This window comes from Monodon monoceros, unplaced genomic scaffold (assembly GCF_005190385.1).
Source record: "Monodon monoceros isolate NGI ecotype Baffin Bay Population unplaced genomic scaffold, NGI_Narwhal_1 Super_Scaffold_18, whole genome shotgun sequence".
Lineage (NCBI taxonomy): Eukaryota > Metazoa > Chordata > Mammalia > Artiodactyla > Monodontidae > Monodon > Monodon monoceros.
In genome coordinates this window covers 160066828-160135716 of record NW_021703774.1, presented here as the reverse complement: position 1 = coordinate 160135716, position 68889 = coordinate 160066828, and the positions used below count along the sequence as shown (strand labels likewise).

Sequence of the window (68889 nt, the reverse complement as noted above, 5' to 3'; positions counted from 1 at the left end):
GCACTGTCCACTTCTGCCTGGAAGACTCAAGCAGCTGGGCTACTCAGTAGGTCTGTCCCAAAGTGAGCCGAGGGACTCAGGCTATTGGGATCGACTGACTCACTCCCTGATCTCTGCTTCCTGTGTTCTTATCAGCTCTAATTGGAAACTGACACCCCTGTGCCTGCAAGGAAGAAAGTGCTGGGCATTCCAACAAACTTCTTGGATTGCCTGACAGGTACGTTTCTCACTGAGAATGCAGACACTGCAGCCAGGTACACTTGGTTTAAATTTTATCTCAGTTAAAAGGCTAGCTGAGTGACTGACCTTGGGCTATTCATGTAATGTCTCTGGGCCTCAATTGCCTGATCTGGTTTGTACCTCAGTCTCTTGTGAGGATGACTGGCAAGAGTCAGAGGTAGAAATGTAGAGGACCAGCATGTAGCCATCTGGGCTGCAGGCTGTGAAGGGGGAGACAGGCTTGGGAAGACACAAATCTGGGCATAGATAAAATGGGGCTTTTTTATCCCCATCCTTCCATGTCCCAACTGGCAGCCAGTCACCCTCCCTGGACAAGGCCCTGACACTTCACTCTCCCTACAACCTCCCTTCCTGCTCACTGCTGGTCATTTCAGCTATTCTTCTCTAGGTTCCTCTGTGGCTGAAGATGCTATTTAGGGAACTAATGCCCCAGTCAGCAGGGCACTAATTTTGCAGGAAAAAGAATGTTGGCCATAGACCCCTAGGCAACGTCCCTGCCTCATGCCAGCCTACTTCTCTCTCAGTCTTTCCCACCTTGACAAATGGCACCTTTATCTGTCCACTGGTTCAGTCAGAAACCTGAGAGTCATCCTTAATTCCTCTGTCTCCACATCCAATCCACCAGCAAATCCTATTTCTTGAGTAAGTTTTGAATCTATCTACTTCTTTCCATTCCCACTACCACTGCCTGGGCTGCTGCAAACATCTCCTACAGGATCTCTGTTTTCATTCTTGCCCCTTTCAATTCACAAAGTAGCCAGAAGGGCCTTTTTTAGTTCATGGTGTTCCCTTGCTTCATATTCATCAATGGCTTTCCTCTGTGTTTCAACAGTACAGGTTCTAGCCTCTGCCCACCTCTCTGACCTCGTTTCCTACCACCCTTCCCCTGGGCACTATCTCAGCTACCCTGGGCTCCCTTCACTCCCCACCCCCTTTTCCTTGAACACAAAAAGCTCTTTCCCGGGACTCCCCTGGTGGCGCAGTGGTTAAGAATCTGCCTGCCAATGCAGGGGGCATGGGTTCGATCCCTGATCCGGGAAGATCCCACATGCCGCAGAGCAACTAAGCCCGTGCGCCACAACTACTGAGCCTGTGCTCTAGAGCCGCGAGCCACAACTACTGAGCCCGCATGCTGCAACTACTGAAACCTTCGTGCCTAGAGCTTGTGCTCTGCAACAACAGAAGCCACCGCAATGAGGAGCCCGTGCACCACAACAAAGAATAGCAGCTGCTCGCCGCAACTAGAGAAAGCCCGTGTGCAGCAAAGAAGACCCAACGCAGCCAAAAAAATAAGTTAATTAAAAAAAAAAATTGTGGTTCATGTGAAATGGCAAACAACAACAACAACAACCCACCAACAAACAAACAAACAAAACTCTTTCCTTAAGGATTAGGGAAATAGGGACCCCTATTGGTCCCTCTGCCTAGGAACAGTTCTGCCTTGCCTGGCTCCTTCTCACTATTCTGGTCTCAGCTCAGATGGTACTGTTCACTCCCCTCACTCCCAACCACTCACTATCCCATCACTTTCTTCTAATTCCTTCATAATACATATCACCATCTGTAGCTCTCTTGTCCCCAAAACCCAGAACAGTATCTGGCACAGAGTGCCACAAAATAAATGCGCAGGGGTCAGACCCGACTGTGGCTGCTATCATCAGGCCATGCATGGTCCCTGGAAGCAGCTTCCTTCAGCTGAGATCTCTGCTTCACTCCAGCCCAGCCGCTGCCCTACTTTTTGCCTGTCAGAACAGGATCTCTTACCCAGCTTCCCATAGTGTTCAATGAGGTCCATCTTGGAGAGGAGGTTGACATGGGGCAGCTCCACATGCAGCATGGTGGCCAGGGAGGTACACAGCACCGAAATGAACTTGGCAGGGTCTGTGCAATAGTGAGAATCCACCAGGTGGACAGCAGTCAGCTGGGAGGGAAGGAAGAGACAGGGTGAGAGTGGCCTGGGGAGGCAGGGAACATTAGGGCCTATGTCTCCCCCATCAGGCTGGGGACTTCTGAGGGCAAAGGGAAAGTCTTCCCATTAGTTTTTTCCTGCTTCTGTTTCATTCTAATAGCCACAATCATTTCCTTATTCCAGGAGATGTGGGGCATCTTTTCCTACAAGATGCCTTGCACTGAGCCTCCCAGTGGGCAACTGGTTCAATTCACACTGCACCTGACTCTATTCTTTCACTTTCTTTTGCCCACAAATCACAACAACAATTACCATACCACCTTCCACATAACTACTTCCATACTCCCAATAATCCCAAATTGGGTACTGACACATCCATTTTACAGATGAGAAAACTGAGGTTCAGAGAGATAAACTGACTTGCCCAGGACCACACAGCGAGGCAGTGGCAGTGGCAGAGCCAGAATTCGAACTCACATCTGTTTTACTCCAAAGTGTCTCGGCCCCTACCTCGCTGTGGGACATGGGGGCGTGGCATCTGTTCTCCTCCCTGTCTCAGTTCCTCCATCTGCAAAATGGGCCTGCCCGTCCCCAGACGCACCCTGAGGTCCCACTGCGCCATCTGGGAGAAGATGCTGCGCAGGGCTCCGTGGTGCGTGCAGAGCTCCACCTGGCCAGGGCAGTCGAAGAGGAAGTAGTGGCCGCGGAGGGGGTCGAGCTTGGCACGCAACCAGTCCAGGTTGGCCTCCAGGTACTCCATGCAGTACAGGAGGCCGCCGTTGGGCCCCAGCTGCAGCGCGTCCATCACGTCGCCCAGCCCCACCAGCTCGCCCACGTCCACGGCGCACTCGTACGGCAGCCCCTCATTGGCCGGGTCCAGGTTCACCACCGCCACACGCCGGCCCAGCGCGCGCAGGAACTCACTCATGCCCAGGCAGTACGTGGTCTTCCCCGAGCCCGGAGGGCCAATAACCGCCTGCCCAAAGGCCGTGGTCGGAGCGGCCCCCGCCATGGGCAGCCGGCACACGGCCCCGTGCGGAGCAGGTAAGCTCGGCAGGGAAGCAGGGCGGGAGCCAAGCCGAAGACGAGAGCCGAGGGCAACGGGATCCCCGACGTGCACTTCGTCGGGGGCCGGCGGTAATGCCCGGGGGTCGCCTAAGGAGGAAGAGTAGGGACCCGCGCGATGTGAGGTGACCAAATGGCCCGGTACTGACGGGACCAGCACCCGACTTCCGGACGACGTCGGAAACAGCAGGGCCGGGAGAGGAAGTCCCGCCCATACGGCGACGACACAGCTTGGCGCCGAAGGGCGTGGTGACGTCGGTGCGTGGGGCGGACGTGGGGGCCTGGGGGAGGGGGCGGTTACCTTTCTGGGGATTTCTCCACCTTCCTCCCGGCCGAATTAGAAGAGAAAGAGAAATTCGGTAGTAAACTTTTTTATTCTCTCGTCAGGTCGCAGACCCGGGACACCTGCAGCGGACTGTCCGCTGCCCGGTCCCAGCCAGTTAAGGGAAGAGGCGATTGAGGGCCCGCCCCAAGACCGTCTCTTCCAACCACAAATCCTCTCCTCTTCCATGTCCCTTTTCCCCTCTTTCTGGGCTTCATGCTGAACCCACTCCCACCCTCCCCTTGCCCCCAGGAAGGTTGTGACGATAACCTCAGTCAATCCAGTTTTCAAGGTGCTGGGGGAGGCAACAGGAGCAAGCCCAAACAGGGACTAGGGTTAGGAGACCACCGAGGACAAGTCATTAAGCCCTATCATCAAAGGGGAGGATAGGGGGCTTTTTATAAAAATGCCCCTGAGGTAGACAGGCAGAAGGCAAGTTCTGAACAAGCCGCGCAGACTGCTGCTCCCAGAGTTCTTTCTGCTTCCGTGGGAGATAGGGCCAGGCAGAGGGCTGCCACTGTGCAATTATGAGTGATCCTGATTAAGGAAGCCCTTGAACTTGCCACTCACGCTCTGAGGGGCTGTCCGAGGCACAGCTGGAACCCCTCACAAAAGCCATATCTGTGCGAAACTTCATGCTGGTGGGTGGCTGGCGGCGGAGCAGCGACTCCCCCTGGTCCTGGGGTAGGGGCTCATCGTAGATGGTGGAGATGAGCCCTAAGCCAGTTCCACGGGGCCTCTTTGGTTGCACAAATGGCTGGAGCTTCTCTCCATGGTACCTGGATCAAAAAGAGCTCTCAGTGAGAGGGCTGCTATCTCACAGCAGTAAAGGGTTTGAGAAAGAACAGGGTAGAAGCTACTTCATATGTGGTTTGTCCCAAAGACTGAGCATTTAAATCTGGATCTTTGCTCTCCAGCCTCCTTATCCATCCATTGATAGTGCCAGCAACCAGAGGCCTCACATACTGCTTTCATTTTAAATGGTACACGAAATTTAGAACAACTGTCACCACTCTGTGACTTACAGTCACTTTCTAATAGCAATCATCAAGTCCAAACTCCTCAGACTTGGGGGAATGACTCCCCCAGGAGATTAATGATCGTGTCAAGCCTGAGGACTCGGTCTTGAAAACGTTAGCGCCAGACATACTTTTTCCTTCTAATTCTGTTTTGAAGTTCATTCCCTAGGCGTCTCTAGCACCCAATCCAAAACCAGAGGGAAGAGGGTACAGCTGAAAGGCTCACTTGGGCTCCCAGGGAAGTCCCTCACCCATACTCACCCCAATCCACGCTTGCATCTGGGGTGCTGGCCGTCACTATCCAGGGCCTCGGGCACCCCTGAGCACCCGCTGCCCAGGCCCTGGCCCTCGGCCCAGCCCTGCCGCTCCATCACCTTCCGCCCAATGCCCTGCAGAGGGAAGGGAGAAGACTCGAGATGGGGCTCCTGTGGGGGCGGGGAAGGGAATGAGGGTAAAGAAGGAACAGAGAGGGGTCAGCGGGCTGGCACAGTGCTCACCTTGGTGTGGCGCTCGAAGGTGCCCACCTGGTGTCCAATCACGGAGCCGGCCTCCTGGCCATCACGGAGTCTCTGTTCCAGACGAATTTGGACAGAGTCTCGGGCATCCTTGTCTCCACCATCTGAGGAAGTAGAGCCCAATTTGTGGAAGGGTCTCTCTCAGCAGAAGGGGGGAAAATCAGGTTTCTAGGCCCTCCTCACAAGATTTAAATATTCATTTTTATGGTGTGTTATTACTGTATTATTATTTCTCCCATTAGACTGGGAGCTCACCAAGAATAAGAACCACAGCTCTCATCTTACAGATGAGGAAACTGAAGTACAGAAAAGTCATAAAGCCAAAAAATGAGAGAGAGAATTAGGACCCAGGTCTTCCCTTCCCACCCCCCAACCACCCTAGGTCATTTCTTTTTTTTTTTTATAAATTTTATTTATTTATTTATTTATTTTTGGCTGCATTGGGTCTTCGTTGCTGCGCACGGGCCTTCTCTAGTTGCGGCGACCGGGGGCTACTCTTCACTGCCGTGCGGGGAACTCTCACCACGGTGGCCTCTCCTGCTGCAGGGCACAGGCTCTAGGCTCCCGGGCTTCAGTCATTGCGGCATGAGGGCTCAGTAGTTGTGGCGCACGGGCGTAGTTGCCCCGCGGCATGTGGAATCTTCCCAGACCAGGGCTTGAACCCGCGTCCCCTGCATTGGCAGGCGGACTCTCAACCACTGCGCCACCAGGGAAGTCCCCTAGGTCATTTCTGACTCCAGAATCTAAATTCTTAACCAGAGCCCAAACTCCTGACCCTCCCACTCTACTAGGGTCTGCCCATCAGAACCAGAGCTCCCTGAGGGCTGTCACCATGTGTCCTTCCTGCACAAAGAAAGGAAAAAGGCCCTGCCCACAACCAGCACTTAATGCACTCAACTAGCGATGTTTTAAGAGAGGAACCTCTTAGCGGGCTACCCCAAGGGAACTGGTGCCCTGTCTCAGCCTCTGCTAAGCAGGTCTGGTAAAGTGTCACTGCAAGGCCAGGGCACCATTCCACCTCCCAGTACTGCAACCTCTGGCCCAGTACCTGCATTGTAGTACACACTCATATCCACATCCCAGTCATCGGCTGTCTGTTCATCAAAGTCTGCAGATAGAAAAGCATCAAGCAGAGTGAGCCAAGGACTCTCAGTTCTGTCAAGAGTTAAATTAAATTAGACTTTCTAGAACTTGGGTCTTTTGATTTTATCTTCAAATCTCTCCTCTGAAGGGGGGTCATTCAGAATTTGTAGGAGGGCATTTTCTCTCCACTCCACTGATCCCTCACCCCTAGAAAGGATGGCTGGTCTCTCATATATGACCAGCGTAAGCCTCTTCCCTAGCCCTTTAGTTGGGCTCACTGCCAGGGAACCCACCGTGTGGAGCACAGCGCCCTGAGTGAACGCAGCAGGGATCACCCCTGCCCTTGCCCGGGTGCCAGTGTTACCTCCTTCCTCTTCCTGCCAGAATTGGGCATCAGTGTAGAACACCAGGCCTGAGCCGCCCTTCTCCCACTTGAGCTCGATCTCCTCCTCAAAGAGCCGCTCAGTGGTCCGCTCCTGCCCGGTCACGTCCTCATGCAGCGCTTCGTGCCGCTCCCACTCCTCACCCCGCTCGTCGTCCTGGGAGAAGGTGGGGAGAGGTGACCTGCCTGTCCAGCTTCCTGACCTCAGGCCCACGAGGAGGGCAGCTCAGTGCACAGGAGGTCCCATAGATGGGACCTCGGCTCCTTTCCTCCAAATTTCTCTGAGAAGCAGCACTTTCTGGCCCCTAAGCCGTGACCAAAACATCTCTCCATGCCCTGTTTCTCAACATACTTGGCCCCTTCCGCCACAAGCCTGACTCACTCTTATCCCTGTGCTTTTGGCCATGTTGTTCTCCCTGCCCGAATATCTGCCCTCCTCTTCCACCACCACCTCCTCTTCACTTGGTTAAATCCTCCTCATTCCTCAAGTTCTGTAGCTCACATGAGGTCCCCCACCACTCTCACTGGTCTCTGAATTTCTCACTGCTAATCAATACACCCTGTTTATGCCTTTCTACATTATGTCACAAAGAAAAAAGGGACAGGAACTAAACCTATCGTCTACTGTGTCAGGCCCTTCACATACCTTAGCTCCTTTAATCTTCCCAACAACGCTGTGAGGTTAGTACCATTATTCCCATTCTACAGGTGATGAAACCTCGATTTAGAGGAGTAAAGTGATTTGCCTAAGAGAGGGGCAGAGCCAGCGTTCAAACCCATACCATACCACATCCCCTTTCCAGATGCTGGTTCTCTCTCTTCAGGGAGCTTGAAGGCTCTTTGTGGGAAGGAAATGAGTCTTAAAATGTCTTTGGAATCCTGTGCTAGCCCCTGTGTTTACAACTGCTTGACTGGACTTGTGGAATGACAGAATGACTCCTGGCTTGAAATCTTGGGGACTCCTGCCCCAGTTAAACTCCAGGAGGTCTCAGGAATCACTGCTACAGAGCAGGGGCTGGAGAAAAGGCAGGACAGTACCACACACTAAGGATGTGGTCCAGATGTGTTAGCAACTCTGAGCTGGGAATTTTGAAGACACAGGTCAATTACTTCTTACCCAGAGTATGCATTTAAAAAAAAAGTTTCCCAACAAATCACACCTCTCCCGATTGTATGGATGAACAAACAAGTTTGGAGAAAGAGGTAGAAGAAATGTCTATTTCATTGATAAAGTTAGAGTGGAGGCTAGTGTTCAATCCACAGACTCAAGGTCAGAAAATAGAGGCGACTTCTCAACCACATAATGAAAGCACACAGAAGTTAGACAAGCAGCGAAGGGGACTGGGTTCACATCCCAGCTGTGCCTCTGCTTCCTTAGGTGATCTTATCTCTTGGTCAGTGGATTTCATCAATGAAAGGGACCCTCCTTACATTTCTTCTGAAGGAATGAAAAGAAGACCCCTTTGAGAATCTTTTGATAAAAGCTCTGGCCCCTCTCCCAAAGAAACATATACCTCCACGTGCAAATGCAGTTTTACGTTCAATGTCAGGGAGTTCAAAGTCTTTGGAAGCCTCCTGAGGACCCCAGGTTTAGAACTCTGGTAATACACAATTGAAGAGTGGTACTGTTAACGCCTTGGCCTCTCTAAGCTGCCAGCAAGGACAAGGTGGCTCCCTGTACTCACGTCATCTGAGTGTGACTCTTCTTCCTCTTCCTCTTCTTCCTCTGGCTCTTCACAGGGGTTGGCTGGTACGTCTGCCAAGCAGGTTCCCTGGGGTATCTCCTCACCCTCGGCTGTGTACACAAGCTCTGCCTGCTCCACAGTCTCCGAGTCCTCATACTTGAAGGGCACATTGCCGTAGCGCCGGGAGGAACCTGTCTTGGGGAACTGGAGATGCAGCTGGGTGATGATCCGAGGGGGTAGACGGCAGGCCCGGATCAACTCCAAAAAGACCCGCAGGGGAGTCCCCACATTCCCGCTGGGCATCAGCACCGGTGGGTTCAGCTCTGGCAGTCGCCTCAGGTCGGCCAGCGTGAAGGCTTCACTCTCAGCCTTCCGACTCTGCAGTTCCTTCCGGGTCTTGAAGGGAAAGGAGTCCCAACCTTGGGAAGCAGGGAGAAGAACAGCTCTTGAAACCTAGAAGTCTCCAGCAACACTTGAGTCAGAAACTGTTCAAGGTTTAAATCCTTTAGCCTAATGCTGTTTCTCCCTTTCAAACTTTTCCAGAGTCCCTTCCTCTGTTCCCTGACCAGAACCACCTAGTAATCTCATGCCATTTCTCATCACCTAGGCTAAGCTCACAAGTTTCTTCCAGATCTGGTTCCTGATGACCTTTTGATTTTCAACTGCCACCAACCCTCACCCCCTGCGCACTGTCATACCATGTGTTCCAATCACATCAAACAATTTAACATGCCCTGAGAGTTTCATGGGCTTTCACATATCTGTGTCTTTGCAAATGCCATTTACTTTGAACACCATTCTTTCCCACCAACTCCTGTTTATCTTTCAAGATCCAGATGCAAAGCCACACTTCCTAATCCTTCTAGGAAATGGGTTTCTCCCTCCCCTGTCATCTCACAGCAGTTGGTGTTAAAGAGCACAGGCTCTGGAGCAAAATGCCCAGTTAGTATTGTGACTCTGTTACCTTGTAATATAACATAACTTCCGTATTCTTCAGTTTCCTCACTTATAAAATGGGTAACAATAGCTCCTACCTTATAGGATTGTTGTGAAGAGTCAATAAGAAAAAGAAAAGACTTCGAACCGTGCCCAGGAAGTGCACAGGAAGTGCTCAGTAAACGTTAACAATTAGAATGGCATCTCTGTGACACTTACCTTTTTACAAATCTGTCTTCCTCTCTGGATTCTGAGCACAGACTGTGTCCAACTGTTTTCTGCATACCAGCTAGAGTCACACTACGTCTAGCAATACAGGCTAGATTTGTTGAATGAATAAATTAGAGGGCCCTGCACTGTGCTTCCCGTTTCCCTATCAAAGTGATTTCCCATGAAAATGGGAGCTGTCCAGAGAAAAGAGTTTGTCTCTTCATTTGCATCTTGCCAACAGAGGACTGGGTGGGGAGCAACAAAGACAATATCTGATTTCCTTCTTTCCCCTTTTATGTCAGTGCAAAATCAAAAGGGTCTCGGAATAGACTTAATAAATTGGAAAGATCATCTGAATAGGCCTCTTTTTTCTTTCCCCCGAGTTTTTCTAACGTGAGAGTTGAGCCTGAAACTTTGTCCAGAAATGATATAAACTCCTAAAGAGCCCTAACGAGAGACCTGACTTATCCTCAACAATCCTCAGGGACGGTGCCTCTGTTCCAGTGCCTCTAGTAGTCCCAGTCTATTATCTCTCCTACGCGTACCTGATGCCTCAGTAGGTAGCCGAAGTCTGCGGATGAAACAACGACCAGGTAACCAAGTCCCCTGAGAATCCAGCCACCGGCGGCCCGAGTACATACGGAGAAACCTCTGGGCTTGAGTTGGCCCCCGTACCGAGATGACGCAGCAGCAGGTGCGGGTCTGGGCGGGAGCAGAGTCCTGAGTGGAGAGAGTGCGGGCATCGTTGAGTGAAGTCTGGGCGAGACCCTGGCGGATAGGAGTTAGGGTAGAGTCGGGAGCAGCCTGGGGAGGGGCCCGCTCAGGCCGATGCCGGTAGTGGAAACAGAGGAAGCCACAGCCGCACTGTTCCCGGAACTGGCTAAAGTAGCTCCGTAGCTGGGCTGAGCGCAACTCCGACGGGATACCGCTCACTATTAAGTAAACTGCCGCCTCCTCCGCCGCACTGGACGCCGCCATCTTGGGTGTCACATGATCGGCTGGAACCAACACTTGCGAGAATATTGCGAGGGGCGTTGAGATGCTGCAATAAATACTGCGTAACCGGTGATTAGTGCGCCGGGATTGAGGACGTGGAACCAAGAGCTGGGAAAGCACGGAAGGAAGTCGCTAGGTGCCTTTCCCACAGACAGAAGCCGGTGGTGATGGGTAAAACTGACCTGAGAAGTGGGGTTACGGCTCTGTTTCATAAGACGCTAGTGAGGATCAAATCAGAAGCCTGAGGGAGAGGCAGTGTTTAAGATTTTTAGCTGTTAGATATCTCCCAAACCTAATCGCAATTCTTTATCAGTTTAGGGCCTTTTCAGTCGTAAATCCATTTATGCTACCAAAACATATTGGTGAACTCTCACAAAATCAGTAAGATAATCCAATTGAAAAGTGGGCCGAAGACCCTTCACAGAAGAGAAACACATGCAGTTAACAATGAAAGATGCTCAATCTCAATCATCAAGGAAATGTAATGAGACCCACTTCATAGCCACCAGGTTGGCAAAAAATTTTAAATCCTCAAATCCTCTTTTAAACCCTGACGATGTAGAGCAACTGGAGCTCCCATACGCTGTTGGAAGTGTAAACTGGTACCACCACTTTGGAAAACAATTTGGCATTACCCTGTAAAAGTGAAACTACACATACCTTTTGACCCAGCCATTCCACTTATAGTTATATATTTTAAAGAAATTCTTGCGTATGTTTATCAGGAGATGTACTGACAATGTTGAACCTCGCTCAAGCCCTGTGATCCTGGAAAAGTTAAGAAACCCCTCCCACCCTTTTGTGTTCTGGAACACAACTTACTGCAAAGAGACAACCTTCCTTAAATTACTTAGATAAAACTCATGGGTGCCCCCTTGTTTACCTATGGCAAGGCTAGACACAGACTCCAAATTTCAATTCTTTGCCTCATAAACGCTTAGATGAACTGCTTTTCCCCACAGAACAACGAAAACAAAATGCTTGTTAACTAAACTTTGGTTAAGCTTCTCTCCTTCCTCCAGGTCCATGAACTTTGCACTGTGTCCCCCTCCCCCAGCTTGAGCTGTACACAACCCCTCGTTAACAGCCCCTCCTGAGAATAGGCTGGGTTCAGGGTAAAACATTCTCTTATCTATTGTGCCATAAGCCATTCCTGGTCATCCCACTTCCTCACACCCAGTTCTTTCTAGCCTTATTTACTCCTCCCTGTGAAAGAAAACCTCTTTGCCTAACCCTTGAGACACGTGTAGGTCTATGGTTAGAGCTTCTTTCTTTGCAATAGCTTCCTTCTCCCTATTTCAGTAGTTCCTTTCCTTCCTTGCAATAATCACTTCAAATAAAGTCCCTCCTTCCTAAGTCCAGATTAGTTTGTTATTTGACAGTATGTATGAATATTCATAGCTGCAGTGTTTGTAAGAGCAAAAACTGGCATTCAGTACCAATAATTTCAGGTATATGATACTGAGTGAAAATAAGTCAGAAAACAGAATATTCCACTTGTATAAAGTTCAAAAAATACAAATCAACATTTTTTAAGGATACACATATAAGTATGCTTTAAGATCATAAAGGGAGTTCCCTGGTGGCCTAGTGGTTAGGATTCTGGGCTTTCACTGCCAGGCTGGTTCAATCTGCGATCCCGCAAGCCACGTGGCGCTGCCAAGAAAAAAAAAAAAAAAGTCAAGGCTTAGAAATTTGATCCTTAGCTAGCAGTGTGACTTGGGGCAAGTTACTTAACTTCTCTGAACCTAAATTTCCTCATCTGTTGGATAGGAATAATAGTCCCTACCCTTAGAGGACTGTGGTGAGAATTTAATGTCATCACGCATATAAAAGTCCTCAGTAGGGCTTCCCTGGTGGCGCAGCGGTTGAGAGTCCGCCTGCAGATGCAGGGAACACGGGTTCGTGCCCTGGTCCGGGAAGATCCCACATGCCGCGGAGCGGCGGGGCCCGTGAGCCGTGGCCGCTGAGCCTGCGCGTCCGGTAAATGCCTAGCATACAGTAAACCCTCCTTAGACGTTACCTGTTATTTTCATGAGAATGGGGAGCCACAAATATGAGAGGGCTTTCCCTACTTATTTTATTTTATTTATTTATAAATATTTATTTATTTATTTGGCTGCTCCAGGTCTTAGTTGCGGCATGCGGGATCTTCAGTTGCAGCATGTGAAATCTTAGTTGTGGCATGTGGGAATCTTAATTCCCCAACCAGGGATCGAAACTGCAGTGGAAGCGTGGAGTCTTAGCCACTGGGGAAGTCCCTCCCTACTTATTTTAATTTTTCATCTTTGTACGCCTTTCACATAGTAGGTGCTTAGGGAAAGCTGGTTGGTTGTTGGAGGCCTTGCTGCCTTTGGGAGGGATCAAGAAATGATTAACCCCCAATTCAGGGTAGTCATTACCTTTGGGTGATAGATTTAGAAAGAGGTCAAAAGTTGATGGCAATAATGATCTGTGGAACAATGATGAGGGTTCTTGTACTGCTACTCTTTTTTTTTTTTTTTTAAACCTGGGCCCGTGGCAGTGAAAGCACTGGGTCCTAACCACTGAATGCCGGGGAATTCTCAGTACTGTTACTCTTTATATATTACATATATTTTATAAATATCTTATTTTACTCAATATTTTTCAAGTTTTTTTTAAACATTAATTTATTTTTGGCTGTGTTGTGTCTTAGTTGCAGCACACGGGATCTTTCGCTGTGGTGCACGGGCTTCTCTCTAGTTGTGGCACGAGGGCTCCAGAGTGCCTGGGCTCAGTAGTTACGGCACGTGGCCTTAGTTGCCTCGTGGCATGTGGGATCTTAGTTCCCTGCCCAGGGATCAAACCCGCGTCCCCTGCATTGGAAGGCAGATTCTTAACCACTGAACCACCAGGGAAGTCCCATATTTTACTCAATATTTTTAAAATCTTAAAAGGGAAAATAATATTTCAAAAAGCAATAAAGCAAGTAATTACATTGTGGTGATCACAAATATCCACCTATTCAAGAAATAAAAAATAAAAACAGTTCTAACGAGCATCTGGGTAATTGTGAAAAGGGACAACGTTATGTCTGGATTTTAAAATCTGCCGAGGGATGTTTAGATTGGTACACTATTTTAGAAAACTAGCAAGATCTACTCAAGTTGAGCACGTGTTCTATGACTCGGTAATTCCGATTCTTGTTATATAGCACCAGTTCTGCAAACATCCGTGCACCAAAAATAGGTGTGCGAGAATAATGCTAGCATTATTATTTGATGAACCAAATGTTCCTCAGCAGTATAATGGGTAGATTAATTGTAGTGTAATGGGATACCTTACAACAATGAAAGTGAATGGGTTACTGCTACACAGAGCATAGATTATATCTGGATCTCAGATATAATATCAAGTAAAAGAAGACAAACACAAAAAAGTACATGCTATACAATTCCATTTATATAAAGTTTGAGACAAGCAATCTCATTTATCATGTTGGAAATCAGGGGTTAGTGATACCCTTTGGGCAGGAGAGAGTGGTAATGATGGGGAGGGTTTCTGGAGTGTTGCTAATGCTCTATTTCTTGAGCTGGGTGGTGGTTACAGGGTTGTATTCATGTTGTGATAATTCACCAAGCTATACAGGTCTGATTTGCATACTTTTATGTATATTATACAGAAAAGGTTTAGTTAAAGCTATCTTTTTAAAAATCTGAAAATTGAAAAATAAGTGTTACGTAGCAAATGATGTGAACTGGGTTTCCCTGGTGGCGCAGTGGTGGAGAGTCCGCCTGCCAATGCAGGGGACACGGGTTCGTGCCCCGGTCCGGGAAGATACCACATGCCGCGGAGCGGCTGGGTCCGTGAGCCATGGCCGCTGAGCCTGCGCGTCCGGAGCCCGTGCTCCGCAACGGGAGAGGCCACAACAGTGAGAGGCCCCTGTACCGCAAAAAAAAAAAAAAAAGATGTGAACTGAAATTAAAATGGTGTGCTCTGGAAAAGCTGTTAGATGACCCAAGAAGTTACGCACTTATGACTACACACAGTTGCCATTTGTGGGATGAAATTTCCGAGACTCACAGGATGCTCAGTGTGTAGTAGATTATCAATAAATCATCATTGATGGAATGAATATTCCTGGCACTAACATGGGGATGTGCTGCTGGGTGTGGCTGGGTACTTTCTCCAGGGAAAGTGGGCCACTTCCTTGGGGGAACAAACAGGCCAGATTTCTCATCAAAAACTTAAACTCAAAGGTAACCAAGACTACATTTAAAAAAAATTTTTTGTGTGTGTTGTGTATTTTATTTATCATTATTATTTTTGGCTGTGTTGGGTCTTGGTTGCTGCACGGGGACTTTCTCTAGTTGTGGTGAGTGGGGGCTCCTCTGTGTTGTGGTGCACCAGCTTTTGATTGTGGTGGCTTCTCTTGTTGCAGAGCATGGGCTCTAGGCACGTGAGCTTCAGCAGTTGCAGCACGGAGGCTCTGTAGTTGTGGCACACGGGCTTAGTTGCTCCGCAGTATGTGGGATCTTCCCGGACCAGGGATCGAACACCTGTCCCCTGCATTGGCAGGCGGATTCTTTTTTTTTTTTTTTTACATCTTTATTGGAGTATAATTGCTTTACAATGGTGTGTTCGTTTCTGCTTTATAACAAAGTGAATCAGTTATACATATACATATGTTCCCATACCTCTTCCCTCTTGTGTCTCCCTCCCTCCCACCCTCCCCATCCCACCCCTCTAGGTGGTCACAAAGCACCGAGCTGATCTCCCTGTGCTATGTGGCTGCTTCCCACTAGCTATCTACCTTACGTTTGGTAGTGTATATATGTCCATGCCTCTCTCTCTCTTTGTCACAGCTTACCCTTCCCCCTCCCCGTATCCTCAAGTCCATTCTCTAGTAGGTCTGTGTCTTTATTCGGCAGGCGGATTCTTAACCGCTGCACCACCAGAGAAGTCCCAAGACTACATTTCCACTCTCATTCTACCTTACAGTGAGGTGGGGAGAAGGAGTCTAGGTGCTGTTATTTATTCTCCACTTGATCATCTCTGACCGTTAACGACTCAAGATAGCATAGCATTTAAGAGCATAGGCCCTAAATCCAGACCAGCTGAGTTCAAATCCTGACTCCACTACTATTAACTGTGTAACCTTGAGGAAGTTACCTAACTCGGTGCCTCGGTCTCTCCATCTGTGAAATGGAGATAATGATAGTACTTCCAGCATAGAGTTGTAAGACTTAAATAACATAATCCATATAACATGTTTAGAGCATAGCTCTCCATAACTGTTAGCTGGTTATTGTTTAGTAGCTATCCAGAATGACCTGCCAGAAATGGATGGTCCCCTTTGTTAACCCTGATTCCCCGAGACCTTAGCCTTGTTGCCTCCACCAGTTTCACTGGGATTGCCTCTCTCTGCTGCCTTGTTCTGTGACATGGCCCCTGTTCAACTCTCCAGGATCCTCTCTTGCTCTTAGGTCTCCTGGGACCCAGTTGCCCCAGACCACTGGCAGTTAGCAAAACATCCTTGAACTCTGACACCTCTGTGCCTTTGCACCTATCGTTCCCTCTTGCCTGGCAGCTCCCTATTCAATCTCTTTAGCTCGTAGCAGCTACCACTTGGCTGAAGCATTTTTCCCATCTCCAGGCAGATTTAATTACTACCTCTTCTGAGCCCCTGCTGCCTGTTGGATGTCCCTCTATCACAGTTCAGATCACTCGGTGTTACAGTTACTTGTGTGTCTCTCTGCCATATAGGCAGGATGTTCAATGAAGGCAGGGGCTGTATCTCATTTATTCTGTGCTCCTCAGCATCTAGCACAGGATCTGGTACAGTGGACATCAAGAAAGACGTTGAAAATGGCATGAATGGATGAATAGATACCTGGGTGTTGGCTTTTTGCTGGCATCATAAATTCTAGGTTACATGACTGTACCAAGGGCAGGGTGTGTCAGCGCAGGGCACAGCACCCGTCAACAGCCTGACTGCTTAATAAGCAGTCAATGATATGGCTAATGAAGGTAGAAATTATGATGATAATAAAATGGTACCTGAGGCTGACCCAGAGCCACAGCCACTCTCCTGCTTCCTAGTGCGTCAGCCCTGGCTGGGCCTGAGGACAGGGATCAGGCTGAGAGACAGTCCGTAAACAGTGGCTGAGCTGGCTCCAGACAACCTGATCTTGGCCATGACTCACTCCAGCCTGTGCTGGCCAGAGCCCGGCCTCCACAGTCACACAGGCCTGAGTTCAAATCCCAGCACAGATGGTGATCAGTCCAAACCTTGAATAATTTGCATACCCTGTCTAAGCCTGTTTCTTCCTCTACCCTCTCTGGTTGATGTGACACAGTTCCCACTGTTAAGATACTGATAGTGAAGACAACCTCCCACCTTTGGAAACCCTGCAGTCTCATGGAGGAAGCATTATTGCCCTTATTAAATTGTATTATAGGAGGGGCTTCCCTGGTGGCGCAGTGGTTGAGAATCTGCCTGCCAATGCAGGGGACACGGGTTCGAGCCCTGGTCTGGGAAGATCCCACATGCCGCGGAGCAACTGGGCCCGTGAGCCACAACTACTGAGCCTGCCCATCTGGAGCCTGTGCTCTGCAACAAGAGAGGCCGCAACAGTGAGAGGCCCGTGCACCGCGATGAAGAGTGGTCCCCGCTCGCTGAAACTAGAGAAAGCCCTCGCACAGAAACAAAGACCCAACACAGCCAAATAAATAAAATAAATTTATTTTTAAAAATTGTATTATAGGGACTTCCCTGGTGGTCCAGTGGTTAAGACTCCACTCTCCCAATGCAGGGGGGCCTGGTTTCAATCCCTGGTCAGGAAACTAGATCCCACATGCTGCAACGAAGGGCCCGCATGCGGCAACGAAGATCGTGCGTGCCGCAACTAAGACCAGTGCAGCCAAATAAATAAATAAAAATATTTTTTAAAACTGTATTATAATTTTCTCTTTAGTTTTGCTAAGTTTGTCTTTATGTTCCTCTAGAAGGCTTAGGTAGGGCACAGGGAGTGACTCAAAAGATACAGACAAGAAATAGAAGTGTATCTCCCCAATCATGTGTAGGGGTAGGGAAGAAATTTGCAAAAGAACAAGGTAGGCTAATAGGGAAGCTATTTGAATGATGGAAACATTAGGTAAATTGAGGGAAAAGGCTGGGGTGGAGAGTGGAGAGGAGCGCTTTCTAATGCCTGCTCAGGGTTAGGGAGGGTGGGTGAGAGGCAGGAAGACTCAGTCTGAAGTTCAGAGAGGAGCAACAGTAAACTAATGGGGGCAGTTGGTGAAGGGACATGAAAGATAGAATGACCCCAAATCCCTGAATCTGCAGGATTTGACTCCTATGGGGAGATGAGTCATCTGCTCTTGAAAGCGTCGCGTTGACTCATGAGTCTGCGAGGTGAGATGGGCCCAAGGGTTGGGAGGGGCAGGGCGGGGACAGGTGTCAGGGACTGAGGTCTGGGTCTGGGGTTCTGGTGGAGGGTGAAGGGGTAGAGGGGTGCAGGGCTTGTTCCTGGGCTCTAGAGGACATCTCTACTTGGGAATATGATTAGGTCCTGGCTGGGGGGGTGTCGCTGAGCAGGACATGGCCTTTCTGAGAGGAGGGTGGATATTGGGGTCGCCGTGGGAAAAGGGAGTGATTGAGGCCCTAAATGCTGGACAGAGCAGTTTGGCCTGTACTTGCAGCTTCTGGGTAGAACCTGAAGTGTACGGACTCAGGTCCCCCTACGCTGGGCGCCACTTTTTCTTTTACTGTGAAATACGGAAGGTGGAGAGCATGCTCTGGTGTGTCCCCCCCATGGGTGGAGGGATGTAGGTGTGAACGTCTGGCTTGGGGGCACGTCTCCTCTCTGTGAATGTGTTCGCCGTATTTCGCTGAGTGAGTGTATCTGGACTGTGCATTTCTGTGCTGTGTGTGGGCCGATGGAGGGTCTGTTTTGTGGGTCTATGTAAGCGTGTCTGAGTTGTTCAACTTAGTGTGCCTGTGAGAGAGAGTTGTAGGTCTGAGTTGTGTGAGTGTCTTCGTTGTGGGGTCTGAGCTCTGCCATTCTGTCTCATTCTGGGTGTCTGAGTGGTGAGTGGGTGATTGGGTAAGGGACAGGGGTGCCCTTGCTGCTGGCACTGGGTGCCCATAATGGGTACATGGCCGGTTCAGTTGTGGTGCCTTTCTTTGTGGCTTTAGGGAAAGGTCTGAGTGATGATGACTCCTAGACTGCTGTCCCTGAGTGAATGACCTCTCAGTGAGTAATAATTAACTTGGCCCCGCCGTGAGAAGAATCCAAACTGTGGTGGTGAGGGGGGTGGGGCCTGGTTGGGACAGGCCTCATTGCTGGAGAAAGGAGGAGACCTGAAAGGGGGTCCTATAGGCATGTGTGTTGTTATCATTCCCTCCTGCCCACCCTGCAGGTCAGTGACTTTGACCTGAGTGATGTTCAAAATATTTAACAAACAGTGAGGCACAGACATTGACTAATCAGAATAGACACAAGCCATGCACTGAATGGAGCAGCCCCGGAAGCCGTGGCTATGCCAAGCGTTGCCCTCTAGCTGCTGGACATGGGGATGGATTCCAGGAGAAGGGCCGGCACAGAGGGGCAGGGGAGCTCCAGGCAGTGGCTATGAGCCAACTGTCATGGAAGTGTGTTTCGGACTTTAACAGCTGGTGTGGCAACTAAGCCTCCGTCTGCTCCGGTTTCCAAGCAGCCTCCAGGCCAGCCCTAATTGCCCTTGCCCCCTCCCATTGGGAGAACTGTGGACTAGACTCCTCTGTCCGCTGAAGGAATGGGGGAAGTGAATGATCCCAAACTGAAGAAATTCCTGTAACCTGTCTGTTTCAATTTGGAAATGGGCTGCTTCATTTTCCTTATTGGCTATAATTGGCAGTTCTCACTGAGGTGAGAGGGAGGCCGGGGCAGGAGCTGAGGGAGGGGTCAGCAGGGGATTTGAAGACAGGGAGAGACACTCCCTACCCCCTAAGATAAAGGCAAGGACATGAGAGGGTCCTGAACTGACACTGCCCCCTGAACTCGGACCCACGTGAAATAAATCTCACCCCCAGAAATGAAATCATTATCCCACTCTGAAAAATTAAAATTCCAGTTTCCTGAGGTCTGGCTTCTGTGCCACTTATAGTTCCTTCCTCTTGGGCTCCCACTGACAGGGGCAGGGTGGCTCGGGAGGTGAACGGGTCCCTTCCACGTGTACAAATTACAGTGTCAGGCTCCAAGTGTATCACACCTTTTATTACAAAACCCAATAACTTAAGTCAGTTCTGTACAAAGTCAATAGGACTCCTGGCCCAATGAGCAGTCGAAACTTCCAACCCCGTCCCAGGAAGGGATAGGAGTCTTGGCCCAGAGGCTCTGGGACCACCAAGGGCTGGCCAGACAGCTGGAGCACTGTGTCCAAACCAAGGAAGGCCAAGATGGGGTTGGGCTGAGTGAGGGCCCCATAGCCCACCTGGCTGGGCCGGGACCAGCTGCTCATGGGAAGCCTCTGGGAACACTGGGTCACCCAGGGAACAACCAGGCCGAATCAGTGCTGCCAGCCTCCACCCAGTCTCTGCTTGAGCTGGAGCAGGTCACCTCAGCAAAAGCATGTCTTCGAGGAGGCCAGCGATGTCAACGTCTCCAATGACAGGGTGAAAGAACAGGTCTCCAAGCAGGCTGGGTGGAACGGACTTGAGGGTGGAGGCCGTGAGGAGGACACGAGCCAGGCGGCTTTGGCCTGCTGGGCACCAGGGCTCCAGGACCTCCCACAGGGCCTGGTGCGCCTCCTGCTGCAGGTGCCCGATGTGGGAGGAGGCGTGGAGGCCTGGCACGTCTGTGGGCAGAGAAGGCACAGATGGCTGGTGAGTAGCCTACTCTGACACCACGGGGCAAGACTGGCCCAAGACCGGAGGCCACCGGCTTGGTCTTTGAGGCCCCATTACTACCTCCTTCATTTATTTATTTATCACTTCATTTTTCCATCCTTTATGGAGAGGCAGTATAGAGCAATGGTTAAGACACAGGCTGCCTGGGTTTGAATCCCACACTGTCACTTATTAACTGTGTGACCTTGGACAAAGTTACTCAATCTCTGTGCCTCGGTTTCCTTATTGGTAAAATTGGGATAAATAATAGTACCTATCTCCTAGGCTTGTTATGAGGTTTAAATGAGCTAGTATATGTAAAAGTCTTAGAACTGGACCTAACATATGGTAAGTTAATATGAGTATTCACTATGATTATAATGAATTATAATAATGCATTCTACGAGGGCCTTTGGTGAGGAATTCTCATCTAGATGCTCTCCAGATTACAAAGAACACTTCCTCTATCCGTTGCTCTCCCAGCTGAAGTTTATGGGGACTCCTCCCTCTCCTCCCCCACACCCCTTCATCTTTATTCCTCTTCTCTATGTGGTCTTTCTGAACCCACAGAGTTTCACCTTCAGAACTTCCCCATGCAGTCCGCTCGTGAAGGCGTGACTGAGGCACAGCTGTGTCTGCGCACCCTCCCCTTCCCCACTTCCACCTTCCCTGAGAGTCAGGGCAATTTCTTAGGCAGAGTGGCAAGGACTAGATACTGATATGAATAGACCTGAGTCCCCATTCTTGCTCTGCCCCTACCTGGCTGTGTGGCTTTCACCAAGTCAATTAGCCTCTCTGAGCCTCTTTTGTGAGATGACTATTTGGTGATAATCAGGACCCAAAGTGATCACAGATGTCAAGCCCTTAGAAGGTGCTGTCCCTGGCTGGGCCCTGCCCCCCACTCCAGCCTTGGCCCATCCAGGAATGTCTGGGAGCTCACCAGGGTTGAAGAGGATGGTCCCTTTCAGGTAGGCATATTCTTTGGGGCCCAGCTCCAGACTCCAGAAGGACTCCAGGCAGCACTGAAGCCACTGCACTGCAGCCAGTGAGGGCTGGGGCCGATCCAACACCTGGCCATTGCCTGCACCGCTGGTGGGCTCCTCCAGCAGGATCTTCTTGAGTATGCTGGGAACTGGGAGCTCAGCCACCTCGAAGGTCACAGTGTCTTGGGCCAACCCAAGCAGGAAGAGGGGGCCCCAGCAGCACCGCAGCAGCTGTCGCCGATCCTGGGGGGGCAGCTGGCAGAAGGACGGCAGGTTCCTGAGGAAGGCCAACGTCTTGGCCAGAACATCCAAGGCCTCCCGGCAGGTGCGATGGGGAGTACACAGCCGGACGGGCCGGTGCTGCCTGCACAGGCAGCGGCCACGGGCTGGGGGCACAGAGGGCCAGTCCCTGACGCTGGGGCTCAGAAGTGCATACAGAATGGTTGGGCGGCCTGCAGCACCCTGGCATGGGCAGGTCCCTGGCTGGCTGGAGCTCATGGTTGAGGATCTGTTCCTCCTTCCTCCAGGCTCTCCCGCCCCCTGCTTTGTGCTGTGGGTGCTATTTATATCCGCAAATGGGGGAGGGAGGGGGGAACCGCCCAACAACCTTGACTCCAGAAGTCATGTTCATTGAAAAAAAAAAAGAAACTCACACTGACCCTGGCAGGACCGGTGGGGAAGTGGCGGGGGAGGGAGGCCTGGAAGCTCTACGTGGCCCTGATATCACTTCAGTCAATGAAGCAGCGGGTGCAGGGCACAGGGTCACCTGCCTGCTGGCCCTGCTGCCCCTTATCAGATGATTCAAGTGGATAAACAGGGTCATTAACCCAGGCTGTACCAGGGCACCAAGGCCTCAGGTGCACGATCAGCAGGTGGCCATGGCAGGTGGCCCTATTTGGGCCTGCAGGACTCTCGCTCAGCCAGGAAGCCAGCCCCAGAGCTGGACAAGCCTTGAATACAAGGCCCAGCCTGGAAGCACCTTATCGCTCACTTGTTTGCCTAACCTTGGGGCCCTACTCCTGTTGTTGGTGAGGAATAGGCTTCGGGGAAGAGAGCCAGGATCCTGGGGGGCTGGGAGGACTTTGCCCACTGTGCAGTCTAGGAGGCTGCCTTCCTCTTCCTCCAGTTCTGGGGGGCCCTGCACGAATAAGGTCCTTAAGAGCTCTTTCTCCCCAGCCTGGATTCCTGGAGCTCCTGAGGGGCCATATCTGCTGAGAAGCCCTTGCAGAATGACAATGAAATACTGCTGTTTACTGAGCACCTACTATGTGCCAGGCACTTCCCACTCTAATATTCAGAGCTTCCTTATGAGGCACGATTCTTACTTTTTGAGACTCAAAAAGTAAAGTGACTTGCCCAAGTTCACACCACTAAGAAGAGACAGAGCCCACACCAGTCTGACTCCAAAGTCCTTGCTTTTTCCCCTGGACCCACTGCCCCAGTTGTGCAGCCAGAGCTGGTGACTACCTGGGCCCCTGCCTTGCTGCTGCTTCCTGGTCTGCAGATGTTGCCCACTTATGATCTGGGCAGAAACGTTGCTCTGCCACCAGCCATATGGCTCCCCTGTCCCAGGCATCTGTCTCAGATGCTGGGGCATGGGTTGTGAGAGCTGGTGGGAAGGTCCTTGGCTGCGTTATGTCTGTAGACCTTGGCAAGCCCAGCCTGGCAACCCTTCTGCTAACACACTATTGGGCAGCCATCACCATCCCTGGCATCTGCTCCAGGCTCTATCACTTTTCAGTTATGTGACTGTGGGCTGAACCCCAAATCTCTGTGGGCCTCAGAAGCTTCATCCGGGACAACGCCTGCTTGCAGCGATGCTGTGAGGACAAAGTGAGATCCTACGTGTTGAATTCCAAGCAGTTTCTGGCATACAGTAGGAGGACTTTGCTCCCCCTTCCCTCTGACTAAGGAACTAAGGCAAACAGGCCCCAGCAGACAGGCACGCATCTTTCATGCAATTACAATTGCATAATAATCTTCATTCTTACGTTTATAAAGTTCCTTTAATGCCCTTTTATCTTACTGGGCCTTCACAACATCCCATGGAAGGAGAGTTTACAGTCAGACTGTCTGGGTCCAAATTCTTCTTCATCACTTAACTGAGAGACCTTGGGCAAGTCTCTTTATATTTCTGTGCTTCAGTTTTCTCATCTTTAAAAGGGTAGTAAGAAAGCCCACGCATGAGTATTGGTTTTATGGGGCATGAAGCTGATACAATTTTGTAGGGCCTTCATTAAGAATAGAAAATCAGGTGTGAAAGTGAACATTTAATAAATGATAAAACAAATCAGTACAAAGTACAAACATCACAAAGCCAGGAGAATAACAAAGTACTTTTACTGATCAATTGCCTGACAATATTTGCCTACATATTTTAGCTGCGCACTCTTTGCTCGCCTCTTCACAGGTTAATGATATTTATTTTGAAACTGACGCAAACACCGAAAGGTTGCAGGTACAGTACAGGGAACTTTTTTTTTACCTTGAACACTTTGGCAGTAAGTTGCCAACCTGAGCCGCATCACCCCCAAATACTTTAGTGTGTAAATCCTACAAACAAGGACATTTTCCTACATAACCACAACATAATCATCAACATCAGGAAATTAACATTGAATAAAACCAGGAAGTTAACATCTAATCTCATTGAACATCAGGAAGTTAATATCTAATCTCTAGTTTTCGCCTTTAATGCTCCAGTGAAATCATTATAGTAAAAGGGCTCAGTCCAACATCATACATTGCGTTTCTTCGCCATGTCACTCTAGCCCTTACTGGCCAGGAAAACTATCCTTAGTCTGTCCTTGCCTTTCACAACCTTGAAACTTTTGAAGAGTTGTTATTTTGTCTCATGGCTTTCAATTGGAGTTTGTCTGTGGCTTTCTTGTGATTAGACTGTCCCTGGAAGTGATGTTGTGTTCTTGATACACCCTGATATATCAGGGAGGACACATTTCCATTTGTCCCAGGGTTCACTTGGTCACTTGATTAAGGGGATTTCTGTCAGACTCTTCTGTATACCAGTTACTCTTTCCCCCTTTTTAATGAATCAGTATTTCTTTCTTTTTCTAATATATATATATTCATTTACTCATTTGGCTGCACTGGGTCTTAGTTGTGGTACGCGGGATCTTTGTTGCCGCTCATGCGGGATCTTCCTTGCGGCATGCAGGATCTTTAGTTGCAGCATGTGGGATCTAGTTCCCTGACCAGGGATCGAACCTGGGCCCCCTGCATTGGGAGCGAGGAGTCTTAGCCACTGGACCACCAGGGAAGTCCCTGAATCAGTATTTCTTGAGGAGGTACTTTGAAACTGTGTAAACATTCCTCCTCATACATTCAATGTACTTGTGTGTGTTTGTATTTAACTATGAATTCATGGTCTCCTATTTTATTCAGTGGCTTGTAATCGTTACTATCGTTATTTATTTTGATGCTCAGATTGTCACAGACTTGGCCGATGGGATCCCCTTCAAGCTGGGGTCTATGTCCTTTTGACATGCCCCCATTACTCTTTGAACATCCTTTGTTTCCTAGTATATGAAGATAACACTTTTCCAGCCCCTGGAATCAACTAGTACTACGCGTAGCTCTGATTTAATCTTTTAGTAGAGAATAGTATTTAAAAACCATGATCTGGGGGCTTCCCTGGTGGCGCAGTGGTTGAGAGTCCGCCTGACGACGCAGGGGACACGGGTTTGTGCCCCGGTCCGGGAAGATCCCACATGCCGCGGAGCGGCTGGGCCCGTGAGCCACGGCCGCTGAGCCTGCGCGTCTGGAGCCTGTGCTCCGCAACGGGAGAGGCCACAACAGTGAGAGGCCCGCGTACCGCAAAAAACCCCCCAAAAAACAAAAAAAACCCCACCATGATCTGGGTACCAGAATCATATTTAGAAACGACGATCTATTAATCGCTATTAGGGTGCCACTGCTTCCCAGCCCTCCCAGAGTTAGGGAATGTACACACACACACACACACACACACACACATTTATACCTATGTTTATTTACACATACTGAAAAACATGAGTTCATACTATTACCTGTAATATTAATCCACTATAATGGGATTCATTCTAGTTTTCGCCCTTTCTATATTGTACCTCTCTTCTCTGACATTGAGAAATCTGGTTTTCATTATTTTTAACTTATTTACTCATTGGATCAAGCCTCCATTTGTAACCAATCTGCCGTCTCCGCCACAACCCTCTCTGCTGTAAGATGCCTTCCTCTCCCCACTTGGGCTCTGATACCTCGGGTCAGGTTGCCCCTGCCACTCATGGACTTCTTCACCCTGCTGGGCCTGTCCCTCTATGCCAGGTCGCTGCTCTTTGAGGACACCCTCCTGCCCCTGCTGAGGCCACCGTGGTGCCCTCTTTCACTGGTGTGTGCTTTTACCTTGTTCCTTTCTACCCAATAGTTTTAGGATGGACATTTTCAGGAAGACAAAGGAAGAGAAGGAGGTAGAGCTGTCAGTGATTTTTAAAAATAAATTTCTACAGTGAGAATAGAGAGATGGTTCTGTCTTTCCTCTTGCAATGTTAATTTTTTTAAAGTTTTATTCTTGATAGTAAGGAGATGTAAAACATGCCCTTTCACACATAGATGTATTGGGTTGGCCAAAAAGTTCATCTGGGTTTTTCCGTAACATCTTACGGAAAAACCCAAATGAACTTTTTGGCCAACCCAGTATTTGCTACCTGTAGTACTGCTTGTAGGTTTGTAATCAGAATTTTTATAAATTCTACATTGTGTAATGCCTATTGGAAAAGAAAAACATGCATGGAACATTTATAATTGCATATGCTGCCTATTCCTTATAGGAGGGAACTTCCTTTTAGAGTTGGTGTCAATACGAAATGACAACTTAGTGATGAATGATCGAAAGAATTTTGCACAGATTTGCTTCTTGCTCCATACAAACCCTTGTTTCTCCTCCACCACCCGCTTACTTCCAGGTGCCTTGGGAGTAATTTATATTGGGAAGAAGGATAGAGTGGGAAAAAACAGTGATCTTGACCAGTTGTAGTTTAAATTTTTATTTTTTGCAAATTAAAAAGAAAAAAATATACATGTATTTGACCCTAAGAAGACATTGCTGGGACCTAAGAAGACATTGCTGCCTTGGAAGGGCCCATGCAAATGCAAGGTCCTGGAATTTGAGCTTCATTAGTTTCACAGCAAACCTGCTTCTAATAATGCGTTTCTTAGGTGCTGTGAGAACATAAAGTGCCTGGCACAGCAAGTGCTCTGTAAAAGAGGACAATTGTTATTGTTGATGCTTTCACCCTTGTTTCCTAGAGGAAGAGGTTGAGGAAGAAGTTGAGGAAGAGGAGACCCAGAGAAGGGAGGAGAACCCTCACTGGGGGTCATGGAAAAGCTGGGCTGGAAGTTGGGATCCCGGGTTTTAAGTCTTGCATTTTTTTGCACTGTGAGGAACTGTGTTTTCTGAGCCCTGTGTGTGGCCTGAAGGCCAGGGTCAGCCCTGGAGGCCCTGGAGGGTGAGGAAAGGCCTCAGCTGGGATCTCCACAGCCTGGAGCCTGACTGGGGCCATTCACTCAGAGGGGTAGGAGGCCTCTTGGGGGAAGATGGTCCATCAGCTGCCCTCTATCTGAAGGGAGAGACACAGGTCAACCCTTAGGAGTCCCCAGTCTCAAGAGGAAGACACAGCTCTAGGAACCCCAGACCTAATTGGGGTGGCACAGGCCAGGCCCCAGAGACCCTAGTCTGATAGAGGAGATAAGCCTGGCTCTTGGGGGTCTTCAGTGTGATGGGGAGACACAGGCCAGCCCTGAGGAGGCCCCATTCTGAGGAGGGAGAGACAGCCCTGCTCCCAGTAGCTCTAACAGGGGAGTGTCGGTGGGAGGCGGGAACCCTACAGTGGAGCCATGGGGCTGAGTAGCTTGAATTTGGAAGGCTTTCTGGAGGAAAAGGTCATGACAACACTCTCTCATCTGTACAGCACTCTATGGTTTACAAAGTGCTTTCCCAGTAATTATCTCATTTAATCGTCATGTGACAACGGGACGAAGGTGTTACTATTCAAACAGGGACAACAACCATCATCATTCTAAACAGTGACACTTACTGAGCACCTACTGCCCAGTGTCAGGCATTAGGCTGGGCATCATCTGTAAATTAAAGGGCGCCCCGCAAGGCAATGTGGGTGAAAGTGCTTTGCAATCCTATGACCACGGTGCACACGTATGCTCTTGCTCTGTACAGAGGCCTGACTACTTGAGGATGCAGCTGGGAAACCCTGGGCAGCAGAGGGCCTGGGTTAAGGACTGGAACTGGGAGGCAGGGTCAGGACTAGATGCCTTTTCATACTCTGAACACGTCATGCAACTTTGTGCCTCCAAGCTGTTCCCTGTGCCTGGGATGTCTTTCTGTTACCCTTTCTGTTTGGTAAGTTCCTGGTCACCCTTTATGGTCTAGCACAGGCTTCACAGTTTTTCCCTCTCCACCTCTTTGGCAGAACAATTTGCTCACTCCCTGAGTTCCCAGGTCATCGGGTTCACCCCCCCAGTAGAGAACTTAGCACATGGTGGTGTAATCACGCACTTACCTGCTGTTGATGGTGTTCAAATACGGGTGGGGTCAGACTAGGGGAGGCTGACTTATCACCAAGAGGCCTTCCTGGGCAACGTTTATTATTTCAGTGAATTTACCAGGGCTCAAGATCAGGCCTAGGTCTCTCAGTGGGGAGTCACATCAAACAAGCACCTGGGTCTGATTTATAAAATCAGAATGCCAGTTCAGGGAGGTGGAACTCTGAGATAAGAAGTGGGTAAGTGTGTGGGCGCTGGAGTCAGGCTGCGTGGGTTTGAATCCTGGCTCTACCCTTTCAGCTGTGTGGCCTTGGGCACATGACTTCATTTCTCTGGCCCTGTTTTCTCCTCCCCTAAATGGGGATAACAACATAGGAGCATTATGTTAAGTGAAATAATGTTTATAAAGTGTTTGGTACGGTACTGGGCACTTAAACTTTACCAATAAATTTTACCAATTTGTAAAATAAATTTTACCAATATTTATTGAAAAGTTATATAATGAGAGTCAACAGTAACAGGCACAGACCATTTATTCATTCCCCAAATATTTATTGAGGTTCTACATTTGAGGCTCTGAGCTGAATGCTCGGATGAATCAGACAGTTTCTATCTTTCTTGAAGTTTATATTCCAGGGAAAGGGGATGGATATAGAACCAAAATTTCTTTCTTTCTTTTTAAAAATATTTATTTATTTATTTATTTTGGCTGTGCTGGGTCTTAGTTGCGGCATGTGAACTCTTAGTTGTGGCATGCATGTAGGATCTAGTTCCCTAAGCAGGGATCGAACCCGGGCCCCCTGCATTGGGAGCACGGAGTCTTAGCCGTCGGACCACCAGGGAAGTCCCTAGAACCAAAATTTCTTAACTGTATATTTCAATTGTGGTAAGTAATTACACAGGATGAGCACAAGGTACTTTGAAAGCAAAAATCATGGAGATGGAGACTTAATCTGTATATCAAGGTCAGTAAAGACCTCACAGAGGAAGTGGCATTTGGGTTGAGACTTGATGGGTGAAAAGGAGTTGCTGGTAAAGGCCTAGGAACTAGGACAGGGCATTTGAGGAAGTAAAAGCGGCCAGTGAGGAGGGAGCCTGGTGTGTGAAGGGGAGTGTGTGGGACAAGATGAGACTGGACAGGTGGGCAGGGCCCTGATGTTGCTGCTCCTCAGAGGCCATGGTTGGGAGCTTGGAATCTATCCTGAATGCAATGGCAATAGGGCTAATTTTTTTTTTTTGCGGTATGCGGGCCTCTCACTGTTGTGGCCTCTCCCGTTGTGGAGCACAGGCTCCGGAAGTGCAGGCTCAGCGGCCGTGGCTCACGGGCCCAGCCGCTCCGCGGCATGTGGGATCTTCCCAGACCGGGGCACGAACCCATGTCCCCCGCATCGGCAGGCGGACTCTCAACCACTGCGCCACCAGGGAAACCCTAATAGGGCTAATTTTAAGCAAGGGAATAACAAAACCTGGCTTATCCTTAAGAGCAATTGCTCTGGCTGCTGGGTGGAGGATGGATTACAAAGTGACAAGAAAGGAGGTAAGGAGACCAGAGAGGAAGCTGTCAGAGTCGATTTCAAGCAAGAGATGATGCTGGTTTAGACTGGAGTAGTAACAGCATCTTGCTTCACACAGCAAGGTGAGGAGACAGAATCAAGATATATTTTGGAGGGAGAGCTAACAGGACTTACTAATGGATTAGATGAGGTCAGATTTTGGCTCGTCCAAATGCATAGATGAGCGGAGGTTTGGGCTTTTGCAAATTGGTGCTTGAAGGGGCCATTTAGCTCAATGGGGAAGAATTTGGGAGGAATTTGTGTGTGTGTGTGGGAGCATCAGTGTTGGCCATGTTGGTTTTTTAAAATAAAAATAATTCTTGAATATAATAGAGTATCTATTAAGAATTCAAATTTCAGATTGTCTCATAAAGTTATAAATTTTTTATTGTGTTAAAATATACATAACATTACACTTACCACTTTAACCATTTTTAGGTCTATAGTTCAGTGGCATTAAGTACATTTACATTGTTGTGCAACCGTCACCACCATCCATCACCAGCCATGTGAGTTCTGAGATATCTGTTAATCGACCCAAGTGGGGCTCTCCAGGAGCTCAGGAGAGGTCTGGGCCAGAGGCATCACGCAGTCACCTACAATGCTGCGGGCAACTAAGCCTGCGTGCCGCAACTACTGAGCACACATGCCACAACTAGAGAGAAGCCTGCGCACCACAAAGAAGAGCCTGCACGCCACAACGAAAGATCCTGCATGCCTCAACAAAGATCCCGTGTACTAAGGGATCTTAGCACTAAGACCCAATGCAGCCAGACAAATTAAAAAAAAAAAAGAAAAGAGATCACCTACAGAGAAAGTATAGATAGAGGAAAAGAGGAGGGGATAAAGGACAGAGCCCCCAACAGTTATAAATCTGAGTAAGTCAGGACACTGAGAAAGAGTGTTAGTGAGGTGGGAAGAAAACCAGGTAAGTGTGGTGACATGGAAGCTCTATGAGTGTGCTAGGGCTGCCATAACAGACTATTACAGACTGAGTGATAAACAACAGAAATTTATTTTCTTACAGTTCTCAGGGCTGGAAGTCCAAGATCAAGGTGTTGGCAGGTTTGCTTTCTCCTGAGGCTTTTCTCTTTGGCTTGCTGATAGCTGCCTCATATGGCCTTTCCTCTGCTTGCTTATGAGTCCCTGGGGTCTCTTCCTCTTCTCGTAAGGACACTAGTTATATTGGATTAGGGCCCCACCCTTACGAACTCCCTTAACCTTCATTACCTCTTTAAGTAGCCCTATCTCCAAAAGCAGTCACACTGGGAGTTAAGGTTTCAACATAGGAATTTGGGGGAAATACAGTTCCGTCCATAACAGAAGCCTAAGGAAAAAGAAAATTATTTCCAGAAGAAAGAAGGGGTCAACTGTGTCAAATGCAGGTAAGTCAAGTAAAGCAATAGTGGTCCACTGGCTTTGGCAATAAGTAGGTCATTGTAACCTTGGTCAGAGTATTAAAAAAAGACTAATTAGAGTAAATAAAGAAGAGATGGAAGGTGAGGAAGTGGAGAAACAAGCAATCTTTTCAAATTTTGCTGCGAAAGAGAACTGAAAATTGGGGTGGTAGGAGGAGAAGGTGGGGTCATAGAATAGTAAAAAAAGAAGTGACGGGCTTCCCTGGTGGCACAGCGGTTAAGAATCCGCCTGCCAATGCAGGGGACACGGGTTTGAGCCCTGGTCCAGGAAGATTCCACATGCCGTGGAGCAATTAAGCCCGTGCGCCACAACTACTGAGCCTGTGCGCCACAACTAATGAGGCCCACGTGCCACAACTACTGAAGCCTGCACATCTAGAGCCCATGCTCTGTAACAATAGAAGCCACTGCAATGAGAAGCACACACACCTCAACGAAGAGTAGCCCCCACTCGCCACAACTAGAGAAAGCCCATGCACAGCAACGAAGACCCAACACAGCCAAAAGTAAATACATAAATAAATTTATTTTTAAAAAAAAGTGACATTGAATTGCGTTTATAAGTTGAAAGGGATGATCCAGAAGAAAGAAGATTGTGATGCAGGAGATTTAGAAAAGGATAATAAGAGTAGAATCCCTGAAAAGACTAAGATGATGAAATTCAATACAAAAGTAAAGTGGTTGGCCTTAGATGGCTGGGACCCGTCCCGCACATTAATAGAATTGAACGTTGAATAAAGCACTCATCACATAATTTGCAGGGACCAGTTTAAAATGACAATGTGGAGTTTCTTGTTCAAAAATTATTGAGAATTTAAGAGGACTTCCCTGGCAGTCCAGCAGTTAAGACTCCACGCTTCCACTGCAGGGGGCAGGGGTTGGATCCCTGGCCGGGGAACTAGATCCCGCATGCCTCGGGGCCAAAAAAAAAAATTTCAGGACTTCAGCAGAAGAGCATTAACCCAAGCACAGAGCCCTTATAAGCTCGGGGACCCTTCAGATTTGTATGGAGTATGTGATGATGCCGGAGATGGGCTGTCATTCGGGCAAGTCCCTTCTCCTTTCTGGGCCTCAATTGACTCATTGAAGGGTTAGAAGAGATGACTAAAAACACTTTCCACTTCACTGTTCTACAGGCTGGGAGGTCATTCCCATAGGAACAAAGTTCGTGCCTTTTTAGCTTCCAATCCCGCAAGAGTTGGGCCCAGGGCTTTCTGGAAGGCTCCATAAAAAGCGTCTGGTGACCATAGCAACTCACACCAAACTCAGGGGCCCTCGTCTCCGCCCACAGCTTCACTGACGAGCTCTTTGATTGGCTTAGCAAGTTGACCAATGGCCGGCGAAGCGGGCTGTTTGCCGCGCGGTCAATGGCTGCAGGCCGGAAGAGAGGCGGGAAGAGAGAACAAGCAGGCGGGCCTGGGCGGCTGGGCGTGTGCGTGTTTCCGGCTCCGCTGCGGAAGGCCGAGAACTAGAGCGGCTAGACCGGACGCGACCCTAAGGACCGGAGAGCGCGGGACGCGTGTGCGGAGCTCAGATTTCGGAGCGTGGCTAGCGGCCGGCACGATGGGCGGAGAGCAGGAGGAGGATCGGTTCGACGGCATGTTGCTGGCCATGGCGCAGCAGCACGAGGGCGGCGTGCAGGAGGTAACGCCAGTTCGGCGTTGGCTCGGCCTGGCCCACCCGGGATGCCCCAGCCACGCTCTCTCCGCCCTTCTCTGCCTTAAAGGGCCGAGATACACCGCTGGGCCTCGCGAGCTTTGGGATCCCCCCCCCGCATTCTTGCTGCACTCCAGCTTCCGGCCTGGCCTCCTTGCCTCAAGTCTTGCACTCGTATCAGTCATGGGACCCCGGGGCCCCTCAGTAGTTCCTGTCTTAGCAGCTCGGCGTCCCTGCACCCGCCCCTGGAAAAGACCCAGAGTCTTGGGATCTCTCCCCGCCCCCTACGCTTTTTCTCCCACATACTTCTGGCCCCGTTTCTTTTCTGCTGGCCGCTCCCGAAGAGCATCCTTTAGGACGAACTGTTCTAGACATTGAGATTTGCATGTACCAAGACTTGGAACGAGCGGAAGAATGTGTGCGGTGTGTGGGGGTGGGGTGGGGTGGTGATGTTAACACGTGGTCTTTTTAGGGCTTGAATGAGGGAATAGGAGACCTGTGTTCACAATTGTTCTACACCACCTATCAGCTTGAGACCGTTCCACGTCTCCAGGCCTCAGTTTCTTTCTTTGAGACAGAGCTACGAATCCTTATTTCCTGAATTTGTAGGAGAGTAGTCTTGAAGTGAAGGACAGTGAGGAATTCTCAGTAATCAGGCTTGAACATTCAACAAGTATCTGTTGAGTGATTGATGTGTGCAAGAACATAATTCATGCGTAGTGACCAGACCCAATAACACGTAGTGTATGAAGGATAAAAACCAGCTAGTCGAGATTCTAGAGTTGGTTGTTTTGAACCATGGCAAGTTCAAAAGGTAGAAAAGCCTATCAAAATCAGTCTTTCTATAAAGAAACTGAAGGAACTTGCCCAAGATCATCCAAAAGGGTCCTGACCTAGAGGGGACCAGAATCCTTAGGCCAGTGTGTGCTTTCCACAGACCATTTCTGATTCTGTGTCTCTCTGGGGACAAGTTTTCATGGAGCTTTCCATTCCCATTCTCTCATTTAGGTGCCTGTGGTGGGAAGCCCTAAGCCCTTTGAGGTGGGAAGAGTGCTATTAATTTGGAGATGTGAAAGGCTCCCATCCCCCACCCCCCTAAATTGTTGACACAGTTGGATTTGGGAGTGAGTTCGTTTTTGAGTGAATTGAAAAAGTGTCTAGAAGCAGGAATTGAAACCATTGAGATAAATTCTAGCATCAGATTTAGAACCACTCACTTGGGCAAATAAAAGGGCTCAGTTGTCGTGGAGGCTTCAAGGTCACTGCGCGGAGCTGAAGCGCTGGCCACGCGGGCCCTGAGGGCCCGCGGTCCCAGCAGAGTCTCCGTGGCGCGCTCTATGGCGTCTGGAGGTGGTGCTCCTACTGATGATGAGCAGCCACTGGGCTGGAGAGGGAGGTCATGCTGGCTGCACGCAGGGACTGGACCCGTACAATATGCTCGCCCCAAAGGCAGCCTCAGGTACCAAGGAAGACCCTAATTTAGTCCCCTCCGTCACCAATAAGCGGATAGTGGGCTGCATCTGTGAAGAAGACAACAGTGCTGTCGTCTGGTTCTGGCTGCATAAAGGCGAGGCCCAGCGATGCCCTAGCTGTGGAACCCATTACACGCTGGTGCCCCACCAGCTGGCCCACTGAGCCCCTGCACTAACTCACTCAAAATGTGATGTAAAGTTTCTTCTTTCCAATAAAGACTAGCCATTACATTGGCTTCTCCTCCAAAAAAAAAAAAGGGGGCTTAGTTATATGTGCTAATCTTAGGTCACTACTAGGTCTTTTCATTCAGCAAAAATTTTATTGAGCATGTACTCTGAGTCAGATCTGGTGCTAGGCATTGGGGATGTAGACAAAGTCATGGTTCACAGTGCCTGCTTGTGAGGAGTTCACTCTCCCGCAGAGGGTCTCTTGCTCTGGGCGAGACACTGCTAAGCACCTCACCTCCATTACCTCCTTTGGTCCTCACAGAGGATCCTCACCTATATCCCTAGAAATAGGTCCTGCTGCTGGTTCTGTTTTATGGAGTTAAGAAACTTTCCCAAGGCCACAGAGCTAATGTGTATCAGTCTGATACCCAGACCAATGCTCTTAAATGACTTGGCTGCACTGATAACCCAGCCAGAGTTAGTTGGTCTTAACCTTCTTTGTTTTTTTTGTTTTGTTTTGTTTTGCGGTACGCGGTCCTCTCACTGCTGTGGCCTCTCCTGTTGTGGAGCACAGCCTCCGGACGCGCAGGCCCAGCGGCCATGGCTTACGGGCCCAGCCGCTCCGCGGCATGTGGGATCCTCCCGGACCGGGGCACGAACCCGTGTCCCCTCTCCCGTTGCGGAGCACAGGCTCTGGATGCGCAGGCTCAGCGGCCATGGCTCACGGGCCCACCTGCTCCGCGGCATGTGGGATCTTCCCGGACCGGGGCACGAACCCGCGTCCCCTGCATCGGCAGGCGGACTCTCAACCACTGTGCCACCAGGGAAGCCCCTTTAACCTTCTTTGAAGTGGTTTCATTTGTTCCCCTCCTCCTAGCTCTGCCCTAGTAACTCAGCCAGTGCCACTCTGGATGGGCTTTTTATTTTGTGGAGAGGAAAGCTGGATCCCAGGTGTTTCAAGCCCTGGATGCAGAGGAGTGTCCAATATCCTCAGGCTGCTTCTAGCACCACAAAAAATGTGGAACACATATACACATGCACACAAGAAATGAGAAATCTGCCTTTCAGGTGATCCAGGTAAGGTTAGGCTAGGCTTCCTGGCAGAAGTGACTAAGTCAGGGCCTGTTTTCTCAGTGGGGAGGCTCGGGGCGAAACAGTCCAGTCCCAAGTTCCTTTCTAGACTAAGGAAGTTAGCTTCTGTGTAGGTGAGGGGCTCCCAATATGGCATCTCTACAGCTTTGGTCTTTTGTCTTCTTTCAGCTCGTGAACACTTTCTTCAGCTTCCTTCGACGCAAAACAGACTTTTTCGTTGGAGGAGAAGAGGGGATGGCAGAAAAGGTGAGTGTTGGAGACCACTGTCCCTTGGGCAGCTCTGTTTCTCCAGAAGAAGAGCGTACTTGGCCTTCCTTTGGCATAATAATAACCTATAGCAGAAGTAAAATGCCAAGGGCAAAGAGTCGGGGAAGGGAAGCAAGCTGTCATTTATTGAAGCCCCTCTCCTTGCCAAGTGCTTTATCTGCCCTATCCCCATGGTCCTCTAGAAGTTTGAGAGGGGCAGATGTTACTATCCCCATTTACAAGTGAGGAAATTGGTCTGAGTTATGGGAGAGCCAGGGTTGTCCAAATATTTGAGCTGAGTTATGGGAGACCCAGGATTGGAGCCAGAGTCTGTTGTAAAACTGCCTTCTGCCCCTGACACCATGCTTTTTGGTTCCTTTTCCATTGAGGTTTTATCTAATTACCCAGCTGGGAGATGAGAGTAGGCAAATGTTAGAAATTGAGCTTAGAAGACAGAGATATAGGAAAACTCAAAGCCGGCTATCCCAGTCTTCCCAGATGCTGTAAGCAAAAGTTCAAGGATTTGAGAATTGAAGGGTTTAAAAAAAATTTTTTTTTAAATTGAAATAGTTGATTTACAATCTTGTGTTAGTTTTCAGGTGTACAGAAAAGTGAGTCAGATATATACACACACACACACACACACACAGATATATATATATATATATATACTTTTTCAGATTCTTTTCCATTATAGGTTATTACAAGATACTGAATATAGTTCCCTGTGCTATACAGTAGGTCCGTTTTTGTTTTTTTTTTTTTGCGGTACGCGGGCCTCTCACTGTTGTGGCCTCTCCCGTTGAGGAGCACAGGCTCCGGATGCGCAGGCTCAGCGGCCATGGCTCACGGGCCCACCCGCTCCGTGGCATGTGGGATCTTCCCGGATCAGGGCACGAACCTGCGTCCCCTGCATCGGCAGGCGGACTCTCAACCACTGCGCCACCAGGGAAGCCCCAGGTCCTTGTTTTTTATCTGTTTTATATACAGCAGTGTGTTAATCCCAAACTCCTGGATTATCCCTCTTCCCCTTTCCCCTTTGGTAACCATAAGTTTATTTTCTGTGTCCATGAGTCTATTTCTGTTTTGTAAATAAATTCATTTGTATCACTTTTTAAGATTCCACACATGAGTGATATCATATGATATTTATTTTTCTCTGACTAACTTCAGTTAGTGTGATAATCTCTAGGTCCATCCATGGTGTTGCAAATGGCATTATTTCGTTCTTTTTTATGGCTGAGTAATATTCCTCTGTGTGTGTGTGTGTGTGTGTGTACGTGTACACACCACATCTTCTTTATCCATTCCTCTGTTGATGGACATTTAGCTTGCTTCCATGTCTTGGCTATTGTAAACAGTTCTGCAGTGAACATTGGGGTGCATGTATCCTTGAAGACCATGTTTTTCTCTGGATATATGCCCAGGAGTGGGATTGTAGGATCATATGGTAGCTCTATTTTTAGTTTTTTAAGGAACCTCCATACTGTTCTCCATAGTGGCTGCACCAATTTGCATTTCCACCAGCAGTGTAGGAGGGTTCCCTTTTCTCCACACCCTGCCCAGCATTTATTATTTGTAGACTTTTTGATGATGGCCATCCTGACGGATGTGAGGTGATTCCTGAGAATTGTGTTTTGTGGTATGGGTTCTGATACCTTGAACATCTTCTAATTCCTTAGGTTGTGATTATGTTTTTGAAGATTGGTAAATGATGTCACCTCACTGAACCGTGATTTTTATAACCTTGATATTTGTTTTCACTTAAATTTAAGAGACATAATAACAAGAAGGAGATTTTTTGCAAACCGCTTTCTGTGGCTTCAGGGTTCTAACAAGCTGAAATGCTTGATAATGTGTCTTGATGGTCTGAGGCTACTCTGTTATAGACACTTTGGCCTGGAGTAGGAGTCCTGGGTTCTTGGTCTAGCTGTGTGGCCTGGTTGATTTCCCACCAATTCTCTGGTCCTTTTAATCTTCACATCTGTAAAATGGAAGAAGGTGGACTCACTGACCTGTAGGGCCCTTTGTGGCTCAAATACTCTTTCTGTATTAGCACTAGCACCTCCCATTTTTCTGTGGGCCACGACCTTGTAATATCTGCATTCATTCATTTGTAAACTAATGTTTATTGAGCACTAAACACTTTGCCTGTGTTAGCTACTATGACAGAGCCTTCAGGATTATAGAGGTGAATACAGACAATGGTCTTTGTTTTCATGGATCTCACAGTGTAGCCCCCTTACAAACCGCCCCGCCCCCCCCCAAAAAAAGACAATGAAGAAGTGATGGGTGTTAGGGCGGAAGTCCTGGGAGCGTAAAATGGGGACTAACCTAGGTTGGGGGCTCAAGGAAGACTTGATGAGAAAGAGGTGCCTGAGGTGTGAAGGATGAGTAAGATAGCAGGCAGAAGGGAGAGAGATGAATAATATTGAGAAGTGGTGTCTCAGGTGGCACGGGATGATGGTGTCACTGCTGCGTACTGGATGTCTGCTGGTCCCTCTTAGACCTCGTTATGCTCCTTGGCTCTTTGTTCCCTTAGAGTCAGCTCTTTCCCAGGAGGTTGGTCCGACTCTCAGGCAGGCAGAAACCTGTCCAGCCTTCCTGCCTGGTCTCCATTTGTAACACCAGTAACTTCTTTGTATTGGGGACCTACTGTGCACCAGGCCACCAGATGCATCGTTTCCAAGTGCGTTGGTTAAGAACGTGTTCTCTGGAGCTATAGGCAGATGTGAATGGATCCTGGTCTCCCCCTCTTCCTGCTTGACAGCTGTGTGGTGTTGGGTGAATCACTTTCTGAGCCTCATTTTTCTTCCCTGGAAGAGGGGATAATCTTTCCCTCACAGGGATGTTTTAAGGATAAAAAGAGGTCATATAGTGTGGCTGGCACATGAGGATACAAGTTCACAGACCCTTTTTTTGGACCTCTTGGGGCCAGATGTGTTTTGGGATTTAGAATTCATTGGATTTTAGGAGGCAGTACAGTGCATATATTGTACATTATGTACAGTACCCCAGTCCAGGGGTCGGAGCAGCATCATGTAATGAAACATTAATATTTCTACAGAGAAATGTGTATCAATATTTATACCAAGTGGGAGATATGACTCCCACTGTAAATGACTGTAAATACCTTCATGCTACAAACTTAGAGAAATACAAAAATACTTTTAGTTTTTATAGCTTTAGGGCTAGGCGTTATGGATTCGGATAAAGCCATAATGATCTAATCAGTATGTTATTGACATAGGAAGAGACGAATGGACTAGTGAAGCAAAATAGAGAATCCAGAAAAAGTCTAGCACGTATGAGGATTTAAGATGTGTCCCATAAGGTAGGTAATTCAGTTCAGTAGGCAAAGGACGATTTAATGATTCATGCTGCTACAACTGGCTACTGGTAAAAAAGCAAAATGTGTACCATACTGTACCATCTGTTTTACTCATATCTAAAAATAAATTGCAGATCAAGAAGAGCTTAGTAAGGAAAGCTGGGAAACTATGTATAACCTTGTGTGGAGGAGACCTTGCAAGGATAGAAACCTGGAAACTACAGAATAAAAGGTAGCTGTTTGCTTCTTCAAACATAGAACACATGTGTGGCAAAAGAGACGTAATGACATATGAAGTCGGTTGAAAAACAATAGATCTGGAAAAGCATTGCAGAGGACATAAAATTTAATAGCCAACTTAATGTGCAGGTAGTCTTGTAAATTGACAAGAAAAGGATAAACAGAAAAATGGGCAGTTCCATGAAGAACACGTGAAAAGATGCTTAAATTCAGTAGTAATCAAGGAAATGTAGGAGAAAGAAACAGTGAGATGCCCTTTTTTTTCTGGTCAAACTGACAAAAATATTTTTTTTTAAATTGCTTACAGGGATGTGGAAAAAAGGGTACTCTTCAGACATTGCTGGTAAAAGTGAATTATCATAGCTGTTTAAAAACTTATTATAAAAGATGCTCAACATCACTAATCATTAGAGAAAGTCAAATCAAAATCACAATGAGATGTTGTCACCTCACACCCATTAGGATGGCTTCTATCAAAACCCCAGAAAACACCAAGTGTTGGCAAGGATGTGGAGAAATTGGAACTCTGGTGCACTGTTGGTGGGAACGTAAAATGGTGCAGCTGCTGTGCAAAACTGTATGGCGGTTCCTCAAAAAATTAAAAATAGGGCTTCCCTGGTGGCGCAGTGGTTGAGAGTCCGCCTGCCGATGCAGGGGACGCAGGTTCGTGCCCCGGTCCGGGAGGATCCCACATGCCACGGAGCAGCTGGGCCCGTGGACCATGGCTGCTGGGCCTGTGCATCCGGAGCCTGTGCTCCGCGGCGGGAGAGGCCACAGCAGTGAGAGGCCCGTGTACAGCAAAAAAAAAAAAAAAAATTAAAAATAGAACTATCATATGATCCAGCAATCCCACTTATGGGTGTATAACCCCCCAAAATTGAGAGCAGGGTCTTGAAGAGAGATTTGTACACCCATAGCAACACTGTTCATGATAGCCAAGAAGTGGAAGCAACCCGAGCGTTCACTGATGGATGAATAAACAAAATGTCATGTATACACATAATATTATTCAGCCTTTTAAAGGAAGACAGCTATTGAATGATTCCATTTACGTGAAGTTCTAGAACAGGAGTGTGTCTTCTCCCTCAGATGTGTCCCCCCGCCCTATGGTCAGGTTCAGGACCTCATGCCTTTGGGTTTAGCTTAAATTTCCCTCTGGGGTCTCCCGGCCAGGCTGGTGGGAACCACCCTTTGCTCCCCTATCGCCCAGCCTAGGTCAGGGAGCGCTGTGTTCAGGTATGCCCACTGAGCAGTCTGGGGCTGTCTTTTAGAACTGGCCCAACCCTCCTTACTGCTTCCCCACTCTGCTGGTCTGTGGTTCCCAAAGATGTGTCCAGTGACAGAAGCTTGGCTCTGACAGCCTGCCAGTTGGTACTCCTGTGTAGGCTACGTGCTCCCAGCGATCTCTACGTGGGGCTGGGCCTGGGTAAAGCTGGTGGGAGGAGACTGGGAGGAGGGGGTCAGAGGCTGCTGTGATTGGCCTTGACTGTGCCTGGTGGTTCAGCTCTGCCCTCATCTAACCTCCAGGAGCTAGGAAAGAACAGGACGGAATGGGACGTAACATGATTCACTGGAGCTGGAAGAGGGGATGGCTCCACTCCTGCCTCCCCTTGGCCACTCATTGGCAGATGGCTTGAGTTCAAGGTCCTGATTAGGGACTTGGGACCAAGGCCCTGTGGTGGAACAGCCTCTGCTGGCATAATTGTGCCATGACTGATCCCTTCTGTTGAAGCAGAATGGCCTTCAGGTGGCTCATTTCTTTCTTAACACACCTCATTTTGTTAACCCATTTGGTTTGGGGGTTCTTTTGGTACCGTTTAACCTTGAAGAGTGTGGAGCTACTGAAGTGTGGCGTGAGGTTGGAGGTTTAAGGGTGAGAGGAGGAACTGGCCTCAAATGAATGAGAGGCCACAGGGCATTTGGCAGAACCCTAGATCTGGGAGCCCATGGCTGACTCCAGTGACCCTGAGCCCCACGTGATTCCCCTCAGCTCTTGCAGATCCCTTTCTCCCTGCAGCTATGGCTCAGAGATTCTTGAAAGATGGTTTGTTGACTGCTGATCATGTGGTGGGTGCCCTGTGAGGCCTCCTCCAGGTGTGTGGGTTGACACAGAGTTGGGTTTCCTAAGTTGGGTAGATTCCTAGGCCTGCCAGAGGTGAAGAGGTGAAATTCAAGAGACACTTGAGCTGGTCCTGGAGGATGAGTAGGAGTTTACCAGGCAACCTGGGAATTGGGGCAAGGACACTATAGGCAAAGAATAGCTATGTAAGACTGCTTTTAGAAATAAGATAGAAGCACAGAGAGATGACCTCAGGGTCACACAGGTAGGAGTAGACCAGGATCTCAAATGTAGGTGTGACTCTCACGTATGCACGAGAATTGGCCAGGAGGGCTTGTTAAAAATACAGATTGCTGGGTCATATCCCCAGAATTTCTGATGCAGGAGGTCTAGAGTGGGGCCTGAGATTTAGCATTTCTAACAAATTCTGGGTGACGCTGTTGCTGTGGGTCAGGGGAGCACACTCTGAGAGCTGCTGGTGTAAAACATGAGGTAGAACCATTTCTCCCATTGTATTTTCATAGCAGAGAAGGTGCTTCTCCCCACCTTCCACCAGCTGACACTGAGTTAGCCTCAGCCAGGTGACACATGTCACAAGAGCTGATGAAACTGGGGCTTAGAAAGTGTCAAAGTTGTTTACTTGTTCAAGGCCACAGAGCCAGACAGGTGGCAACAGTATTGGGGTTGCTCTTGGGCAACAGGAGGACCAGCTAACAGGATGTGCATTGGAAGCATCCTGGGAAGGCTTCATGGGAGAGGTAGGATTTGAAATGGATAGCTTGCAGGCTGAGGAGAGGAGGAGACTACCTTTTCCCTCAAGAAAGGTCTCTCTGGCCTGAGAGCTGGGGAAAAGCTTCTCAGAGGGGCTGAGGCTGGAGCTCTGCTTCTAACAGCTTCACTCCACAATGAAGGACTTTTCAGAGCACTTACCATTTGGTCTGCACAACATCCCTGTGAGGTAGGGACTCATCCTTGCTGATAAGGAATCTGAAGCTCTTAACAGGTTAAGTAATTTGCCAAAAATACAATAGCTAGTGCGTGACAAAGGCTGGATCAGAATGCAGTTTGTCCAGCTTCAGTGTTGGGTCTTAGTCCCTGGACTGCCTTGTTTTTTTTAAAGTGGTCGCTGTTTGTTGAAGCAGATTCTTTGCAGGTATTCTTACTACAACTCAATGATATAGGTGTGTATTAAATCCCATTTTGTAGATGTGGAAACTGAGGTTCTGAGTGCAGTGCCTTGCCCAGGCACTCAGCAAATAGAGATAGGACTGGCCTCACATCTTGGGACATGTCCCGTCCCCTGATGCCTCATTGCCTTCTCTTTCTTCCTCAGCTTATCACACAGACCTTCAACCACCACAACCAGCTGGCACAGAAGGCCAGGCGGGAGAAGAGAGCTCAGCAGGAGACTGAGCGGCGGGAGAAAGCGGAGCGGGCAGCCAGGCTGGCCAAGGAGGCCAAGTCAGAGACCTCTGGGCCCCAGATCAAGGAACTGACTGAAGAGGAGGCCGAGAGGCTGCAGCTGGAAATTGACCAAGTAGGAGTGGGCTTCTCTCCCCTGCCCCCCTGATCCCCATTGGCACTAGAAGTGGGTACCCTCTTGCCAAATGTTTTGCCCTTTGCCACAGAAAAAGGATGCAGAGAATCATGAAGCCCAGCTCAAGAATGGCAGTCTCGGCTCACCAGGGAAGCAGGTGAGATGGACTGGGGCTGCTCAGGACTAGCAGGGGGCTTGGGAACTTCCGGGGACTCTTCAGCCTTTCCGTTTCTCTGGAAAGCCTTCCCCTTCCCCACCCCACCCCTCCTTAGCTTTGGGAATCCTCCCCATACTTCAAGATTCCACACTGGACCAAAGTGGGTTAAAAAAAAACAAAACAAAACCCACTGGCTTTAAGCCTTGGCAGGAAAGCCCAAAAGCCAGGGAGGGCAGTGCCTGTACAGGCACCATTTGGGTGGGCTTGGGTCCGTGGGCCCAGCCTGGCCCTTCATGGTGGATTACTCTGACACACCTGGGGCATGTTCCCCTCAGGGCTCCTCCCATTGACTTGAGTCCAGCTTCCCAGATAATCCTTGGGGCACTCGTTTGGCTTTGCAGAGGTTCTGGTCTGAGACTAGGGTCTCAACCCTAGAGACACAGAAAAAAGAAGTTGATCATTTGTCAGCCTGGTTTTATTTTAGAACAGCCCTACTGATGGCCACCTCATGACCTGTTCTGTGCTGGGCTTTCTTCCTGGGTCCTTTGGCTTGAACTGCCAGCTGGGTGGGTCCCGTGGGCCCATCTCTGACTGTCACCGTCCCCCAGCTGTCACACGGTCTAGCAGTCTGAGCTCAGGCAGAGATCAGAACAGGTTTTACCTCTGGCTCCTAGTGGGCCGTGGACTGGGCAGGGAACAGGTCTGTACTGTTCTGTGGCTGTGTGCCCAGTGCCAGCCCTGGGCCTGGCCCAGTGGGGTTCAGTCTAGGTCTGTCAAGTAAGTAGCTGAGCACCCCAACTGTGAGCAGGAGGCTGAGGAGGCTGAGGAGGAGGAGGACGAGAAGGACAAAGGGAAGCTGAAGCCCAATTTTGGCAATGGGGCGGACCTGCCCAGTTACCGCTGGACCCAGACCCTGTCGGAGCTGGACGTGAGTGCAGGGGCTGGGGCTGAGGTGAGGGAGCCAGCCCGAGGCCCCTCCTGACTGCTCCTGCCCCGTGCAGCTGGCAGTGCCCTTCCCCGTGAACTTCCGGCTGAAGGGGAAGGACGTGGTGGTGGACATCCAGCGGAGGCGCCTCCGGGTGGGGCTCAAGGGGCAGCCGGCGATCGTGGACGGGGAGCTTTACAACGAGGTGAAGGTGGAGGAGAGCTCGTGGCTCATCGAGGACGGCAAGGTGGTGACGGTGCATCTGGAGAAGGTGCGAGAAGCCCCGTCTCCTGGCCTGTGTTGTGACTTAGGAAGGGGGGCTGCTCATGAACTCGGAGACCGTGCTGGGGGCCTGATGGACATACCTTTTTTAATCCCCACAACGAGACTTTTAAAGTAGGTCTGTCTAGTTTTAGAGTCAGGAAAAGGGTAGCTCAGAGATTTGCCCAGGCTTTTGCTTCTAGGAGGAGGTGGAGTTGGGATCAGAACTGTCCTTAGTACCAAAGCCTTTTCGTTTCCATTAGGTTTGTACATGCATTCAATTCAACAAATACTTGAACACCTACTACGTGCCAGAGACTGTTCTAAGCACTGGAGAGAGAACAGTGAACAACACGTAGAAAACTGTGCCCTGAGGAAGCCTATGTTCCCTCCCTTACACCCTCAGAGAGCTGGGATTACAGACACCAGTAAATGAATGTGGTCTCTGTAAAGTGCCAGGGGTCCAAGGAAGGCATCCATGGCACATACCACCTGACCCAGCCTACCTGACTGGCCTTGGCTGCCTCTGTGCCCTTGCACTTGCATTTCCTCCCACCTGGAATGTCCTTCCCTGCTTTTTAATGTGGTTTACTGCATGTCCATAAAGGCCTAGCCCATCCATGTATTGCTCTGACCTCTCCCTCCATGCTGGATGAATATCTCCCTCTGTACTTTTTTTTTGGTATAAATTTATTTTATTTATTTATTTATTATTTTTTGGCTGCGCTGGGTCTTCGTTACTGCACATGGGCCTTCTCTAGTTGCGGCCAGTGGGGGCTACTCTTCATTGTGGTGCGCGGGCTTCTCATTGCGGTGGCTTCTCTCGTTGCGGAGCATGGGCCCTAGGCGCCCGGGCTTCAGTAGTTGTGGTGCATGGGCTTAGTTGCTCCGGGGCATGTGGATCTTCCCGGACCAGGGATCGAACCCGTGTCCCCTGCATTGGCAGGCGGATTCTTAACCACTGTGCCACCAGGGAAGTCCTCCCTCTGTACTTTATTCTTTCCGTTATCATGCTGATGTGTGACTGTCTCCGTGTCTGTCTCCCCCAGCCACTGGGGAGGGCAGAGGTCTTGTTCATTTGCACCCTAGGTCCCAGTACAGGCCTTCGCAGGTCCCCAGTGCAGGACGTGGATGGGAGAGAGTTTGGTGCTGGAAGGGTTGGGTGGTTGTTCCCAGGGCACAGAGCAAGCCACCACCCATCCCCCGGTGGTCTTCCTCTTCCTCTCAGATCAACAAGATGGAGTGGTGGAGCCGTTTGGTGTCCAGTGACCCCGAGATCAATACCAAGAAGATCAATCCTGAGAACTCCAAGGTGAGCCCTGGCCGGTTGGAGGAGCTTCGGTTGGGAGGTGAGGGGCCTAGGTGGCCCCAGAGCTTCACCCATCCCTGTCAATGCCTGCCCCCCAGCTGTCAGACCTGGACAGTGAGACCCGCAGCATGGTGGAGAAGATGATGTACGACCAGAGACAGAAGTCCATGGGGCTGCCCACCTCAGATGAGCAGAAGAAACAGGAGATTCTGAAGAAGTGAGCAACTGAGAGATGGGGGTTTGGGGAAGGTGTCTGGGGCTTGGACCTGGGTGACAGCAACGAGTGTGTACTGAGCGGAACACAGGAGCTGCCCTGCCCCATCCAGGATGAGCCAGCCAAGTTTATGGCTTTATAGCCTTGGCTTGCCTCCCGTAATCACTTGGTGAGGTCATCTTGAGGGCAAGGCCACCTCAGGGTAGGAAGGGGTAACAGGCGGTCATTGTCACCGACAGAAAAACAGTGCCAGTGTTGGCACCTCAGCTTTCAGCCTCAGGTCCTCCAATGGGCCTTAGAGAGAGTCCTTGGGGCCTGGCTCCAAGTTGCTCAGCGTTCTAAAGAGTTTAGACCTCATGTGGGGAGCTAAGAGAAAGGGACTAATTTGGGGGAGAGGGATGGCCTGTTTCACCTTCTTCCTACTTTCCCTCCCCAGGTTCATGGATCAGCATCCAGAGATGGATTTTTCCAAGGCCAAATTCAACTAGCCCCTGTGTTTGCCTCCCTGAACTCTTGGGGCTGAACTCCCAGCTACCCACCTTCCTTTCCCACCCTTCCCTGGGACTTGTGGGCCTCAGGGCTGGGGCAGGCATGGGGCTGGCCCACACACAGGTCTGAGGGCATCATGGGAAAAGGGCTGGGGCCTTGGGGGTGTCTTGTTCCATTTGGCCTGCTGTTACACATTAAAACTATTTACCCAATTCCACCTGTGTCCTCTCTTCCCTCTGGCCTTTCCCTGGGGGACAGGCCTCTTATGGCTGATGCTGGGATCTGGGGGCTTGTCTTCTAGCCCAGGTTCTGCCATGTGATCAAGGGCAAGTCCTTGCCCCTCCCTGGGGCTGTTTCTCATTACTTAAATGGAGGATTTAAACAAGGCTTTTAGTCTGTGTATGATTCTGAGCAAAAGTGGCCAAAGGGACCAGAACATATGTCAGATTCTCACAGGGGCCCATGACTCAGCAAAGTTTAAGACCAGCCCGGCTTGATTCCATTTTCATCTCTAAGACAATTTCCCACAGCAATGGGTCTGTCCTCTAGCCCTGGAGCAAGTGTTTCTAAAACTACACTCTTATTTCCCAGGGGCAGAGAGCAGCAAAGGCTGGGGAACCGCCCAGGCCTCAGATTGGCTGTGTGTGTGGTGGGGATCTGGCCGGGAAGGCAGGGTGAAGCCCAGTGGAGCCTGTTGTGTGTCTCTGACCTGGACCTCTGCAGATTTTAGGGCTTCACAGGGTGAGCCACCGAGGGAGTGCCAGGGCTGGAGAGGTGTTCCCTTCGGTCCACATCCAGCCACCAGAGCTGACCCTTTGGTGGGAGAGCACAGGTCACAGTGCAGGGTGCCACAGAGGTCATGGTTACAGCAAGAATGTCTGGGTTGGCTTGGCCAGCGTGCTATGCTCTGTGGGCCGTGGGTGACCCCTGAATTTCTGGAACACAGCATGTCTGTCCTTTTGGCATTTCAGAATAGCTTGTTAAAGATTTAAAGAAGGTATGCAGTGTTTGGCTTTGTCTGTTTACCAAACTTATAAACCCTCTTTTCCGGGAATGCCAGTAGTAGTTCCCAAGGGTAAGCTTGGAAAGTTGCGCTCTGGGGCCAAGGCTAAGGTGGAAGGACTGTGGCGTCACTCTCCCACTCTGTCCAGCAGTATCCCTGGGCTTCAGTACCCTGTGGTCATTTTTTCTTTTCTTTCTTTCTTTATTGGATGCATTGGGTCTTCGTTGCTGCACGTGGGCTTTCTCTAGTTGCGGTGCGCGGGCTTCTCATTGCGGTGGCTTCTCTTACTGCGGAGCACAGGCTCTAGGCATGTAGGCTTCAGTAGTTGTGGCGTGCGGGCTTAGTTGCTCTGTGGCATGTGGGATCTTCTCCGACCAGGGCTCGAACCCATGTCCCCTGCATTGGCAGGCAGACTCTTAACCACCGCGCCACCAGGGGAGTCCCACGGTCATTTTCTTTACCACCTTTTTTTTTTTGGCCATGCCATGTGGCATGGCATATGAGATCTTAGTTCCCCGACTAGGGATCGAACTCACGCCCCCTGCAGTAGAAATGCAGAGTCCTAACCACTGACCACCAGGGAATTCCCGGCCTGTGGTCATTTTCAATCGCAGAGGCCTTGACCTGGAAGAGACAGCAGAGCCTAAGGAAAGGGGCCAGTTTTATCACTGGTACTGGGCCCTGTGGTCATGGCCACAAGGGACCATCCTGTGTGTCCAATAGGAAACTGAACAGACAAGTACAGTTTGTCCAGTCCCTTTCCAAAGGGTGCCCATGAGGGCAATAGAAGGTCGGGGGTGGGGGCACCGCAGGTGAAGTGGGACAGTGAGGGGTCCTGGACACCTAGCTTATCATCAGTCAAGACTGGGCTGCTGGGCCTGCTCCGGTCTCACTGAGAGAACAAACACACCCCTGTGTGTGAGGAGTAGCCAAGTAAGGTCCTTCTGAACCCAGCTGGGCTCTGATGTCCAAACGGGGGGAGCCTGCTTCTACCCCAAGCAGGTCAGCTTGCCAGCTTGGGGGCACAACTGCCAAGAGGCCAGCTTCCGGATACAGAGCCACAGTTACTAGCTGCATGACCCACTCAATTCCTTGACACCTCTGAGCACCAGCACCTGTGAAAGAATGACCCGCACTCCTGGGAGTGCTGAGCAGACACCCGTGACTCTGAGTGCTGTGCGCACCAGGGGGAGGTGGAGGGAGCAGCAGGTCTGAGGTGGGGTGGGCTGACATGTGCTCCGGGATTTGCGGAAACTGCAGGGATGGCCAGAAGCAGGCCAGCCTACAGGCAGTGAATTGGGGCAACAGAGGGAGTCCAGGCAGGCCTGCCTAGAAGGACCTCTCAACAATGACAGAAACCACTTGGTAAACCCTTCTCAGGCACAGACACTGTAACTGGCTCTATCTCCTAGAACTCACCGTGAGCCTGAGAGATGGGCATCACTGCCTTCTGACCTCAGCCCCACGACACTAAGCCAGGCTGGATGCCCTATGCTGTCTCCTGCTCCGGGCAGCAGTCAGGCAAATGGGACGGAAAGGACAGTATCACAGTCAAGATGAGCAGACAGATGTCTGTTAAGTTTTGTACTATAGTCATGTTAGCATGTAGAACATCAGCCGAGAACCTAACTGCTCAACAGAACGTAACATGGATTGGGCACTGCCCACAGAATTCCCGAGGCCCTGCCTGCCCCCAAACCCAATCCATTTAAGACAAGCTTCTTTTACATGTTACCTTCCCTCCCAGCTGTCCTGGGGAGGGGGAGGTTTGCATGATTGGTTATGGGGTATATGTTACAGGGGGAGCATGTTATGGGGGCAGAGTCAGGATCCAGTTCCAGAAATTAACCCCTCAGTCTTCGCTTTCCATGACCTAGGCTTCCTGAAGACTGTGGGCAGGAAGGAACAGGCCTAGGCAGGGGTCAGGCCAGCGGAGGACCCGGAGGATGTGGGCACCGTGGCCCAGTGAAATGCATGTGGTCCAGGAACCAGTCAGCCAAGGCAGGAGGAGCCAGAGTGGGCACTGCTTCTGGGCTCATGGCCTCCCTCCCCCAAAGAGGGTTCTGGTCCCTCTCTTCATGCAGTAGATGTGCTTCTCTCAGAAGGGGTTGCGGCCCCTGGGCCCAGTGCGGGTTAGCAGTAGACCTGGAGCAGGGGTGCCCCTGAAGAGTCTGTGTCAGTGCCCTGGAAGGATGAGTCGTGGCTGGCTTGGTATCCTGAGGGGAAAGGGAGCAGGAAACAGAGGCTCAGAGATGGGAGGGGCTCATGCAAGTCCCTCAGGCAGGGAGAAACCTGTTGAGAAGGAGCAGAGGGGGACTCGAGCCTGGGTCAGTCTGATCCTGGCTGGGTGATCCACTCAGTTTCTTGACCCCTCTGAACCCCAGTCTCGCTCTCTAAAGGGTAATGACCCTGCTCCCAGGGCTTGTAAAAGCCAAGAGGATAGCAGTAGAAACCACACATGGTGCCTTCTGAGCACCAATGGACGGCCCCCCTCACCCGCCGTCCACTTTCCTCTCCAGTGACCTGGGTTTAGATGCAGGTTCTGGGCACCTGCCCCCCTCCCCTCTGGTTCAGGGGCATCCCCCTGAATCTCTCCCAGCTGAACCTTTAAGCCAGTTTGCAGGACTGGGATGGGGTATAAGGCTGCTCAGGCTTCTCGTCCCTTTCTGATCCCATCCTCACCCACCCCAGGAGGAAGCTGGGAGAGGGACAGGTGGGGGGCTGCTAGGGCAGTCCCCTCTCCTCTCCACACTTTCATGTCAGGACCAAACCTGGGGCTCCATAAGGCCTCAGCTTCCTGGCGATGGCATCTGCGGTCGTCTCCTGGGAGATCTGCACTGTGAGTTCTAGGGAGGGAACATGAAGGGGCGGTGGTCATTATCACATCCTTTCAACCCTATTCCCCACTTCTGCCCCCAGCCCATTGAGAGAGGGGCCATTCACCCCTGGGCTGGGCTAGGGAAACGATGTTTAAAACAAAGATGCAGAGAGAGAGAGAGAGAGAGAGAGAGAGAGTGTGTGTGTGTGTGTGTGTGTGTGTCTGTTGGTCTGTCTGTGCAGGGATGAGTGGGTAGATAGGGGTTTTGGTTAGGCCAGGCCAGGTCAGAGGTCCAAATTCGCATGGGTTCCTGGGTCCTGTTAACTAGGCTAGCTGGTTGGGCCTGAAAGCCACTCTGGCAGGTGGCAGCAGGGGACAAAGAACCTGTTAGGGGATGTAGAAGAGTGGAGAAAAAGGAGGAGGAAGAGCTGGGACCGGCTGAGGGGGGACCCACAGTGGCCAAAGACCCCAGTGCAACCCTCCCTGTCCAGAGCCTCCTCTACTCTGCCCCTCAGCCCTGTGGGACCCCACCTACCATCCTGGCTGAGCCCTGAGCCCACCATGGTCTCATGGCCACTGTCAGGGGCAGGGGCAGCAGAGGCAGCTACCCTGGTTGAGCGCCCCTCTGTGGTCTGCGGGCGGGCACGGCTCTTTCGGGTACTGATGCGAATGATGCCGCGTACCAGGCGGCCCTCAGCGTCCTGCTCATCCAGGTGGTAGTCCTGGGTGATGCTGCTGATAAGGTCCGATATCTTACTGGTCTTCTCCAGGAACACAGTGTCTGAGGTGCACTTGGCCAGCTCGTCGATCTGGTGTACACTGAACAGCTCTGTCAGCTTCTTGAAGATGAGCACATCGATCTCTCGGCTGGACATGGAGCCACTGCCTATCTCAGGCAGGTCCAGGTCCGACTCGTGGAAGGAGTAGTACTCCTCAGAGCCTCGGGGACTGCTGGCAAGGGTGCTGGGCAGGCTGTGCCGCATGGGTGGGGGGTCGGCCAGTGGCTCCTTGCAGCAGGAGTCCGCGTCCAGGGCTGGGGAGGTGGTGCTGCGGTAGGGATACACAGGAATGCCTTTGAGCTTGACGTCAGGGTAGCTGAAGCTGCTACCCATGGCCGACTTGAGCCGATGGCCATCCCGCCGGCTGGGAGGGGCACGGTCAGGGCTGGGGGGCACTCCGTTGTGCTCCTTGACCCAGTTGGCTTCAGCAGCCCCTTCAGGGGAGTCCCCAGCGGGCAAGCAGGGGCTGCAGCCCCGCACACAGGCTCCACAGCGCTGGAGGCAATCCCGGCAGCGGCGGAAGCAGAAGGCAGCCCGGCACCAGTCCCACACCCAGGGTCGCCAGAGCAGGCAGCAGGCTGGGGGCTCAGCAGCCTGCTCGGCAGAGCCAGAGATGAAGGTAAGGCTCTCGGGTCCATGGTGGCCGGGGTCCTTGGGGTCTGGCCTACGGGTGCGGCGGCTCGGTGGGGCCCGGGATGGCTCGTCATATGTCTCCAGGCATAGCTCCGTTGGCCGCTCCCAGGGTCCCAAGCGTGGGGGCCCAGATGATGGGCGGGCGTGTCCAGGGCGGGGCATGGCTCACCGCATGGTTTGCCGTAGCCAGGCACCTGTGGGGGAGAGGCCAGGAAGGAGTCAGGATCAGAGGTCAGCGGCGAGCTCCTGCGCTATGACCTGAGGAGCTTCAGACTTCTGGTTTCTGAGAGCTCTGTGATGTGGATGGGCCCAAGTATGCCCACGAACCCTGTCTAGTATCCCCTTGCTCCCCAGAGAGGAAGCTCTCTCTGTGGTCTAACTATGTATCAGAATCTCCTAGGACTTCACACCCATTGGGATGGTTACTATTAAAAACAGAAATGACAGGCATTGGAAAAGATATGGAGAAGTTGGAACCCTTGTGCGTTGCTGGTGGGAATATAGAGTGGTATGGCTGCTGTGGAAAACAGTGTGGAGTTTCCTTGAAAAGTTAAACATAAAATTACCATCTGATCCAACAATATCACTTCTATGTATATACTCAAAATGATTGAAAACAGGCACTCAAACAGATATTGGTACACCAAGGTTCACAGCAGCATTATTCACAATAGGCAGAGATGGAAACAACCCAAATGTTCATTGATGGATGAATGAATAAACAAAATGTGGTCTATACACACAATGGAATATTATTCAGCCCTAAAAAGGAATGAAATTCTGATACACACTGTAACATTGATAAGCCTTGAGACGTTACGCTACATGAAATAAGCCTGACACAAAAGGACAAATATTGTATGGTCCCACTTATATGAAATATCTAGAACAGTCAAATTCACAGAGACAGAAAGTAGAATGGTAGTTGCTGGAGATGGGGGAGAATGGAAAGTTAGTATATAACGGGTAGAGTTTCAGTTTGGGAAGATGAAAAAGTTCTAGAGATGGATGGTGGTGATGGTTATACAACAGTGTGAATGTGTTTAACGTCACAGGACTAACCATAACGTTAAAATTACTTAAAAAAATTAAAATGGTAAATTTTATGCATATTTTACCATATAAAAAGAAAAAGCTCCTGGGATCTCACTTTCTGGGCAATGGTCTCCCTGAGTTTCTTCCCACTGTTGGTAAGCCCAGCAGCACAGAGCCTCTGAGGCTGCTCAACAAATGCCTTTCCATTGACTTGCTACAGAACCTGATCATTACCACCTTCCCTTTCTTCCCCTCCTCTTTCAAATCAGACATGGGAATCAACAGGTCCCCAGTCAATGTTTCAGTATGGCTCAGATTTGCTCTCCTATCAACATTTAACATCAAGCACTGTTTTGCTTCCTTTGACTGGACGAGAAAGCCAAGCCTCAAAATACATCTTCTTTCCCTTTTCGACTTGGTTGCTAGCAATCTCAGAGCTAAGATTTCACTGAACCTGGCCCTGTGTTAGGTACAGAAGAACGAAAAATGAATGGACTATAGGCGCTGTTCCTGTGATTCACACATGGTTTTGTAGGGAAAACAGATGCTTAAAAGCTCATGAGCTGGAACGTTTAGGATATATGGGGCATCATGGGAGTAAACAACTATGCCTGCGGGAACATTACATAGTGATGTACTTGGGAGGGTCCTTGATCACATGTAGGGGTGTGCTGGGGAGTTACTATCCTTAGCCTGGATTTTCTGAGACATTAATCTCTTAACTTTTTATTTATCCCTGATTTAATGGCACTAGTGTCCTAGAGCTGGTGATGTGAAAGGAACCTGGGACTGGGCATCAGGATATCTGTATCCTAGTCCCAGTTCTGGCTCTAATAGGCAATGTGCTTTGGGCAAATCAATGCTACCTCCCTAAACTGGCCCACCACCGTCTCTCACCCACATACTGTCAAGGCCCCCACTCTGGCCACCTCTATTCCCTTCTACTTATGGCAGCCAGGAACAATTTAAAACAACAACAACAACAACAACAAAACACAAATCTGGAGAAACTTGGCAGACACTACTTATCAAATGATCAAAGTTAACATTCTTAATAATGGGACAAACTGACATGATGTGTCTCCTGATACTATGCACTAAAATGGACACAGCATCGCTTATGGAGTAGTCCTGCCAAAAACGTATAACCTGAATGTAATCATGAAGAAACATCAGACAAGCCCAAGTTAAGGGACATGACTCTAAATGGACTGTGTGATCCTGAACTGAATGCTGGATCACAAGGAGAAATTGGATAATTGGTAAAATTTAAAAATAGACTGTATATTATTTAATAGTATTACGTCAATGTTAAATTTCCAATGTTAAATTCAATGTTAAATAAGACAATGTTCTTATTCTTAGGCAACATATACTGAAGCATTTAGGGGTAAAGAAGCATGATGCCTGCAACCTAACCTCAAAGGGTTCCCCCCAGAACAGAAGGTATATGTGTGTAGACAGAGAAAAGGAGGGCATGTTAGCCATGGTGAACGCGGATGAGCAGGATACAGGAATTCTTTAACTATCCCTGCAACTCTTCAACCCATTCCCCCAGCCCCGCTTGGTCCTTCTCCAAGGACACTCCAGAACCTCAAGTCAGATGGGAGCCCCTCTCCCCACAGCATTCTGCTGGGCTCTTGGTCAGCTGAGTTGGCTTTGAACCAATTGTTTGAAGATAAGCCTATATGACCCCGAGGGGCAGGGACTGTGTCTGATTCCTTTCTGCATCAGTGTCTGGAACAGGGTTGGTACAGTAAGTACTTCAGGAGACTGATACATTCTGTGTGACCTCTGGGTAGAACCAGGACCATTAGGTAGAAAGAGAAAGGACTTAGGCTCTAGGCTGACCAGAGTGGGGGGAGCAGCAGTCTGGCGAGAGTAAGGTGAAGTCCCCCTCCAAAGGTGTGCAAACTGAAATTGTAATAGGTGACTTGAAAGTCCCTCACAATCCAGAGAAGCAAGCGGTTAAAAACCTTTGCCTGGGTTTGAGCAATGTTGGGGTGGGTATGGATTTATTCATTCACTCATTTAATGAATATTTACTGAGAGCCTGCTGTATGCCAGACACTTCTAAATTCTGTGGATAAAGTGGTAAAACAGACAAAATTCCCTAACCTCAGGAGTTTGCCTTCTAGTGAAAGAGTTAATTATTGAAAGCTTACATTATTCTCAGTGCTTTAAATGTATTCAACTAATTAATTCTCACAACCCTATTTGTAGGTATTATTGTTGTTGTTGTTATACAGAGGCACAGAGAGGTTAACTAAGTTGTCCAAAGCCACACAGCTGTTTGAATGGAAGTGGCCTGGCCCAGACTCTTATCCACTACCCCATCCCATCTATTATTTGGGAGGAAGGGAGCAAAGTGGTCAGCTGCCAGCTCCATGGGTGAGCCTGTGCCCAAGGAGGGCCTGCATAGGGAGAGCCCTGAGTCTTCCAGGCTCAGCCCTTGGATCAGGAGGGTGGGCACATCTACACTGTTTGAACCACACTGAGCTCTGGGGTACCTGGGGTTTGTAAGAACAACAAGAGGTTATTGTTCGTGGTCTTGGTTACTGTCTCCTCCTCTACCTCCAAGGTTTTAGCAGTCGCTACCATTCATTAAATTCATCCAACAAATATTTTCTGAGCACCTACCATGTGCTCAGCACTGTACTAAATGCTGAGGAAGCAGCAGCAAATGGGCCAGAAATAGGCTCCAGCCCAAGAGGACTTTTGCTTTATTTAACACTCACAATTGCTCGGTAAGTATTATATCTCCACTTTACAGGTCAGGAATCTGAAGCTCAGAGAGGTGCAGTGACTTGCCCAGAGACACCTAGCTGGAAAGGAATGGAGCTGGATTTGTACTGTGGTCCGCCAGACTCTGGAGCCCCTGTACTTTGCTCTGTGCCACACATCTCGAGGAGGGGGTGGGGCGGGGTGGGATGGAGAAAAGGGGGAGAAGAGCTGGGGTAAGGACAGTGCTTGACTCCAGTTTTCCCCTCCTTTCCAGGCCCTAAACCCTCCTAAAGTCAATCTCAACCCACTTTGTCCTGGCTATATCTCCCCCTCACTGCTGCTGCCCCCACCTCCAAAATCCTAGGAACACCAGTCTCTTGGTTTAGCAGGGGCTCCTGTTGTGGCCTGGGGTAAGACTCCTGGCCTCAGTTTTCTTGTCTTTAACAAGGGGAGTGAGGAGTATCTTCAGGGGCCACCTTGAGGTTTAAATGAGATCTTACTGCTCAGGGGCCTTAGAGCTGTGCCTGGCATCTGGGAGGGGCTGGGTCACTGGGCGCCCCAAGGCACTGCAGGGATCCTCCTCAGGGTCAGAAGCTCCCAGGCCCCAGGCACACCCTCCCCGAACTTCTAATTGATGCTCTCCCACTCCCCCTTAGTCCCTGAGAACACACACACTCCGAGGTCTGTCTCCGTCCCATCCCCTTCTTCCGAAGGTGCTCAGGTCAGGACCGGTCGCACCAGCCTGTGTCCCACCCACTCGAGTCTTGCACACCCGGCCGAGAGGGGCACCCCAGCCCAGCTCACGAAACAGCCGTCGGCTCTCGTGCCTGGCATCTGTGCACCCTTGATCTCCTGCCCCAAAGGCTCAGCCCGGGACTCCCGCATCCGCGGGCACCTAGTCCCCGGGGCAAGGGAGAAGCAGACCCAGGCACTGCCGCTCGGACTAGCACAGCCCCTACAGCAGCAATGCCCTCGGGGCAAGCACCAGCTTCTCCAGATGCAGGGGCCCTCTTCCCGCGGGCGGACCCAGCCTCTCGACACTGTTCCTCAGGGTGTGCACGGCCCCCTCTCCCCTCCCGCCCCCGCCTCCCCGGCAAGCACGGCTCCCACCCCAAGCCAGCGCAGCCCTAAGGGCGAACACGGCCCCCTCACCCCAGTTTGCCCGCCCAGCCCAGGCGCCCGCTCAGGCCGCTCCCTGGCCGGGCCCGGCCCGCGCACCCCGGAAGTGGGAGGGTGGCACCGATGGAACCGGCCCCGGGACCCTCGCACGCTCGGGCGTAGCCTCGGGGGTCTCTCCACACCGGTGCCGCCTTGGTTCGCGCCCCCTCGGGCCCGCGCGGGGCTTACCTGTCCCGCCAGGTGAGCCGCCTCCAGCTCGGCCCCTCCCCCCGCCCCCCTCGCCGCTCACCTGGGGCGCAGGTGAGCGTCTCGCGGGAGCGCTGCACGGGTCGCCGCTGGGGACACACTTCCTGCCTCCGCGAAGCGCCTCCGCCGCGCACCTGGGCCGAGGCCCCGCCCTGGGAGCTGGGCGGGCACTGCGGCCGGCCTCTGGCCCTCGGTCCGCGGACTGCGAGAGCAGCGCTCGGCCTAGTCCGGCTAAGTGAGGTGTGGCGGGCACGGTGGACAGACGCCGGGGCTCAGTTTGCTTTTCTGTTAAATGGACAGATGGGCCCAGCAATCTCTGAGCTGCTGCGGAGGACTTGCCGGGCCTTAAAGGCTAAGCTCAAAGGGCATGTCTCCTGAAACTCCTTCCCTGACCCCTACGCCTGTCTGGTTTTCTCTGTACTCTTTATCATAATACTCAGCACACTGTTTTCTTGTCTTCCGTCTCCTCCTTTAGCCTCTGACTAGGGTATGCTCTTGTTCCCAAATGCCCCGGGTGCCCAGAGCAGGACCTGACACATCCTAGGCGCTCAGCAGATATTCTCTACTGATTGAATCGTTGGGACCTGATTTCTCCGTTTGTCCTGAGGCAGAACTGGGGGCCTGGTTCCTCTGCTCTGATCAGTTCACCTTCTTTTTTCCAGGAAGTCTGCAGAGGAAGACAGAGGCCTCTGCTCTGGGGCGGGTGGAGGAGGAGACTGGGCTGTGCAGTCCTGAAACATCCCAGATCAGCAGAGTTGGCCACAATGGGCCATGATCACCGCATCCCATGGGGTCTCTGCAAGAGGCAACATCATTGGGTGGCAAGAGTCAGGGGTTGGATTATTCTGGGTTCCTGCTTCCCTTAATACCAACTTAATAACAACAATAGCACCAATAAACAAGTGACTTTTAGGGAACATCTCCACGATCCATGCTAACCCCCTTACTTGCATAGTATTATTTAGTCCTTACACCTGAGGATAACACCTCAGGTGTTATCATTCCCATTTTACAGGTGAGGAAACTGAGACTTAGGACGGGGAAATTATTTGCTCAGGCAGTTGGTCCAAATGGTGTGACTTTGGGCAAGACACTTCCTTCTCTAAGTCTCATCTGTGGAGATAATAGTACCTCTCTCCAACTGGGAGAATTAAAAAAGATAATGGTTGCAAAATGAGTTAAAGGATACAGGAAGAGATCACTGGGGTAAGGATTGGTAAGTGGGAGGAATTCAGTACTGCCTAGCCCTTTTCCCTCCAGGTGTACCAAAGATACACAACCTCCTAAGCCTAGATGGAGATACTGCCAATTAGGACAGTATCTTTGCCCTGTTTGAGTTGCCTAGTCCTCTCCTTGCCCAGCCAGGGTGGGACACTCCTTGGAAGCTAATTCCCATGGCAACTGGGGGGTTTCCTTCCCTATCTCACCTCTCAGGACACCACTGTCTCATTCCACAGGTGCCCTGCCATGTGCACAGAGTAGATGCTCAATTTCCACCAGAGACCCTCCTTGGCAGTCCCTCCCACCAGATCTTGTTCACATTCTCACCTGGGGCAAGTGGCTGTTGTACCTTCATTTGGAGCTCAGAAAGTGAGTCACATAGTGTACAATTGAACATCTGTGTGCCCTAAGACCCAGTAAGTGCATTCCTGTGTTACAGACACAAGAATTTCACACATATGCCAAGAGACATGTACAAGAATGGTAGTAGAAACATTGTTCACAGTAGCCCCAAACTGAAAACATCCAAATGCCATTGACAGGAGGTAAAGAAATGTGGAATAATTACATAGCAGTAGAAAATGAGTGAAAAATAGCAGTATGGCTGGATCACGGTGACAAAATACTGAGTGAAAAAAATGCAAGTCCCAGAAGAGTGCATGTGGAATGGTATCCTCTTCATAAAGTTCAAATACAACTAGAAGTACTATAGTTAGGCATAATATTGGGTTGAACCATATGAAGTTGCTGTTTTTGACTTGTTTTGACCTAAAAACAGGGGGAGAGGGCAAATTCAGAAGGTTAAACGTAATTTATGTGTGAAAAAAAAACAACAAAAAAAGGCAAGAGAATGAGGAACACAGAATTCAGAATAGTGATTGCCTGGGGGGTGGGGTAGTGGAGGGGTCAGGAATGGTGGGGAACCATAAGCAGATTTAAATTTTCGTGATGTTCTGATTCTTGTGTTGGATTCAAGGACTTTCATTTTATCATGAATGAATGAATGCATGAAAAAAATAGCAACTTATGCTGTAACTAAATAATTAAGGGCACGGTTACTTGCCAGGTTTTCAAGGTAGCAAAAATCCAAGCATCTGGAATCTTATTTAGTTTTCCCCCATTCATTTATTCATTATTTTTTTTAAAGATTAAAGTATAATTTACATACAGTAAAACTTACCTTTTTTAGGGTACAGTTCTGTGAGTTTTGAAAAATATATACAGTTGCATAACCACCACCACAAATCAAAATATAGATCAATTTCATCACCCCCCCGAATTTCCCTAAACCCTTCTGCAATCAGTTGCTCCCCACTATCTCAGCCCTTGGCAACCACTGATCTTTCTTCTGTCTTCATAGTTTTGCTTTTTCCAGACCATGTTTAGTAAAAGTACATTACAAAATTCTGATTCTGTGGTACCTAAAATGCTGTAGATTAATAAGTAGGAACATGATGATTGAAGCAGCTCAGAACTACTTTCTTTGTCTAGAAAGAAAAAAAAAACAAAAAAGGGGAAGGAAGGGAAATATGATCTCTGAACATCTGCCTGCACTTGCTGATGTGTGAGGGAACCTTTCTCTGGAGCCCCTGCCTCTCACCAGCTGTGGGGCCCTGGAGAAGCCACTTCCCTTCTCCTCATCTGTAAAATGGAGATGATAATAGTTCCTCCTGCAGAGTGTTTTGTGGAGTACTTTGCAAAAGGCACAAGTTAGCTGGTATTTTAATCATAGCCACACTGAAACCTCTCTCCTCGTCTGCCCTTCTCCCACCCACACTCAAATACACTGGGCCTTGTTCCCAAGGGCCCATACCCCTGCCACAGTGTATACTGAAAAACTCGGTCAAACACTGATGACAGTGTAGGTATATACCCAAAAGAACTGAAAACAGGGACTCAAACAGGTACTTATATGCCAGTGTTCATTGCAGCACTATTCACCACAGCCAAACGGTGGAAAACTCAAGTGTCTGTCAACAGGTGAGTGGATAAACAAAATATAGTATATACGCACAATGGAGTATTATTTAGCCATGAAACGAATGAAGTTCTGATACAGGCTACACCATAGATGAACCTTGAAGACATCATGCTAAGTAAAATAAGCCAGACACAGAAGGACAAATACTGTGATTCCAGTTATATTAAATATTCAGAATAAACAAATTCATAGAGACAGGGATTAGAGGTTTCCAGGCGCTGGAGGGAGGGAGGAATTGGGAGTTATTGCTTAATGGGTACAGAGTTCCTGTTTGGGATGATGAAAAATTTTGGAAATAGAAAATGGTGATGGTTGCACAACAATGTGAAGGTAATTAATGCCACTGAATTGTAACTTGAAAATGGGCAAAATGGCAATTTTTCTGTATATATATATATATATATATATATATATATATATATATATATATATAGGTTGTTGTTTCTGTTTGTTTGTTTACCACAATTAAAGAAACCCCAGGGCTTCCTTGGTGGCGCAGTGGTTGAGAGTCCGCCTGCCGATGCAGGGGACACGGGTTCGTGCCCGGGTCTGGGAAGATCCCACATGCCGCGGAGCGGCTGGGCCCGTGAGTCATGGCCGCTGAGCCTGCGCGTCCGGAGCCTGTGCTCCGCAATGGGAGAGGCCACAACAGTGAGAGGCCCGTGTACCGCAAAAAAACAAAAAACAAAAAAACAAAAAACCCCAATGGGCTTCCCTGGTGGCGCAGTGGTTAAGAATCTGCCTGCCACTGCAGGGCACACAGGTTTGAGCCCTGGTCCGGGAAGATTCCCGCATGCCGTGGAACAACTTAGCCCGTGTGCCACAACTACTGAGCCTGTGCTCTAGAGCCCGCGAGGCACGACTACTGAGCCCGCGTGCCAAAGCTACTGAAGCCCGCGCGCAGCAGCGAAGACCCAATGTGGCCAAAAATAAATCAATTGAAAAAAAAGAAAAGAGAAGATTAAAAAAAAAAAAAGCCCCCAACGGAATTCCCTGGAGGTCTACTGGTTAGGACTTGGTGTTTTCACTGCTGAGGGCCTGGGTTCAATCCCTGGTCGGGGAACTAAGATCCTGGCTTGGCCAAAAAAAAAAAAAAAAAGCCCTCAAACTGATGACATTCTTTGAAAACAAAACAAGGTACCTTATGGGTCCAGCATTTAGCATAACAAAGGAGAAAAGTCTATTGGAGTGAAGTTTCCAGATAATAGTCCACCTCTCCTGTGCACTTCTCTTTACAGTTTACAAAGCAAATACCTTTAAATTTGAACCTTACAACAAAGGATCAAACCCTAGAGGTAGCCATGGTCATATTCATTTTACAGATGGGGAAACTGAGGCACATCAAGGTCCCAAGGCCATACTGTGAGTTAGTAGTGGAGCTGGGTGGGAACCCAGTCCTTCTGGCTCCCAGTAAGAAACACTGTGTCCTCCTCCTGGCCCTTAAAGCTGTGTTTGGGCTTCTTTCTAAGCAGAAAGTCCTGCCTTTCTAACCACCTGAGTTCAGTTTTTCCTCTTGGCCACAATTGGGGGCCATTGTCCTGATCCTCTGCTTCCACTGCTGTTGCTCTGTTCTGATCGATGTTTACTTTTCTGGTCTCCTTCCTCGGCCACCATTCAGGCTCCTGGACTGGTGAAAGAATGAGGGGGAGAGGGAGGTGTCAAGGATGTCTGGGGTTCTGGCTTGTGCTAGTGGATGGATGGAGATGACTGGGGAGGGCAGGTTTGGGGTATAAAAGTATAAACATGGAGTTAGACCTGTTGAATTTAAGGATTTGTGAGATGGCCAAGAAATATCATGATTGTATATATGGATGACATTCACAGTGATACTCAGAAGATATAAGACCTGCAGCTTTGGGTGTGAGGAGAAGCAGTGGGTCAGGGGAGTGTGGGCAGTGGAGTGTGGATCCATGGGTATGTGCTCTGTGCCTCTGGTGTGCTTCTCCCATAAGGGGCACTAGGGGGCAGCACTCAACGGCAGAAATTACCAGAACTTCAGAGTCACAGGATCTAAGTTGGAGTCCTAGATATACCCCTGTTCAGCAGCAGTGTGAACTTATCTCTTTGAACCTCAGCGTTTCTCATCCTAAAATGGGATTCATGTGAGGTAGGCCAGAACGGTGGTTCAGAGTTTGAACTCTGGAGCCAGGGAGCCTGAATTTATGTCCCAATTCTGCCACGTGCTAGCTGTGTGACTTCAACCACATTACTGAACTTCTCTGTGCCTCAGACGCCTTGTCCACAATGTTAAAGTAGTAATAGTTTCATGTGGTGATTACTACAGAGGCCAGCACATGGTAATTAAATGACAGCTATTTTATTTTAACCCCTTCTTCCTGCCCCCTCTCTGCCTCCCCAGCTATTCTGGGGCCAGGACTCTCAGAGGCCAGACCACTGCCTCTGAGAATAAGCAGGAGAACACATTACTATGACTGACCATAATCATCTATTATGTGTCAGGTATATTATTCCCATTTAATCCTCACAATAACTCAGCGAATATAGATCCCAACTCCTTATTTTATAGCTAAGAAAACAGAGGTTCAGAGATTTAAGCCTCTTACCCAAGTTCACACAACTAGTTAAGGGGCAGAGCCCAGAACTGAGCCCAAGTTCTTTCTGTTCAGAGCCTGAGCTCTTTGCAGTGGCTCCTCTGGATACCACTGAAACTGGGCTCTGGGGAATGCCCCAGGCCCCAGCAGAACGGGGGAATTCTCCCCTCAAGAATTCCCTTCTGTAATCAGCTCTGATTCTACTTACCATACCTCTCTTTCCCAGATATAATTTCCTGGAATTCTGAATGGCATAAATGGAATGGAACCACCTGAAAGGGAACCCCATGGGAATAGAATGATGGAGGATGAACAGAATTGGAACATGGAAGTTGAGGCTGTCTTGGCTCTTCTGATTGGTCAGTCTGTCTATATTTGTCAAACAGTGGGCCAATGACCATTCAGAGTTGCCTCTCCCCTTTCCTTCTTTGGCTAAAAGATGGTGTTCCTGGAGGCTGGAGAGAACAAGGGGAGTCCTGGAGTTATGCTGGGGAATGTTGGACAAGTAAGCTGGGCTCTGGGCTGGGCTGATAATGTGGTTAGAGGTGTAGTTGGAGCCCTGGAGTTCTGAGGAGCTGGGCTATAAGTGCTTTTGGAACTCTAGGTTGGGCTGTTGAGAGGGAGACCCCAGGTCCACCTGACACTGGGGGAATTACTGGGGCTCCCTGGCTTTAGTTTGCATGGCACCCAGTTGCTAGGCCTGGAGGGAGCTGCAGGCTAAGAAGCCATCCTGTACCAGGTTGAGCCGGTGGCTGCTTCTTTGGTTCTGAATTTGGTTCGAAGCTCTAGTAGAGGTATTTTCTGCAGCGTCCTCATGCTGGAAGAAACTTCATCCAACTCCTTCAGTTTACTGATGAGGAAATAAGCCTCCTGAAGAGAATGGCTTTAGCTGAGGTCACATAGTGAATAAGCAGTGGGCCCTGGAGGAGGTGGTGTCAAGACAGGCTCGGTTCAAATCCTGCCTTTACCACCTAGTGCTTTGTGAGCTGGGGCAGCAACTCAGCCTCTCTGGGCTTTAGTTTCCACAACAGTAAAATCTATTCATTCAGCCCTTCTCTTGCCTAGCCTCTACCTCACCCCCAGTACTGCTCCCTCACTCTCTTACACACATACACACACAACACAACACACACACACAGCGGCTTGGACACACATAGCCGATGCCGAGTCTCCCGGTCCCTCACAGGGAACAATAGGCAGCTCTGGCCACTGAACACCACCCCCAGTTTCTGGCTCTCTCCGCCCGCCCCCAGCCAGTCTCACATCCCCTATTAAGCCTTCCCAGAGAGGCCCCAGCTAGAAGGCTCTCTCCCTGAGTTACCGCAGAAGGCTGTCTGAGCCCTCCTCTGATGCTTTCCCTCTCCCAAGACAGGAGCTCCCAGAGAGTAAAGTCTAGTCTGATTCATCTCTGAGTTCCCAGCACCCAGCTCAGGACAGGGTCCAAGGGCTATGGCTGGGAGTGTTTGTGGGAGGAGTAAGTGAAGGAAGCCCCTCCAACTCCTCCCCTTTCTCGGGAGCCCTCCCAAACCACTGATGTGGCAGGAAGAACCCTGGAGTAGGGGCTTACATAGACCTAGGATGAAAACTCAGCCCAGACTCTTCCTAACTGTGGGTACTTGGGACATGACCTCACTTCTCCAAGCCTCAGTTCCCTCTTCTATAAGTAGCCTTTCTGGGATGCGGATGTGTAAGCTGAGAACTGGAAGACTTAGACAGAAAGACCTAGAGGAAGAGTCTTCTGGGCAGAGTAAAGAGCTGGTGCGAATGGCACAAGATGGAGATGAGATTGGCATGTTCGAGAAACAGAAAGGAAGCTAGCATTGCTGGAGCGCATTGAGCAAGGGGAGAGTGACTGGTGGTGGGTGGAGACGTGGCGGGCACTGGACTGCACAGGGCTCAAAGGCCACTGAAGAGTCTGTCTTTTAATCTAAGTGATATAGGAAGTAACTGGAGGGTCTCAAGTGGGGGGTGGTGACTTGATCTGACTAATACCCCAGAAGCTTCACTCTGGTCCCTGTATGATGATTGCCAGAGAGTAAGAGTGGAGGCAGGGAGTCCAGTGAGGAGGCTTTGGGAATAATCCAGGCGAGAGTGACAGTGGCCTGGACCAGGGTGTGCCTGGGAATGAGGTGAGAAGTGGTCGGATACATGATATATTCTGGATGTGGATCCCACAGGACTGGATGTGCCAGACATTGGCAGAGAGGGCTCAGGATGGCCCTTGGTTCAGTTATCTATTGCTGAGAAATAAACCACCCCAAAACTTAGTGGCTTAAAATGATATATTATTTCTAAAAATTCTGTGGTTCAGCGGGGGTCAGCTGGCTAATTCTGCTGGTTTTGCCTGGTGTTGCTTATGGGTCTGCATTCAGCTGGGAGCAGCGGGGGCTCAACTACCACGAGGGCATCGCCTCTCTCAGGACCTCTCGTCACCTGGTTTCTTACCATTCAGAAGTCTGCTGCACAGCTCCACGAGTACGTGCCTCAGGATGGCCCGTACTATGGATCCACTGGCAAAGAAGATCTTTAAAGGAGTTTTGGTAGCTGAACTGTGAGCATTTTTTGGAACATATTTTTTGTTTGAGAAGAAGAACACAAGCCAAGATTTCAGGCAAACAATGAACAAGAAATTCCCCTTCATCTTGGAAGTTTATTACAAATCCATTGAACATTCTGGAATGTTACACAATCAAGAGCAAGGTCAAGAAAAGTGGCTTACAGCGAAAATTAGAAATTTGACCATCGATCAAGGTTTGCCCTATTTCATAGTATCAGGCAAGATTAAAATTCCAAAATTGACATGGATGGATTTTAGAATATTTAAGGTTAAATGTAAATTCTAACTAAGCCAGAGGTTTTGTTCTTTGGACTAACTGTGAAGAAATTGATGGAAGGTTTGTTTATTATAAATGGAGTTTTGTTTACTACTCAAAATAAAGTGGTTCTCCTTAAAAAAAAAAACTCCCCTATGATTCTGAATACATAAACCTTTCAAAATAGATAAAATAGTAAAACTCCTATTTTAAATATTTATTACATTTTTTCTTTTCCATTATAGTTTATTACAAGATATTGAATATAGTACCCTGTGCTATACAGTGGGACCTTGTTGTTTATCTAACTTATCCCCCTCTCCTTTCCCCTTTGGTAACCATGCGTTTGTTTTCTATGTCTGTGAGTCTGTTTCTGGTTTGTAAATAAGTTCATTAATATTTATTACATTTTAAGTCACACATTTAAAATCATATTATCTAAAAACATATTAACTAGAAATATTGCTTTTATCCATTTTCACTTTACCTGAAACAGTATTCAAACTCTACATAAATGTCTCTGGTATTTACTACTAGAGCCACTTTGGAATAAAATTCGTCATAAAATTCAAAAAACAAGCAAACAAAAAAGAAGTCTAGCTGACCTTCACAGCGAGGCACCTGGCTTCCAAGAGGACAAGCCCCACTGTGCAAGTGTTTATTGGCTCTTTGCTTACTTCACGCTTCTTGGCATCCCATTGGCCAAAGCAAGTCATATAGCCAAGCCCAGAGTCAGCATGGGAGGGGACACACAAGGGCATGGATATATGGAGACCTGCTTCATTGGAGGCCACCAAAGTAACAGTTTAGCACAACCCCCTGGGTTTGTGGTTTAAGGAAATGGGTGAAATTCAAGGGTAGAGGGGAAAGAACAGGTTTGCCGGAAGTGGTAGGGTGGTGGTGCAGTGTCCCGCCCCCAGATCTCCCAAGTGAGCCACTGAGGAGGAGAGTAGGCTTGGGAGAGCCAGCAGCAGTGGACAGTCAAAGTCCCCAGCAAGTATGGTGAGGCAGGGGAGGGGGTGGTAATCAAGGTAGAGAGCCTGAAAAGCCTCTAGGCCATTCCCTCACTCAACAGGCATCACTGAGCCCCTACTCTGCGCCTTGCCCTGGTCTGACTGCTGCAGACACAGAGAGGAGTAAGACTTGGCATGTGACCTTGGAAGACAGATCATACCCACAGGTGCCAACACAGTGTGAGAGGTGGCAGCTTAGTGCTGCAGTGGAAGGTTGTCCAGGGCATTTTGGGGTCTCAGGGGAGGGATTCCAGGAGTGGTTCCCAATGGAGGAGTACTAGAAAAATAAATAGACAAGACAGTGGAACTGGAGTAGATAGAGGCCAGACTGGGCCCCAGCCTGGGCCGTGGCAGTGGAGAGGTGAAAGCAGGCCCACAAGTAGGCTCTGGGAAGACCACCTGCAGATATTATTCTTCCCATTTTATGGATGAGCAAACTGAAACTCAGAGCAGGTAAGTCATTCAACCGAGATCCAGCTCCTCACATCCTAGGCTTCTTTCCACACTGTTCAATTCTTGCTGAAATCATAGGGATGGTTGGGAAGGGGAGGATTCTCTCTTGAGCTTGCAGGGATATGCCCAGAGGCTGGCGTGGGAGCTGCTGTGGAGTGCCCCTCCCTGGGTCCTGGCTTTGTGCCACCTCCCTTAAGTAAGGTAGAGCCCTGTGAGGAGACATTAAGGGAAGTGGTGACACAGACTGGGGATGGGCAGACCAAGACTTGGAGCCCCCAGTCTGAGCAGGCTTGCCCTCAGGCCCCTCCTGTGGAGTCCCACCCTCAGGGGTCCCCTGTCTGAGGGATGAACGATGGAGGGCAACTGTGTGGAGGTCAGAGGGCTGGGCCAGGGGAGAGCATGGGGTACCTCTGACTAGGGCTGGGATGGGTTCCCTATAAAGTGAGGAAAGGTGGGGAGTTGCCAGGTTTAGCCCTGGGGGCTCAGATGAGGGGATAGGAGGGAGGCTGGGAGCTTAGAGTCTTGTTTCAACCTGAATGACCTTGAGTTTGTCCCACTCTTCTAGGCTGGTGCTGTGGGTCCCAGCGCTGCGCCAAGTAGAGCCACTAGCACAGGAGCTCAATAATTCACGAGCCAGCTGGGCTCTGGCCTCCCCGCAGAAGGGAAAGGCAGCCCTGCATCCAAGCCGACCCTCATCCAAGCCCCAGATCCAAGCTGTTCCTTCCTCCCAGCTTGTCTGGGGCTGGCAGTGGGGGGAGTGGCTGCTGAGCCCAGGCCTCAGATACAGGAGGAGGGGGCACATGGAGGAGATGGAGGCAGTGGGAGGGGAGGTCCTGGCATCTGATGCGTTCACAGCAAAAGCTTCTTTTCCTTGGAGCCAGAGTGCTCTGCAGCAGGTGGGGCTGGGGAGGGAGGCTGGGGGGAGGGGAAGGCAGAATCAGAGAAAGACCTGGAAAGGAAGATAGAGACACACCTAGAGAGAGTCAGAAAGAGACAGAAGCAAGAAAAAAGGCTGAAGCAGGTGTAGTGGGTATGAATATGGGTGCACACAATCAGGTAGGGAAGATACAGGCTATTTTTAAAAACCCACTCAGAGCCCTCATTCCATCTGGCTGGTGGGAAATCTAGTTTCCATTATTGTTGGACTCTCTCAACCCATGACAGCCCGTAGGGTTGGGCCAAGGCCCAGAGGTATTACAGAACCAGAAATGAACAAGGTCCTTCAGTCTGGTCACCAGGCCTCCCTGGTCCCCTGACCAGCATGACCCTATCAGGTCAGGGACTGTGCCATTCAGTGCCAGCCATGCTTGGCACATGGAATCTTTGGTGATCTAAGGGACATTCAATATGGGGTCCAGTCTTCTGAATGCCACTTGTCCCCTTGAATCCAGGGCCTAGATCCATCCATTTCCTGGGATCGGGAAGCCTGAACGGCCACTCCCACCCCTTATCTAAGAGGTTGAGAAAGAGCCTCCCACTGTGGTCCCTGGAAGCTCTGGGCAGTTTTCTGTCCCAGAGCCATACCCTTGCATCACCCTGGACCCTGGGTCTGGGAATCTGTCCCTTAGCAGAGTCCTTGTTCCTTAGCATCCTACAGCTGAGCAGCTGAGGCCAATGCAGTGGTCCTTCTGGAGCCTGGAGGATGATCCCCAGAACCTCCACCAGCCACCCCTGTGGTGGTGGGGATGGCAGACAGGCAGAGCAGGACCCTCGTTGTGAGTGAGCAGGAGGGACTTGATCCAGAGCCAGATGGTCATTAAAGTATTCAGAGCAAATTTACCTGTGCCTGTGGTCAGCCAGGACCTACCCTGGTCTTTAAGACCCCCCCACCCCCCCACCCATGACCTGGTCCTTACATATTTTTTGTAAAAATTTTACTGTGAAATATACATATAGAAGAATATATGTGTGTATATCCATGTATATATACATACATATAAAAATATAAAATATATGTATTATTTAAACAGTAAAAAGGAAGACACCCACCACTAGTTTAATGGGACATTTCAGTACTTTTGAAGCTCTCTGTATGATCCTCCTCTGTGGCCTCCCCTTTCCTCATCCTTCCAGAGAAAAACATCCTGAAAATAGTGTTAATCATTCCCTTAATGGTGTTAATCATTTGGCCTGATTTATCCACTGGACACAATAAGCATCGTACCTAGGAGTCTCAATACTTCTAGGGGTCCACAAAAACGTTTTAATTTCTTTTGTAATGAGAGCTGATTTATGCTGTACACTTTAAACTTGTACATAACTGTATGGTAATTATATCTCAATAAAACTAAAAAAAAAATCAGAGATGATTGAATAAATGGGGAGAAGAGACATTTTCCTTATGGAATTCCAAATATATGTAGATAACCTCCCCTCCAGGAGGGGGCACTTTATCAGCTTAATGGTGCTTTATACCTAGTTTGCTGAGAATTATTTTTTCTTTCTTTTTTTAGTTTGCTAAGAATCTTTAACATAAAAAATTGAATTATCAGGTGCATTTTCTGTATAGATTGAAATATTCACTTGGTTTTCCTCCTCTAACATTAATATGATTAATTACACTAGTAGATTTTCTAATGTTGAATCAAACTTCCTAGAATAAACTCATCTTGGTCATGATGTGTTTATTATCATTTTTTT

The 68889-nt window shown here is 49.5% G+C and overlaps 5 protein-coding genes and 1 pseudogene across 6 annotated transcripts in view; 2 read left to right on the top strand and 4 right to left on the bottom strand.

Moving 5' to 3' along the window:
* GPN2 (GPN-loop GTPase 2) overlaps positions 1-3371 on the bottom strand; it is an 11090-nt gene extending 7719 nt beyond the window's left edge. Inside the window, exons 1-2 of one of the 2 annotated variants that reach the window (XM_029231276.1) lie at positions 2751-3371; positions 2005-2161 (exon numbers count right to left, since the gene is read on the bottom strand). In XM_029231276.1, the coding sequence (XP_029087109.1) occupies positions 2005-2161; positions 2751-3161 (568 nt within the window). In that variant the 5' untranslated portion in view covers positions 3162-3371. The remainder of the gene's footprint in view (positions 1-2004; positions 2162-2750) is intronic. The other variant, XM_029231275.1, reaches the window with a different exon arrangement.
* A 198-nt stretch (positions 3372-3569) lies between these two features.
* GPATCH3 (G-patch domain containing 3) lies at positions 3570-10360 on the bottom strand. Its single transcript, XM_029231193.1, has 7 exons — positions 9912-10360; positions 8221-8639; positions 6518-6692; positions 6119-6178; positions 5053-5174; positions 4817-4944; positions 3570-4315 (listed from the first exon to the last, which is right to left on the bottom strand). Exons 1-7 carry the CDS (start codon positions 10342-10344, stop codon positions 4078-4080), a joined length of 1575 nt encoding a protein of 524 aa, XP_029087026.1. The 5' UTR covers positions 10345-10360; the 3' UTR covers positions 3570-4077.
* A 9215-nt stretch (positions 10361-19575) lies between these two features.
* Positions 19576-21698, bottom strand: NR0B2 (nuclear receptor subfamily 0 group B member 2). Its single transcript, XM_029229778.1, has 2 exons — positions 21135-21698; positions 19576-20163 (listed from the first exon to the last, which is right to left on the bottom strand). Exons 1-2 carry the CDS (start codon positions 21673-21675, stop codon positions 19922-19924), a joined length of 783 nt encoding a protein of 260 aa, XP_029085611.1. The 5' UTR covers positions 21676-21698; the 3' UTR covers positions 19576-19921.
* Positions 21699-32152: 10454 nt separating this feature from the next.
* NUDC (nuclear distribution C, dynein complex regulator) lies at positions 32153-46071 on the top strand. The gene is made up of 9 exons (XM_029230985.1): positions 32153-32347; positions 35260-35337; positions 42301-42504; positions 42596-42661; positions 43470-43589; positions 43663-43857; positions 45076-45159; positions 45255-45373; positions 45807-46071. The coding sequence occupies exons 1-9, from the start codon at positions 32267-32269 to the stop codon at positions 45856-45858; spliced, it is 999 nt and encodes a 332-aa protein (XP_029086818.1). The 5' UTR covers positions 32153-32266; the 3' UTR covers positions 45859-46071.
* On the top strand, positions 33158-34188 carry LOC114898908 (annotated as a pseudogene).
* Positions 46072-48419: 2348 nt separating the features above from the next.
* KDF1 (keratinocyte differentiation factor 1) lies at positions 48420-56319 on the bottom strand. The gene is made up of 4 exons (XM_029229599.1): positions 56199-56319; positions 50216-51286; positions 49634-49708; positions 48420-49078 (listed from the first exon to the last, which is right to left on the bottom strand). Exons 2-4 carry the CDS (start codon positions 51252-51254, stop codon positions 48996-48998), a joined length of 1197 nt encoding a protein of 398 aa, XP_029085432.1. The 5' UTR covers positions 51255-51286; positions 56199-56319; the 3' UTR covers positions 48420-48995.
* Between the last annotated feature and the right edge of the window lie 12570 nt (positions 56320-68889).

Excerpts from the sequence above, each read along its gene's own strand:
- GPATCH3 (XM_029231193.1), bottom strand. The coding sequence starts at position 10,344 with ATGGCGGCGTCCAGTGCGGCGGAGGAGGCGGCAGTTTACTTAATAGTG. Across the intron at positions 5,175-6,118 it reads GAGTGTGTACTACAATGCAG|ATGGTGGAGACAAGGATGCC; the intron begins GTACTGGGCCAG and ends CTACTTCCTCAG. Across the intron at positions 4,945-5,052 it reads CCTTCGAGCGCCACACCAAG|GGCATTGGGCGGAAGGTGAT; the intron begins GTGAGCACTGTG and ends TTCCCTCTGCAG.
- NR0B2 (XM_029229778.1), bottom strand. The coding sequence starts at position 21,675 with ATGAGCTCCAGCCAGCCAGGGACCTGCCCATGCCAGGGTGCTGCAGGC. Across the intron at positions 20,164-21,134 it reads GACCATCCTCTTCAACCCTG|ACGTGCCAGGCCTCCACGCC; the intron begins GTGAGCTCCCAG and ends CTCTGCCCACAG.
- NUDC (XM_029230985.1), top strand. The coding sequence starts at position 32,267 with ATGGGCGGAGAGCAGGAGGAGGATCGGTTCGACGGCATGTTGCTGGCC. Across the intron at positions 45,160-45,254 it reads TCAATCCTGAGAACTCCAAG|CTGTCAGACCTGGACAGTGA; the intron begins GTGAGCCCTGGC and ends CCTGCCCCCCAG. Across the intron at positions 45,374-45,806 it reads AAACAGGAGATTCTGAAGAA|GTTCATGGATCAGCATCCAG; the intron begins GTGAGCAACTGA and ends TTCCCTCCCCAG.
- KDF1 (XM_029229599.1), bottom strand. The coding sequence starts at position 51,254 with ATGCCCCGCCCTGGACACGCCCGCCCATCATCTGGGCCCCCACGCTTG. Across the intron at positions 49,709-50,215 it reads CTCAGGGCTCAGCCAGGATG|AACTCACAGTGCAGATCTCC; the intron begins GTAGGTGGGGTC and ends TTCCCTCCCTAG. Across the intron at positions 49,079-49,633 it reads GAGGCCTTATGGAGCCCCAG|GATACCAAGCCAGCCACGAC; the intron begins GTTTGGTCCTGA and ends CTTTCCCCTCAG.